At 39.1% G+C, this 68,137-nt stretch overlaps 2 protein-coding genes across 4 annotated transcripts; one reads left to right on the forward strand and one right to left on the reverse strand.

The window, feature by feature from the left end:
- The first annotated feature begins 24,942 nt into the window (after window positions 1-24,942).
- LOC135624351 (delta-1-pyrroline-5-carboxylate synthase 1-like) lies at window positions 24,943-48,152 on the forward strand. Of its 2 annotated transcripts, XM_065127848.1 has the most exons (21): window positions 24,943-25,091; window positions 26,726-26,797; window positions 26,916-27,019; window positions 27,116-27,218; window positions 27,320-27,481; window positions 30,468-30,745; window positions 33,131-33,281; window positions 33,387-33,551; window positions 33,759-33,836; window positions 33,924-34,013; window positions 35,286-35,372; window positions 35,505-35,591; window positions 35,681-35,777; window positions 35,910-36,013; window positions 36,718-36,793; window positions 41,701-41,851; window positions 41,974-42,042; window positions 43,335-43,401; window positions 43,485-43,555; window positions 46,730-46,804; window positions 47,853-48,152. In XM_065127848.1, coding segments are annotated over exons 1-21 (2,139 nt in total). In that variant the 5' UTR covers window positions 24,943-25,040; the 3' UTR covers window positions 47,854-48,152. The 2 variants fall into 2 exon arrangements, with proteins under 2 accessions (XP_064983920.1, XP_064983921.1); XM_065127849.1 differs by lacking the exon at window positions 33,387-33,551.
- A 777-nt stretch (window positions 48,153-48,929) lies between these two features.
- Window positions 48,930-50,922, reverse strand: LOC135582003 (transcription factor ILR3-like). Of its 2 annotated transcripts, XM_065127851.1 has the most exons (6): window positions 50,438-50,922; window positions 50,055-50,193; window positions 49,852-49,914; window positions 49,618-49,695; window positions 49,384-49,546; window positions 48,930-49,313 (listed from the first exon to the last, which is right to left on the reverse strand). In XM_065127851.1, the coding sequence occupies exons 2-6, from the start codon at window positions 50,174-50,176 to the stop codon at window positions 49,092-49,094; spliced, it is 648 nt and encodes a 215-aa protein (XP_064983923.1). In that variant the 5' UTR covers window positions 50,177-50,193; window positions 50,438-50,922; the 3' UTR covers window positions 48,930-49,091. The 2 variants fall into 2 exon arrangements, with proteins under 2 accessions (XP_064983923.1, XP_064983922.1); XM_065127850.1 differs by having other exon boundaries at window positions 50,055-50,921.
- Between the last annotated feature and the right edge of the window lie 17,215 nt (window positions 50,923-68,137).

Genomic DNA, 68,137 nt, shown 5'->3' on the forward strand with positions numbered 1-68,137 from the left:
TAGGATCCATGCTTGTAATCATATGTTTAGATCGAGTTAGTTTAAGTCTAATTGAGTTAGTTTTGGGATAAAATAATATTATCTCAATTTGGGGCCCATTGGGCCTGGGTTGAGGCTGTTTTGAGCCAAGTGGAAGGCCCATATAATGACCTTTAGTTGGCCCAAGCGATGGCACCGCCAGAATTGGCGATTGTATTGCTTGAGGCTCGACGTCCCAGGTTGTCTGGGTAGTGGTTCTGCTCAAGCACAATCTCCTAGACTATGTTAGATGATGATATCGCCAAATTGGGTGGTGATACCACCTAATATAGGACTGACAGGCGGTAGTACTACTCGTTGTCAATTTGGTAGACGGTAGTATCGCTAGTACCCTAAAATCGTGGGGATTTGAATTTTGGTTTCACTTTTTGAAGTCATTTGTGGTCTAGAAATACCCCACCTATTCATGCTTAGAATAAGCAAAAATTAGAGTAGAAAGGGAGAAAGAATCCTTGAGAAAAAATATTATGTAAATCTCTCTAATTAGTGAGTCTCTTCCTCCTAGAGTTAGAAGTTTTCTAAGGAATGATTGAGGTGTAAACTAGAGGTGTAAATGTTCTCTTCTAAGCTTGTGAAAAGGAGAAAGAGTTGTAAGAGTAGTTGATCTTCACTTGATGAAAGAAGACCAGTAGTAAAAGTCGACAGCCTCGATAAAGAGGAATCAGGAGTGGACGTAGGTCGGGACGATCGACCACTCTAAAATCTAGTTTGCATTTACTTTATGATTTTCATTTAAATTACAAATTGCTTTACTTACTTATTACATTCTTACGAATGTTTTCAAGTTAATCATCTTTCTGATATGGGCTTTACCAAATGAAAGTTTTAAATCGATATAATTTTTTATGAAAGCACTAATTCACTCCCCCCCCTCCCCCTAGTGTTGAAACGGTCCTAATACCTAGGTAATTATCTTATTTGTAGTTTTCAGTTTCGTAGGTTTTTGCACACTAATATTTGCACGACGATGAACACTTTTTTGGGAAATCTAGGATTTTTATTTTCTATTTTTTTGCTACGCATGTAATTGTTGGGAAATCATGGGGGGGCGACATCATATGCGCAGCGGAAGAACAAGAAAACAAAAATCCCCGATTCCCAAAAAGATGTTCATCGTCGTGCGAAGATTGGTGCGCAAAATCCGCAAAAACACAAAACTGTGACATAGAGATTGTGTTACCTAGGGAGATCGTATATCCCTGTTTTCTTGCAGATCCTTAGGAGAGGGTGAAGGAGGTCAAGCGTCCTCCTCTCTAGCGGTGATCCACACAGCAGGGTTGCGACGACGCTCCTCAAAAACTCCAGGCCTACTCTGAGGTGGAGAGGGAGAGGAGAATAGGAAGGGCAAGCAAAGACTCTAGCCTATGAGGCTGTGAATCCCTCCTATTTATAGAGATCCCGTGTCAAAACCCTAATGGGTCCTTTCCCTAGTGGGTATTGGATCTGCATCCAATAAGACAAGGGCTCCGTCGGATATCTCATATCCGAACCTCTACTCATCGCAATGCCTACCATATGTGTGTGACCCTCTAGGCCCAATATCGAGCTGGCCGTGAGTCATACCTGTCAGAACTCCTTCTAACTCAGTGAATTATTATCTCTGTAATAATTCACTCGACTCATCGACTACGGAAGTACTAGGCCACTACGCCGTAGTCCCCAGACGATACAGGGGAATCCAATCCATTGGACCTGTCTATCCTCAGTTACCATGTACCTATAGTCCCTCATCCATCTAATATCCCAGAGACCGTATATCGAGCATGGTGCTGTCAGACCCATACGGTTTCTACTCGAGTCTCGCTCTAATCGGATTCTCCCGGAGAACTCTTTCTCTCTCAACCCGAATGACCCTGGCCAGGGATTTGTCTGAGCAAGAACACATGGGATATTCCTCTCATGATACCGAGAGTGGATGATCCTCTATCGACACTCAATAGCCCTCGTAAGGTCGACTACCACTCCCAATGACCAGCTGTACTAGATCTGGGAACAACCAAACCTATAAGTCTGGTATCAAAGAGTGGAGCACTCATACAGGACATCCTTAGTGTCTCAAGTCTAAGAACCAGATACACCACTAGGACTACGGAATCGTTGTCTGACAATAAGGCATCATCAACCATCCAGCATTCCGTAAGCGGATCAATCAGTGAACTCATTCTCCAATGAGCACCTGTACTGTATCCCTAGTGTCCCTACACGAGCAGCTATGAGACCAGCTGCATCCATCATATGGACGGGTATACAGCACACCAGTCTATCCGGTTATCACGATGTCCCTCTCGAGTAACCTATGACCGAGATTATTTAGGATATGTGTTTAAAGGTGAATCGATCTCATTATCGTGATCTCATCACGATCCGATTCCCATTGCACAAATCCAAGGACATCACAATATATATGCATTTATGCAATAGTTATAAAGTGATATACGCCAAAATATAATAAGCAAAAAGATTCTGTATCAAGTCACACGTGCCATCACTCACGTGATTGGCTTGCTGGGCACTTATGACTAGCAGTAATGACGCCCCTAGATTTCCCTATAGTGGTATCAGAGTTAGGTTGTTCATGCGAAAGATTGGTTTTGAACTATGTGTGTTGTATTTTAGAAAAGCTTTTGACGTCAAAATTATTGATGCAAAAAGCCAGAGAGGGCAGCAGCTGTTGCTACCCTCGTAGGTTGGCCAAAGGCTGTTTGCAGCCTTGGTCGAGAGCTCCTAAGGGAGCTCTCAGCTTGGCCACTTGCGTTCAGGTGGCCGATGGCCTACAACTAGCCACTTGCGGCCGGTGGCCTACGAGCTATAGGTAGGTAACCGCATTGGCCACGCCCACGCATGCTCATCCACGGGCATGAGTTGCCTGCAGGCGCTCGCCTGCAGGGGTGGTGCCTGTAGGTGTTGTGCCCATGGGGGCAGCATCGCCCGTAGGTAGAAGCGCCCGCGAGCAATGGCATGAGAACATAGAGATGTTATTGGAGACCTGAGAACATGGTATGCTTTGTCGAGTCCCTTGAGGTCATATCATCGAATCAAACTCATCTTGTAACGATGATGATGACTTAACCAAACATCATGGTTGGTCAAGTCCCTTGAGGCCATGGTAGTTCGGAGGCCGAACAGGATGAGAATCACAATGAGTTGTGATCGACAAGAGTTGCCTACCTTTTTGAGCTTAGTGTGATTGGTCGAGTCTCTTGAGGTTACACTAAGATATCGACTGGATCCTGATTCCCACTAAAAGTCTATCGGAGACTTTCATTTCATGTGCTAAGGGTGTCACGTGATTCATTAGAAAAATAGTGGGAGCACGTCAAGATAGAAGTTCATATCTTGATTATTTATTTTTCTATAAAATCTGTATGTTATTTATTTCTACTATATTCTTATTTTCAGAAAAAAATATCGCTTTCAAATCTCTTACATGACATACTTGATGTCAACCACCTCACCGGTCTAAATTATATGGATTGGCTCCGCAACCTGAGAGTTATTCTCATGACGGAGAAAATCACGTACGTCCTTGATACAATGATACCTCTGCCCAAGGAAGGGGTAAGCGAAGATGAGATCACTCGCTACGTGAAGTACATAGATGACTCCACTCTTGCTCAATGTTACATATTTGGCTCCATGACTCTTGAGTTACAGAGACAAGATGAAAAGATGAATATTAGATCCATTCTCCTGTATCTTCGTAAATTGTTTAAGGAATAGGGAATGACTCAGCAATATGAGATAAGTCTTTTCTTTGCCAGGATGATTGAGGGGACATTGGTTTAGAACCATGTCCTAAAGATGATTGAGTAGATAGAGAAACTCACAGGTCTAAGAATGGTCCTAAAGGATGACCTGTGTGAGGATATTGTGCTTTAGTCCCTACCAGATTTCTTTTCTTAGTTCATAATGAATTTTAATATGAATAAGTTTGAAGTGACTCTCTCTAGGCTCCTCAATAATGAATTCAGTTCTCTATATTAGTGAGACTAGAAAGAAAAGGAAGACAGAAAAGTCCCTTAAGATGGGCAAGGGCAAAGACAAACTAGATAAAGCAAAGGTTGCTAAGAAAGACCCGAAAAAAATAAAGGCCAATACTTCCACTATGGCAAAGATGAGCACTAGAAGAGGAACTGCAGAGAGTACCTTGTAGAGAGAGCAAAACAGAAGCTTTGAGATGCTTCAAGTACATTTATAATCAATCTCCATTTGTCATAATCTTATGATAACACGTGAGTATTGGATACTGGCAGTACTTATCACATCTATAATTTATTGCAGGTTTTAGTAAGAATTAGGAGATTGGCGAGAGGCGAGATGGACCTCAAGATAGGCAATGGAGCAAAATTTGCTACAGTAGCTATTGGTGAGGTCACCTACATCTGTCTGGTGGAGCTATTATTGCATTGGATGCATGCTATTTTATTCCTTCTATTATCAAAAATATTATTTCTATTTTATTTTAACAGTTAATGGATACAAATTAGTTTTTTAGAATAATGGTTGTTCAATATTACTAGATGATAAGATCATCACGAAAGTAATATTACATAATGATTTAATTATGCTAGACACTACACATATTATGACTATAAGTGAGTCTAAGAGAAAATGAGATGAGGTGAACAGTACATATATGTGGCATTCTAGGCTATGTCATATCCATGAAGGAAGGATTCAAAAGTTGCTAAAGGATGGATATATAGATCCATTCGACTATGAGTCACATGTAACTTACAAGTGTTGTCTTTATGAAAAACTAACCAACTCTCTATTTAGTGAAACTAGAGAGAGAGCCACTAAGTTGTTGGAACTCATACATAGTGATGTATGTGGTCCCATGTCAACTCATGTCATAGGTAGTTACTTCTATTTCATTATTTTTACTAATGATTTTTCAAGATATGGACATTTGTATTTGATGAAGTACAAGTCCGAAACCTTCAAGAAATTTAGGGAGTATAAAAATGAAGTGGAGAAGAAACTGGAAAGAGTATTAAGACTATTCGATTAGATCGAGAAAGTGAGTACTTAAGTATATAGTTCACTCAATTCCTCAAGAACCATGGGATTCTGTCCCAATAGACACCTTCTTATATATCTTAGCTCAATGGTGTATCTGAGAGGAGGAATCACACAATGTTAGACACGATACAATCCATGATAAGTTTTGTCGACCTACCCATCTCATTCAAGGGATACGCCCTAGAGATTGCAGCTTACCTTTTGAATAGAATTTCAACTAAGTCAGTAGTGTCTAGTCCATATAAGATATGAAAAAGAAAGAAGCCCGCTCTTAAGGTTGTTAAGATTTGAGGCTACCCTGTCTACATAAAAGATTCAACCCTGACAAGTTGGAATCTAGGATGGAGCAGTACAAGTTCGTGGAATACCCCAAGTAAACTTGTGGGTATTATTTCTATCACCTAGATGACCAAAAGGTCTTTGTAGCCAAGAGAGCAGTATTCCTTGAGAAGAAACACATTATTGGTGGAGATAGTGGTAGCGTGATAAAGTTAAGGGCGGTTGGAGAACTTAGCTCAAGCACCACTCCACTGCTCAAGTTTGTTCAAGTACCTAGCACATAGGTTCCGACTTTACGTAGGTTTGACAAAGTATCTCATCCTCCTAAGAGATATGTGAGATATATTAGAGGAGAATATGTTGAGAATATTGATCATTAGATCTACGAAGAGGATATTACAAGTATAGATTCCAGGAAGTGACAAGAGACCATGAATTTTGAGATGGTTTTCATATACTTCAACAAGGTTTGGAACCTAGTTGATGCACTCAAGAGTATTATACCCATTAGTTGCAAGTGGATCTTTAAAAAAAAATCGGAATAGATAAAAAGGTAGAGACATATAAAAAAAGGCTAGTGGCTAAGGGGTATTATCAAAGACAAAGTGTTGATTATGACAAAACATTCTCACCCGTAGCTATGCTAAAATTAATCCAAATTATATTGGCTATTTATAGTAAAATATGATTATGAGATCTGACATATGGATGTGAAAATTATATTCCTCAATGGTAACCTCGAGGAGGAGGTATATGTGATACTGCTAGTCATAAGTGCCCTATAAGCCAATCACGTGAGTGATGACACATGTGACATGATACACATTATTTTTTCTTATTATTTTTTGATATTTTTATCACTTTATATTGCTTATTACATATATGTATATATATTGTGATGTCCATGAATCTATGTAATGAGAATTGGATTATGATGAGATCATGATAATAAGACTGATTTACCTTTAAACATAAACCCTAAATAATCATAGTCATAGGTTACTCGAAAAAGACATTGAGATAACCGGGCAGACTAATGTACTATATACCCATCCATATGATGGAGGCAGTTGGTCTCATAACTGCTTGTATAGGGACATTGATGATACAGTACAAGTGCTCATTGGAGAATGAGTTCACTAATTGATCCGCTCACGGAATACTAGATGGTTAATGATGCCTTATTATCAGACAGTGATTCCATAGTCCCGGTAGTGTATCTGGTCCTTAGACTTGAAACACCAAGGATGTCCTGTATGAGTACTCCACTCTTTGATACCAGACTTATAGGTTTAGAAGTTTCAAATTTATTATAATCGGTTATTGGGAGTGACAACCAACCTTACGGGGGCTATTGAGTGTCGATAGAGGATCATACGCACTTGGTATTATGAGAGGAATATCTTGTGTATTCTTGCTTAGACAAATCCTTAGCTAAGGTCATTCGGATTAAGAGAAAAAGAGTTCTCTGGGAGAATCCGATTAGAGCGAGACTCGAGGAGAAATTATATGGGCCTAATAGTATCATGCCTAGTATATGATCTCTGAGATATTAGATGAATAAGGAGCTATAGGTACATGGTAACTAAGGATAGATAGGTCCAAAGGATTGGATTCCCCTGTATCATTTGGGGACTGCGGCATAGTGGTCTGGTACGTCCGTAGTCAATGAGTCGAGTGAATTATTATAAAGATAGTATAATTCACTTAGCCAGAAGGAGTTCTGATAGGTATGACTCATGACCAACTCGATATTGGGCCTAGAGGGTCATATGCATATGGTAGGTATTGTGACCAGTAGATGTTTGGATATGAGATATCCCTTAGAGCCCTTATCTTATTGGATATCCAATAAGCCCCTGAATTATTGGATCTCATGAATGAGATCCAATAAGAGCTAATAAGATATTATTGGGTAGAGACTCACTAATCTAAGAGGCTTGGATAATTAGATGGAGATTTGGTACCTAATAAGGCATGATCCATTAGGGTTAACTAGGGGGCCTTTATAAATAGGAGGGAACTAAAGGTCGATAGGTTGGGGCTTCTTGGTAGCCACATCATATTCTCCTCTCCCCTTCTCCTCCTCAAATAGTAGGCCTGGAGATTTAAGGTGCGTCGTTACAGCTTTGCTATGTGGATCACCGCTAGAGAGGAGAACGCTTGACCTCTTTCATCCACTCATACAGATTTGTAAGGATTCAGGGATATACGATCTCCCTAGGTAACACAACTATCTTTCTAACAAGTAGTTTTTGATTTTACGGATTTCGTGTACCAATCTTCGCTCGATGATGAACACCTTTTGGGAAATTTAAGATTTTTGTTTTATGTTCTTCCGTTGTGCATATGATTTTGCCCCTAGATTTCCCTATAGATACAGCCTGAGAGATTTGTGTTATAAGATTTAATGAGATGATCATATCTTATAACTTTGTTAAGAACGAAGATGAGCCTTATGTGTATAAGAAGGTAAGTGGGAGCACTATCACATTCTTTGTGTTATATGGTGATGACATCGTGATCATTATGAATAATGTAGGAATGCTCTTCATAGTAAATACTTGATTATCTAGATATTTCTCCATGAAAGACTTAGGGGAAGCATCATATATCTCGGGGATTCAGATTTATAGAGATAGATTCAAGAGGATGCTTAGCTTATCACAATCCAAGTATATAGATACTATTATCAAAAGGTTTGGCATAGAAAATTCTAAGATATGTCTCATACTGATAAGATATGAGATATCGCTTTCTAGAAGTATGTCCCCAAAGACTCTTGAAGAAAGGGCAAAAATTAATAGGATACCCTATGCCTCAACGATAGGGTCTATCATGTATGTCATGCTATATACTAGGACTGATATAGCGTATGCTCTAAGTGTCACAAACAGGTATCAGGCGGATCTAGACTTGGAGCACTAGAAAGCAGTAAAGTGTATCCTTAAATACTTGAGAAGGACTAAGGATCTTTTAATGGTATATGGAGGAAGTAGCCTCAAGGTTGAGGGCTACACAAACTCGAGATTCTAGTCTGATGTCAATGATAGCAAGTCTAATTCAGGGTATGTGTTCACCCTGAATGGAGGAGCAGTATGTTGGAAGAGTTCCAAGCAAGGTACTATTGCTAACTCCACCACAGAAGCGGAGTACATTGCTACGGTAAAGGCAGCAAAGGAGAGAGTTTGGATAAAAAAAGTTTCTTATAGATTTGGTAGTCGTGCTGAGCAACGTGGAGTCGTTTCCCTTATATTGCGACAATAATGGGGTAATTGTTCAAGCAAAGAAACCCAGGTCTCATCAGAAGTCAAATCATGTTCTAAAGAGGTTTCACCTTATTAGAGAGATAGTTGCTCAAGGAGATGTAGTAGTGGAAAGAGTTTCATCCGAAAATAATATCACATATCTACTAACAAAGTCGTTGTCTCATATTGTCTTTTAGCATCATAGGAGTCTGATAGGGATTAGACAGTAGGTGATTGACTTTAGGTCAAGTGAGAGATTGCTAGTCATAGGTGTCCTATAAGTCAATCACGTGAGTGATTGCACGTGTTACATGATATGCATTCTTTTTGCTTATTATTATTCTAGAATTTTATCACTTTATATTACTTAATGCATAAGTATATTATGATGTCCATGGATTTATGAAATGAGAATTGGATTGTGACGAGATTACGATAATGTGACCGATTTACCTCTAAACTAGACCCTAAATAATCCTGGTAATAGAATACTCAAGAGAGATATCAAGATAATTGGATAAACTGATGTGTTGTATACCCATTCATATGTTGGAGGCGGTTAATCTTGTAGTTGCTCATGTGGGAAAACTAAGGTTATAGTGTAAGTGGTCATTGGAGAATAAGTTCACTGATTGATCCGATCATGGAATGCTAGATGATTAATGATACCTCATTATCAGACAACAATTTTGTCATCTCAATGGTGTACTTGGTCCTTAGACTTGAGACACCAAGGATGTCTTGTATGAGTACTCCACTCTTTCATACCAGACTTATAGGCTTAGAAATTTCAGATCTAGTACAGCCGATCATCGAGAGAAATAAACAACCTTACGAGAGCTATTGAGTGTTGATAAAGGATTATCTGCTCTCGATATTATGAGAGAAATATTTCATGTGTTCTTTCTTAGACAAATCCTTAGCCAAGGTCAATTGAGAGAGAAAGAGTTCTCCAAGAGAATCCGATTAAAGCAAGACTCGATGAGAAATCATATGGGTCTGACAACACCATACCTGGTATATAGTCTCTAGGATATTATGTGGATGAGGGATTATAGGTACATGATAATTGAGGATAGATAAGTCCAAAGTATTTGATTCCCTTATATCATTTGGGGACTATGATGTAGTAACCTAATACATCTGTAGTTGATAAATTGAGTGAATTATTATGAAGATAATAATTTACTAAGCTAGAAGGAATTTGATAAGACCCTAAAGTCTTATCGTAAAATGCTCTGATACCAAATGATAGAACCCTAAGGTTTTATTATAAAAGAAATGGAAGAAAAGGGGATGATCACTTCGAGGGGATCGACCTCCTTGATTGCTTCGACGGGATTATCCTCCTAGGGTTTGGTCCACAGACTAGAATAATATTTCTTTCATTGATTGGTTCATTGATTGATCGATTGAAAGAAAGGGTTACATCACTATTTATAGAGTTCCACCTAAAGTCCATTATGACTTGTACTCTTAATAATAAATAAATATTAAATAAACTTCTACCCGACTCTAATTGAACTAAACAGACTCAATAAATATTATTCAAAGCTCATAAAATAAAAAAATCCTAACAATTCCTCCCTCTTCAAATCAGCCTTATCCTCAAGGCCGAGTAGCATTAAACACGGGAGCTTCTCTTTCAGCACTTCAACTATAGGCTATCTGTAACGCATCACAACCCGTTGATCAAGTAAGTATGGTCTCCATTTTTTGATAGTGTAAGCAATATGTTTGTCTTTTAGTGTAGTAAGTATTGCAAGAAACTCCTGGCCCTATATAATCAATTTTATCTTTGAACATTTAATATCATAAGTTAAAATACATCCATCAACGATCTTTACTTTGAATTTGTCACAGCCTTCAATGTGATAGGCCAATTGGTCAACAGTCTTAGAGTCCATAAATTAGTTAATACTACCAGTATCAATCAAAACTATAATATACTTATGTTCTAGAGTTCCACCAACTTCCATAGTTTGCGGGTTAGAGTAGCCGGCTAATGTATGCATTGTATGTATGGTAGGTCAAACATCTTAATTAGAATTTATATCTTTATTATTAGAGTTCACATTCTTAGCTTTCGGTTCCTCTCCAATTGGTTCAATCATCAGAAGTTGCCCTTTTTTACATCGGTGCTCCATACTCCACTTTTCATCATAGTACAAATCCCTTACTGATCTTTCCTTGCTAATTTTTTTCTCATGTAAATGTGCGAATGAGATTGCCGCTATCATAGTGCGGGGTTGATGAGCCTTAACTTCACATCGAATCTCTAGAATAAGTCATTCAATAAATATACCCATAAGTTATCGTTCCGACCAATCTCTAGCTTGATTTGATAATCTTTCAAACCTACTATGATATTTTAACACTGTAAAAGTCTGATGAATTATGGCGAGCTGGCCATCAATATTCTCATATTTGGATGGGCTAAAGCGAACAAGAAGCCCTCTTTTAAACTGCTCCCACGAATGAACTCCGTGGCAAGTTTCATACCAATCGTACCATTGGATTGCATCTCCATGGAGCTGGATTGAGGCCACTTCTACCTTGGATTCTTCTGGGATTCTATGAAAATGGAAAAAAATTTCTGCCCTAGAGATCCAACTGGTCGGATCTCCATCTTCCCATCTCGAAAATTTCACCTTCTTATGTGAGTAGTTTATGTCACAATCTTGGGGCCCTTTTCCTATATTTCCATATTTGTGCAACATAGAACTTGAACCCCCATTTTGTTGAAATTTGTTAAAGCTCTCTAATAGGCTCTTTTTGAAATCATTAAGTGTTTCTTGCAGTCGATTATCATTTCCAATGCTTCCATTTGTACCTTTACTGAGTTATCGGTGGTCATTGCATAAGACTGTAAATCTGTAATCTCAACTCCTGTTTTTGATGTCAATCAAGGGCATCAACACTGTTGATGCGAAGTTGTCGAGGAAGTGGATGCTGAGGGTAGTGTTGCGGTCCCTGCGTTGGAGGAAGAGTTGCTACCCTGTTTCCGTTGCTGCATGTGGTGAGAGCATCGGGGCTGGAAGGCGATTACGTCGATGTGGCTGCAGCTGTTGTGACCGAAGGGTTGATCGCCGAGCAGCGGGGTTGAGGCTGCGGTGATGGCTGTTGAATCTTGGATTTTGATGATGAAGTCAATTGTCATTTGTTGTCTAACCTATATGTTGAGATAAGTGTGCAGGATTAACTACGATGAAAGTAATACGTGCAGCAGGAGTTGCGCTGGAGTCATGACAATGATCACGTTGGGAGTTCGAGAGCTCGACAGAAGTTCGGACTATCGTCGGAGGTTCTACGGGAACAAATCCGAGAAGTCCATAAGCTTGCCAAAGAAGCTCGTCGGAACTCGCCAAGTGTATCGTCGCAAGTCCAGGAGTTTGCCAGAAGTCCGCAGGAGAATCATCGAGGGTTCATCGGATGATCGACAAAAGTTCGCCGGAAGATGCAATTGACGCACCGGAGCAAGCTGCAGAAATTGTCTTAGGATTTATCGTAGTTAGCACAATGATTAAGTTGGTAATGGGAGGTGATCCCATTGGCTTAATCTTGGGGCAATTGGGCCCCTGAAAGACCCAATTTGGACCGAATAGATCTACCCATTCGGACCCTGATTACTATAGGAGGTGCAATCGCCCAAGCCAGGAGGTGCAACCGCCTGGGCTAAGTCTCCCAAGGAGACTGGGCGGTGCAACCGCCTGGGCTCAGTCTCCAAGTGAGATTGGGCGGTGCAACTTCTCCTGACAGGAGGTAGCACCGCTTGAGCTCGGTCTTCGAGCTCTGGCAGGCGGTGCAACCGTCCCAATCAGGAGGTGCAACCGCTTGAGCTCGGTCTTCGAGCTCTGGCAGAGAGGTGCAACCGCCTGATCCCGGAATTCCAGGAATTGACAGTTTTGAGCTCCAAATTTGAACTGGGTTGGGGCCTATAAATACCCCACCCATTCAGCACTGAAAGGTGCAACTAACACTCGAAATCTTGACATCTTTCTGTGATTCTTAGAGCTCAAAATTGTTGTAAAGGCCAAAAGTTCTCCTCCCCCTGTTCTTCAAGTTTTGAGTTGTAAAGAGAGGAGAGAAAATTTCTGTAAGGGTTGTCTCCTAAGCCCGTCAAAAGGAGTGAAACTGTAAAAGGGTGGTTGGCCTTCGCCTATTGAAGAAAGGCCTCTAGTTGACGTCGGTGACCTCGTCGGTGGAGGAAGCCAAAAGTGGAGTAGGTCAAGATTGATCGAACCACTCTAAATCTCGGTTTGCATTTACTTTGAGTATATTATCTTTACTGCAAACCTCCTCTGAAGCTTACTGCCTTCTGTGCTTTTACGATCGGGTTTCAAGCCTTTTACTTTCCGAATCAGTGTTTAGACGTAAATCTGCTTTTTCGTACGAACATCATATTGCAGATTGCGTTTACGTTTTGAGCTTTACCATAACTGCAAACTGCCTTCATACTCTTGCTTAAACTGCATCTTGCCTAATCAAGTGATTTACAAATCAGCACTTAGATGTAAATCAGTTTCTTCGTACGAACGTCGGATTTCAGCTTGCGCCTATATTCTGGTTTTCATCATAGCTGCAAACTCCCTGCATAGATTAACTTTAATATCATCTTGCTTAGAATCGGATTTTACACAGAAATCATTTTCATCGTTCGAACGCAGCTTTCGAATTTAATCGTAGAAAGTTTTCCACTGCACTAATTCACCCCCCCCCTCTCTTAGTACTCTCGATCCTAACAATGGCAAACTACGGTGATGGCAACCTATGGCTATGGCAGAAGATGCTAAGGAAGGGGGAGGCAACGTTGAAGCAGTCAGGGTTGAGAAGAGGAATCGGTGGTGTGTGCACTGCTAGGGTTGAGGTAGGGCAGCGTACTTACCGCGGTTGCTGCGTGCACTGCTAGAGGGCGACTGCTGCAGAACGAGGGGTTGGTCGTTGGCCGGGAGCAGTGGCGATAGTGGTTGCTGGTCGGGAACTACGATGATCGGTGGCTGCGGTAGAAAATGCAAAGTTGCTATGTTGTGGTCGCACCGAGGAGGGGAGGTCGAGCGGCTACAACTGCGACGGTTGTGACCCAAGGGAAGGTAGTGACGGTGGTGCGACTGGGGGCAGCACCACCAAGGGCTCGCCACCGCGGTAGCTGCGACAGTGCGAATGAGAGGCAATGATGCTTATTGCAGTCACTGCATGGAGGGATCACTATTGATGAGGGTGGGAGGTAGCGATGGTGGTGTGGCTAGGGGCAGCGCCACTACAGTGGCTATGACGACGCGAATGGAAGGCAGTGTTGCTCTGTCTGTGTCACAAGGTTGAAGGAGGCACTAGTGACGTTGAGGGATCACGTGCAGTTGAGGAAATGATGGTGGCTGCGACAGTCGTTGTTGCCTTGTTTTGATCGCCGCAAGAATGGATGATCGAGCGACTGTGGCTATGACCCAAGGGGGAACAGCGATGGTAGTGCGGTTGGGGCAGCATCGCTGACGGTAAAAGCGACGAGGTGGTGGTCCGCTGGCTATGAAGTAGCGGTCGTGGCCCTTCTCTCTTGTTCAGGGTGGAGCAGCAAGGAGGGAAGGCTGCTGGCCGAGGAGCAATGACGATGGTGGTCGCCGACCAAAATGCAGCAGCTGTGGTGGGGCTGGCGGAAAGCAGGGGAGGCAGTGGCCCCTTTCGACCAAATGGGCTTCAGAGGGGAGAAGATGTGGTTGTGACGATTACGGCACAATGAGGAGGGGAGGTTGCTGGTTAGGGAGTAGCGACGGTGGTGGTCCAGTGGCTGAGAAGCAGTGGTGACGGTGGAGAAGGAGGAGTCAACGGTGTCACGATTAGGAACAAGGGCAACCGGTGAGTTGCCCTGTTTCTATCACTGCGAATGCAGAGCAAGGGGGACCAGTGGCTGGGAGGCGAGCAACGGTCATCACACGGTGGCTGGCAGTAGTGGTGGCTCGACAACAAAGGAGGGGGGTGGCGTTGAAGTGACCGAGAAGTAGTGGCAGTGGTGGAGGCAACCCGCACCTACAGCAGTAGAGGGATCGGCAACTGCTCTGTTTATATCACACCACAGAAACAGCGACACCGACGGATAGCGCGGTCGAAGCTACAACCAAGGGGAGGCAACCTCCCCTCCTCATTATGTCGTAACCGCCACAACCACATCTTCTCCCCTCTAAAGCCCATCTGGTTGAAAGGGGCCCCTGCCTCCCCTGCTTTCGTCCAGCCCAATCGTAGCCGCTGCATTTCGGCCAGCGATCACCGTCGTTGTTGCTCGCCGGCCAGCAGTTGTCCCTCCTTGCTACTCCACCCTAAACGAGCGAGAAGGGCCATGGTCGCTACTTCATAGCCAGCAAACCACCCCCTCATCGCTTCTGCCATCAGCGGCGTTGCCCCAACCGAGCTACCATCGCTGCCACCCCTTGGGTCGTAGCTATAGTCACTTGACCATTCGTTCTCGTGATGATCAAAATAAGGCAACCACAACCGCCGTAGCCACCACTATTTCCTCAACCACATGTGATCCCTTAACGTCACTAGTGCCTCCTTCTGCAGTGCGACAGAGATAGAGCAATATTGCCTTCCATTTGCGTCGTCGTAGCCACCGTAGCGGTGCTGCCCCCAGCAACACCACCATCAATGCCTCCCAGCCCTGCGACAGAGATAGAGCAACGCTGCCTTCCATTCGCATTGTCGCAGCCACCGTAGCGGCGCTGCCCCCAGCAACACCACCATCGTTGCCTCCCAGTCCTTAGTAGCAGTGATCCCTCCACGTAGCAACCGCAACAAGCATCGTTGCCTCCCATCTGCACAGTCACAGCTACCGCGGTGGTGAGCCCTTGGCGTTCTTGCTACAGTGAGCTATAAAAAAAAAAAAATTGTGTGAGGAAGGGTGAAGTCGGCAGCCACGAATTGTCATGAACGATCGTCGTGCACCCGTAACAACTTCATTCAACGAACCGTTTGTTGCTCTAATCTATATGTACAGTTGCTTGGCAGTATGTTTTGGCTTAGTTTTTAGTCTTTTTGCTTGTAAAAATATAAGTTCGAATAAATTACAATACTATAGTGTGATCGCTTATCGAACTGAGCAAAACAGCCCTAAAACAGCTTCGTTTTCACGTGCCATGGGCTGATTTCTACAACTGCTACACACGAAACTCCAACCATCTCAGCTCCCTAGAACCACCCGGGTGGCATAAGGCTGGATGGGGCTTTGGTGAGCAGCTATTTGTGGACTTGCAGCTGTTTGTTCAACCTTCTAAAGTCCTTGTTTTCCCCCTCTCCCTCTTTTCTCTTATGCACGCAAGGTGCTCGCTGAATTGCTTGTGAAGCTTCTCCTTTTCGTGAGACATCGGGACTTGTCTGTCGCTCATTCTTCGAACTAATCAACTTTCTTTTTTACAGGTCCTTCGAGACTTGCGAGAGGTTGCAAGTGGGCTGATCTTTGTGGACGCAAATCGCAAGGGTGAAGCGCGACTTAGGCAACGCAAGCTAAGTTCGCATCTTTGCCGCAAGGGTGCCTCACACCTTAGGCAATTTCAGCTAAGGCCATGACATTATGGTATCAGAGTGGGCAAGCACTTCGAATGAGCAGCGAAGGAACTTCGTAACTTCACCATGCCAAAGCATCGTGGCGAATCAAGCAAGATGGGGAAAGCCGGACTCTTGCCCCAAGCAACCGCAGGTGGGCTGCAAGTGCATACTCGCTCTCATGCTGTTGGAGTCGCTCAAGAGGAGCATAGCAGCGAACATGATAAGCGAGAAGTTGGCTATTCTCCGTAAGCGGAGGAAGCGTAATCTGGAGCGCCAATGGGGAAAAAGAGTCACAAGGAGAGACTCACAACGATAGAAACCCGCTTGAATGTTCTCGAAACAAGTTTGGAGGAACTCTACCATGGCCAACGAAGGATTGTTGGGGTAAAGAACTCGCAAGAAGAAGCGGAGTCTAGGATCGACAAGGTTGAGGCCCTAGTCAACTGATTATCAGATGACACCAAAGACTCCGTGCAACACCTGCAAGAAGTTGTGGCGGAACTCACTTTGAGGGTGACCATGCTCACAAGGGTACTAAATGCGGGAGGAAGCAACACCCGCATTGCGCCACCACAAAACTTGAGGGCACCCGAGCTTCATGGTTATGGAGAGGCCAGCTATGCAAAAGAGCTCAAAAATTTCCTATTCGATATGGAACAATACTTTCGAGCTACGAGGCCTCATTTTGAAGAAACCAAAGTTTCTATAGCAACCATGTATCTGAACGGAGATGTAAAACTTTGGTGGTGAACCTATTGGGGGGAGATCCAACAAGGTCGGTGTCTAGTTGACACATGGGAGGACTTGAAGCGGGAGTTGAGAACTCAGTTCCTACCGGAAAACACCGAGTTCGTCGCAAGAAGGAAATTGACACAACTCCGCCAAAATGCTTCCATCCGAGACTACGTGAAATAATTTTTTGCGCTAATGCTGGACATCCAGGACATGTTTGAGAAGGATAAGCTATTCAGCTTTCTTAATGGTTTGAAGCCATAGGTGCAACAAGAACTACATCGAAGGAATGTCGCCGACTTAATCGAGGCAATTACTGCTGCAGAAAGGCTCACCGACTTCATTTCCTCTGAATACTCGGGAAGAAAGAAACAATCTTTAAGCAATCACCCTCTAAAATATTCTCGAGGGAAGGAGCTCGGGGGCGAACAGAATAAGAAGAGTTCCTACAAAGGGCTAAGCCTGAAAGGCAAGGCCCCGAAACCTAGCGGATGCTTCTTGTGCGGAGGGCCGCACATGGTGAGGGAGTGCCCACAAAAACAGGCACTCAATGCTTTAATAGCTTCCATCCATCCCCCCAAATCGGACAAGGGCAAGGCTATCGCTTTTAGTTTGAGTAGTTCTGAATCCAGTAGTGATGGTGAGGAGTCGCAAGGACGCCGGATGGGAGCAATGCATTTGTTGAATGTCATGCTGGGTCAAGTGGGGGAGAACACGAAGACAAAGATACAAAAAGCAAGAAGTGGTGAGCTGATGTATGTAGACATCAAGCTAAATAGCCAAACGACCCATGCAATGGTGGACATGGGTGCTACCCACAATTTTATTGCTGATCGAGAAGCAAAGCAACTTGGGCTGATCTTGGAGAAGAGCCCAAGTTGAATGAAGGCGATGAACTCGGAGGCCAAGCGAATCTCCAGGTTGGCAAAGGGAGTCCCCATCAAGATTGGAATATGGAGCGGGAGCACAAACATGATGGTAGTTCCATTGGACGACTTCCAAGTAATCCTTGGAATGGAGTTTATGAACGTGGCGAAGTTGGTGCCAATGCCATTCCTAAACGCCCTATGCATGACGGGGGATGACGACCCCCGTGTGATTCCCGTCTCTCGGAGGGGAACCAAAGACCCTCAATAGATATCGACATTACAACTGAAGAAGGGGGTACGAAAAGGTGAACTAACATTCGTGGCTACTATGAAGCTAGACCCACTCGACGAGAAGGCCATTCATGAACCTGCTATAGTGGCGAACATCCTGAAAGAGTTCACTGACGTTATGCCACCCGAGTTGCCAAAGACTCTTTCGCTACGTAGAGGCATGGACCATAATATCGAGCTAGAGCCAGGAGTGAAGCCTCCAGCGAGACCACCCTACCGCATGCCCCCGCCAAAGTTAGCAGAACTCAGAAAGCAATTAGGTGAACTGCTAAGCGATGGTCTCATCCGCAGTTCGAAAGCACCATTCGGAGCTCCAGTTCTCTTTCAAAAGAAATAAGATGGGAGCCTCCGACTATGCGTCGATTATCGAGCCCTCAACAAAGTGATGGTGAAGAACAAGTATCATATCCCGCTCATCGCAGACTTATTCGACCAATTGGACAAAGCCAAGTATTTCTCAAAACTCGACCTTCGGTCAGGGTATTGGCAGGTGTACATTGATGAAGGTGACGAAGCGAAGATGACCTTGCTAGTCATAAGTGCCCAGCAAGCTAATCACGTGAGTGATGGCACGTGCGACTTGATACAGAATCTTTTTGCTTATTATATTTTGGCGTATATCATTTTATAACTATTGCATATGTGCATATATATATTGTGATATCCTTGGATTTGTGCAATGGGAATCGGATCGTGATGAGATCACGATAATGAGATCGATTCACCTTTAAACACATATCCTAAATAATCCCGGTCATAGGTTACTCAAGAGGGACATCGTGATAACCGGACAGACTGGTGTGCTGTATACCCGTCCATATGATGGATGCAGCTAGTCTCATAGCTGCTCGTGTAAGGACACTAGGGATACAGTATATGTGCTCATTGGAGAATGAGTTCACTGATTGATCCGCTTACGAAATGCTGGATGGTTGATGATGCCTCATTGTCAGACAGTGATTCCGTAGTCCTAGTGGTGTATCTGGTCCTTAGACTTGAGACACTAAGGATGTCCTGTATAAGTGCTCCACTCTTTGATACCAGACTTATAGGTTTGGCTGTCCCAGATCTAGTACAGTTGGTCATTGAGAGTGGTAGTCGACCTTATGAGGGCTATTGAGTGTCGATAGAGGATCATCCACTCTCGACGTCATGAGAGGAATATCCCATGTGTTCTTGCTCAGACAAATCCCTGGCCAGGGTCATTCAGGTTGAGAGAGAAAGAGTTCTCCGGGAGAATCCGATTAGAGCGAGACTCGAGTAGAAACCGTATGGGTCTGACAACACCATGCTCGATATACGGTCTCTGGGATATTAGGTGGATGAGGGACTATAGGTACACGGTAACTGAGGACAAACAAGTTCAATGGATTGAATTCCCCAGTATCGTCTGGGGACTACGGCGTAGTGGCCTAGTACTTCCACAGTCGATGAGTCAAGTGAATTATTACAGAGATAATAATTCACTGAGTTAGAAGGAGTTCTGACAGGTATGACTCACGGCCAGCTCGATATTGGGCCTAGAGGGTCATACACATATGGTAGGCATTGCGATGAGTAGAGGTTCGGATATGAGATATCCGATGGAGCCCTTGTCTTATTGGATGCAGATCCAATACCCACTAGGGGAGGACCCATTAGGGTTTGATAGGGGACCTCTATAAATAGGAGGGATTCAGAGCCTCATAGGCTAGAGCCTTTGCTTGCCTTTCCTATTCTCCTCTCCCTCTCCACCTCAGAGCAGGCCTGGAGTTTTGAGGAGCGTCGTCGCAACCCTACTGTGTGGATCACCACTAGAGAGGATGACGTTTGACCTCCTTCACCCTCTCCTAAGGATCTGCAAGGAAACAGGGATATACGATCTCCCTATGTAACACAATCTACTCTATACGCAGTTTTAAGTTTCACAGATTTTGCGCACCAATCTTCGCACGACGACGAACATCTTTTTGGGAATCGAGGATTTTGTTTTCTTGTTCTTCCGCTGCGCATGTGATGTCGCCCCCAAGATTTCCCAACAGACCTGTGTGACCAGGTATGGAGCGTTTGAGTTCTTGGTGATGCCTTTTGGCGTAACCAATACTTCGACAATGTTCTGCACTCTCATAAACCAACTATTCAAAGAGTACTTGGATAAGTTCGTGGTCGTCTACTTGGACAATATCGTTGTCTATAGTCAAACGCTCGAGGAGCATGTCAAGCACCTTCGGACAATTTTCAAGGTTTTCAGGGAGAACACTTTATTCGTGAAAAGGGATAAATGTTACTTTGCTCAAATTGAGATCTTATTCTTGGGGCATCGAATCGATAATGGCTCCATTTAGATGGATAAATCGAAGGTGCAAGCAGTTGTAGAATGGCGAACTCCAAAGAAGGTGCCAGAGTTGAGATCCTTTCTTGGTTTTGTCAACTACTATCGACGCTTCATAGCGGGGTATTCGAAGTGTGCAACTCCACTGACGGAGTTGTTGAAGAAGGAGCAGTCTTAGAGGTGGTCTGATAAGTGTGAAATTACATTCCAAGATCTGAAGGCTACTGTTTTGGAAGAACCGATGCTCAAATTGTCGGACTATGGGGAGCCCTTTGAAGTCTATACAAATGCTTTAGACTTCGCTATTGGGGGAGTACTCATGCAGGAGGGTCATCCGGTTGCCTATGAGAGCCGCAAGCTCGACGAGACCAAACGATGGTATCCAGTGCTTGAGAAGGAGATGACAACAGTGATCCATTGTCTACGAGTTTGACGACACTACCTCCTTGGATCGCGATTTGTGCTGAGAACAGACAACATCGCTCTGAGCTATTTACAAACTCAGAAGAAACTCTCCCTAAAGTAGGCACAATGACTTCCTAGCTGAGTTTGATATGGCAATAGAGTATAAGCCCGGAAAGGCGAATGTCATGACCGATGCACTGAGTCGGAAAGTGGAGCATGTGAATGTCGTACAATTAGAGGGCAGAGGCCAAGCAAGTCAATTGCACTCCAACTTCCTTTCCAAGATCAGGGATGGATTGTGTAGTGATCCCCAGGTAGAAGCCTTGATACAACTCATTAAACAAGGTAAGGCACGATGGTTTTGGGTCTAGGAGGGACTCGTTTACACCAAAGGGAATAGGGTCTATGTTCCTCGAGTAGATAATATGAGACGTGAACTCTTAAGAGAGTGTCACGATTCCCTTTGGGCTGGACATTCAGGCATTCATAAAACCTTGGCTCTCATGGAGAGGGCCTTCTATTGACCGAAGATGGGGACTGATGTGGAGGAATATGTTTGAATGTGCCTCACTTACCAACAAGAGAAGGTGGGGCAACGAAAGCCGATGGGACTTTTGGAGCCATTACCCATACTAGAAAGGCTGTGGGTGTGCATTTCCCTGGACTTCATATCAAGCTTGCCCGCAGTAGGGAGACTTGGATCGATACCCATGGTGTTCGATCGATTTTCTAAGTATGCAACTTTCATTACTGCTCCCCTACACTATTCAGCAGAGGAGGCGCCCAAGCTGATGATGAAGGATGTGGTGAAGTATTGGGGAGTCCCGCATAATATCATCAGTGATCGAGACGCTCGGTTCCTGGGACGATTCTGGACCGAGCTATTCAAATTGTTGGGGTCGAAGTTATACTTCTCCACAAGTCTCCACCCCTAGACGGATGGCTAGACTGAAAGGATAAACTCGCTCCTAGAGTAATATCTTCAGCACTACGTGAGTGCCAACCAATGAGATTGGGTGAAGTTGTTGGACATTGTCTAATTCTCCGACAACTTGCAGCGGAGCTCTGCGTCCAACAAGAGCCCCGTCGAGATTATTACAGGGCAACAACCATCAACTCCTCACACCATGGTAATTGGGTATACTGGGAGTAGTCCATCAGCCTATCACTTTGCAAGGGAGTGGCACTAAAATGTAGATATTGCGTAGGCTTACTTGGAGAAGATGGCAAAAAGAACGAAGAAGTGGGCAGACTTGGGAAGGCGACTGCAAGAATTCAAGATTGATGATTTGATGTTGGTCAAGCTCCAACCAGCATCACTCCAATTCTTTAGGAACAAAGTACATAAAGGATTGGTGCGCAAGTATGAAGAGCCCTTCCCAATTATTAGTAGGGTGGGCAATATCTCCTATAAGTTACAACTACTAGCATGGTTCAAAATTCACAATATTCTTCACGCCAGCAACTTGAAAGCCTACCACTCGGATCCACAAAATGCTTCCCGAAGTGTTCCAACTCGGCTACCCCCCACCACAGCCTCCTACGAGAAGCGAGTTGAAACCATTATAGCGAACCGCAAGATAAAGCTACCCACTGGAGCTGAGCAGATAGAGTACTTGGTGAAGTGGTGAAAGCTTCTTCGAACTAAAACTAGTTGGGAGCCTGAAGACCCCCTACGACATGAAGAAGCAATCATCAACAACTATCAACAAGCATCAATGAGGGCATCGATAGTTTGAGTGGGGGAGAATGTCACGAACGGTCGTCACAAACCCGTAACAACTCCGTTTAACGAACCATTCGTCACTCTAATCTACATGTACAACTACTTGGCAGTATATTTTGGCTTGGTTTTAAGTCCTTTTGCTTGTAAAAATATAAGTTCGAATAAGTTACAGTGCTACAGTGCGATCGCTCACCGAATTGAGCAAAACAGCTCCGTTTTCACGTGCCACTAGTTGATTTCTATAGCCCGCTGCTGCACGCGAAACGTTAGCCATCTCAACACCTTGGAACCACCCGGGTGGCATATGGCTAGATGGGGCTTCGGTATAGTGTCGGGTGTTGAACACTCATAAGTTCACACGTTACCTTGACGGGAAATTATTGTCGTGCCCGACACTCGGTGAGTAGCTGTTTGTGGACTTGCAACTATCCATTCAACCTTCTAAATTCCTTGTTTTCCCCCTCTCCCTCTTTTCTCTTGTGCATGCAAGGTGCTCGCTGAATTGCTTGTAAAGCTTCCCCTTTTCGCGAGACGTCGGGACTTGTCCGTCGCTCATTCTTTGAACTAATCAACTTTCTCTTTTACAGGTCATTCGGGACCTGTGAGAGGTTGCAAGTGGGCTGATCTTTGTGGACGCAAATCGCAAGGGCGAAGCGCGACTTAGGCAACGCAAGCTAAGTTCGCATCTTTGCCGCAAGAGTGCCTCGCGACTTAGGCAACGCAAGCTAAGTTCACGTCTTTGCCGCAAGGGTACCTCACGCCTTAGGTAATTCCAGCTAAGGCCATGACAGAACGCTAATCCTTCTTAATTGAGAAGGAACCTCTGCATCTCGGCCAACGATCACCATTGCCCCTTCTCCACCACCGTTGTTGCTGCCTAGCCAACAGCCACCATCGTCACCACTACCCCCTTACTACATAGTTATCTTCATCTTTACAAGAAAAAAAAAAAAGAAAGAAAGAAAGAAGAAGAAGAAGAAGAAGAAGAAGAAGAAGAAGAAGAAGAAGAAGAAGCCGCAGCCTGCTTCCCCTGCTTCCAGCCAGCCCACCCGTCGCTGTTGCACTCCGACCAGCGACCACCATCGCCTCGCTTCCCGACCAAAGGCCATCATTGGCCGTCGCCTCCCACCCGAGCCACCACCATTGCCAGGAGATGACGCTGCCAGTGTCCCATCCCGTCTCAGCCCCTCTCCCCTTCTCCACCATTGCTGTAGGGCAACCCGTTCTCCACCGTCACCGCTGCTTCCCGACCGCTCGATTCGCCTCCCAACCGTAACCTAGCTCTGATACTAAATGATAAGATCCTAAAGTCTTATCGTAAAATGCTCTAATACCAAATGATAGAACCCTAAGGTTTTATCGTAAAATAAATGGAAGAAAAGGGGATGATCACTTCGAGGGGATCGGCCTCCTTGATCGCTTCGAGAGGAATGACCTCCTTGATCACTTCGAGGGGATCGACCTCCTAAGGTTTGGTCCACAGACTAGAATAATATTTCCTTCATTGATTGGTTTATTGATTGATTGATTGAAAGAAAGGGTTACACCACTATTTATAGAGTTTCACCTGGAGTCCACTAGGACTTGGACTCTTAATAATAAATAAATATTAAATAAACTTATATCCGATTCTAATTGAACTAAATAGACTCAATAAACATTATTCAAAGCTCATAAAATAAAAGGGTCATAATAAAATTATGATATGTATGACTCACGATTAGCTTGATATTGAGCCTAGAGAGTTATACACATATGATAGGTATTATGACGAGTCAGAACCCATATCTTATTGGATATCTATTAAGTCCCTGAATTATTGGATCTAAATCCAATAAAAGTTAATAAAATATTATTGGATATCCATTAAGCTCTTGAACTATTGTATCATATAGATGAGATCCAATAAAAGACTTGAGTAATTAGATAAAGATTCAATACCCAATAGAACAGAATCGATTAAATTCTAAGTAGATATTTAAAATTATTGAAAATCACGTTAAGTTTGACTTATAGAAGGAGATTTGATATTCGATCACTGTTTAGGGACTTAAAAGACAATAAGCAGAAAAGGAGAAGAGTAGAAGCAATAATACAATTGATAATCCTTGTAGTTAGTTCATTAAATGAAATATTAAACTTTTAATATTTGATAAGTGCATGCATTATATTATTCAATATTATTAATCATGAATTCAAAATATTATGTATTTAAAATACTTTTATTATTTTCATCAAATATTTTATGCATTATATTTCTCAACATTTTTTAAGAGACATTAATATAGATTCAACACGCCAGCAGTGAATTGACCAAAATTATCTAAAAATGATATGTGTGTGTTAAATTTTAATTTAAAAGCTAAATATTTTTTGTAAAAGTTCAATATAAATATCATTAATATTGGAGGGGATATATGATTTTTCAAAGACCCAAAATTTGAACAGAATGATAAGATAAAAGCGTTGCGACAGACACAACAACAACAGCAACAAAAACAACAACTAGCAAAGCAGGCCGTCACGTATCTCTCGTCTCCTACTCGAGTGCTCGCCGTCCGGTCTACTCGCCGCGCGCAGCCGCCATGGATCCATCTCGATCTTTCATCAAAGACGTGAAGCGGATCATCATAAAGGTGCTTTCCTTTCGCTCTCCCGCATCAACCTCCATCTTCTTTGCGTCCTTCCATGCGCGCAAGGTCGTGGAGCTCTTCAGTTCACGGGTTTAGTAAAACCCTAATCCGGTCTAAGAATTGGTTCTTGATGCGTGATCTGATCCCTTTTTCCATCGATAAAACAGCAGATGGACAATAATACAATATATTCAGAGCATTTCGGTCTTTCAATTGCTAGATCCCTTCTTCGTCCGTTGTTGTGTGCACCGTTCCGGAGCTGTTCCGTTCTTGGGTTTACTAAAACCATTAACTGGTCAGGAAACCGATTGTTAATGTGTGATTTCGTCCGTTTTCTCTTGATAAAGAAACAAATGGAAAATCGATTTTACTCCTAAAGCTCGGTCTCGGAAGACCTCTTCTTCGTCCTTCTTTGCACGCTCAGTCTGGAGCTTTTCCATTCTTGGGTTTACTGATACAAGCCTGGTCTAAAGGCGGTTATTGCTGTGTGATTTGATCCTTCTTTTCTCAGTAAAACAGCAAACGAAGAATCGTTTTTGCCCTTAAGTGCTGTGTACAAGGGGATTGAATCTATTTTCTAAATGTTGGTCTTTGATTTGGTAGATTCTCTCCATCCTTTCATCTGTGCTCCATTCTGGAGCTCATCCACTCTTGGGTATAGTGAAAGGACCACTTTTTTCTCCTAAAATGCTGTGTATGTAGGGAGAGAACCTAGCAATGTATCCCTGTCTCTGGTTTGGTAGGAGTTCTTGTGTTCTTGAAATCTTAAACATTGCTAGACGCTCAATTTCCTTTTGTTTCTGAAAGGTGACTTTTTCTTAGATCCTTGTGCTATCAAGAGAATCGAGATTCATGTGTATGTATGTTTGTCTGTCTATCTTAGTGTTCTTTTGTAGGAAATGTTCCAATGTGTATCTAGCAAAATGTCTGTCTGTTCTTTAGGTTCTTATTTAGTAATAATAATCTACGTTAGAAGGGAGCAAGAATACATCCACTAAGCTGCGACAAAGCAGCACCTCTAAACAGAGCAAAATAGAACAGCTTAAGACGTACAACTTAAATAAGAAACTAAAAGAACTATACCAACAACAATATTAATGAGCAAGCAACTCAAAGCTCAATCCTTATCGTTGGCATAATATGACATTATTTGGATCATTTGCAACACACAGTAACTAATTAGTCCAGCTCTGATATATACCCACCCATTAGTTGATCGCAAAGTAGTAGTATCTTGAACAATCTGACAGCTCTTCTATGATTTGTCTTCTTCAATATGTGATATTTTATGAAGGCTGAACAAGTTAATTTGTGTAAATAACTAAATATATCATTTGAATGCCAAGGCTGGAATACTTGGTTTCAAAAATTAATAAAGAATCTGCAACTTTTCAATTTAAAAATAGGCGGTCTCTTGTTTCTTCCACATTGTTGCACAGCATGCATGGACTCCTGGTTCGATGGCTAGCTTCAACCTAAATGAATTGTGTTTTCCTACTCTTTGCTGTTTGTGATTACCAACAAGTGTTGTATCATATAGGCTTTCAGGTCACTAGTGTCTCGTAACTGTTGGAGTCTTCTTGGATTTTGGTCATAGATGATAGCATACTTCCAATTTTTGTCTATGATTATTTTAGGTGGGGACTGCAGTTGTCACAAGGGCAGATGGGAGATTAGCTCTTGGAAGACTGGGGGCCCTTTGCGAGCAGGTAAATAATTAGCGAAGTTCCTTTTTCTGTTTCCACTTTCCAGGTAGTATTAGATGTTCTTTACTGATGAAATTTTGAATCCTATGACTTCTTACAAATTGAAATGAGATATATGCAGGTTAAAGAACTTAATTATAGTGGTTTTGAAGTAATCCTGGTTACTTCAGGTGCGGTTGGTGTTGGCCGGCAAAGGCTTAGATTTAGGAAACTGGTCAACAGCAGGTGCAAACATAATCTGGCTTTCACTAAAGCAATATTATTAGGGAAATTATGCATTGACATAACAAGTATCCTGATTATTGATTAGCTCTTTTGCAGCTTTGCTGATCTCCAGAAACCCCAAGTGGAGCTAGATGGGAAGGCTTGTGCCGCTGTTGGTCAAAGTGGGCTAATGGCTTTGTATGATGCCTTATTTAGTCAGGCATGATTTTTTGCTTCACTTTCTGCACATATCTATAGTTGTTACGTTGGATGGTAAAATGTATACTAGTTCACTACAATGGAATATAACTTTGAATGCAGTTGGATGTGACATCATCTCAGCTTCTTGTCACCGATAGCGACTTTAAGGATCCAAATTTCCGGATGCAACTCTGTCAGACTGTGAAATCATTGTTGGCTTTGAAAGTTATTCCTGTATTCAATGAAAATGATGCAATAAGTACTAGGAGAGCTCCATATGAGGTATGAATTATGACCATTACAGATAACCATGTCAATTTGTGGTTGATATCTTGTTTGGTAAATGCCACTGTGTGAAGTTATCAATCGTAAGCATGTTCTGCTGCCTCTTGCTATTCCTTAGTTCAAGTTTTGAATGACAATCGTTGATACCTTATCATCTTTTGATTTCTGTTTTAGTTATAACAACCATTTCCAAGCTTGTGTTAGTTTTCATATTTATAAAATACTAATTAGCTTGTGCATTTCTTTGGAAGCTAGATCATTATGTACATGCTTCCTAGTTAAGTACCATTGTCATTTTATTGATGCAATATCCCTAAGTATTAAATCCATGTGTAAGTTTTGTTATCTTGGGGATTGGAAGTAATAGTTTAGTTTTCAAGATATGAAGACTTGAAGTGCCTATTTGGAATTTTTTAATTGCTGCTCTTGAGTGACTGCAGATACATTGACATCATAACTTCCTTATCACCTAGTTTTGGGTTGTAGTCTTGTAGAATCATGTTGCGAGTTATAATTTTACAAGACAAAAAAACTTTAACTTGGATTAGTTGCAACAAGGTGGTTCAACTAGCTTGGCATCTGATAAAAAATTACTGAATGACTAATTTATTTTTCTTCCTATTTTGGTTAATGATTGAACTAATCCTTCTGCTCCTTTTTCTTTTAAGATAGTGCCATCAAAGTTACCACCAGTAAGGAAATATCTTGATTGAATTGAAACTTGATGATAGAATAGAAGTTGCTCTAATTTTGATATTGTGTATGAAATTTTTTGAAAAAATGTAATTATGTTGACATTTGCATCTTCTTCCTTAGGTTTGATTTTTAAATAAGTGTGGATTGAACCAGTATTTTATGTACCACCTGAAACAGTATGAAACAGGCAGTATGTACTGTTCCGCCAACTGAACGGTACGTGAACCAGCCCATTCTAGAGGGAACACAGAAAAAGGTTTAGTCGTTTAGGTACGTACCACCCGAAACAATATGTACTGCACCGTGGCATTCAGACCAGCTTGTTTTGAATGATACACAGGAAAAGGGTCAGGTATCAGTCGATACCGGTGATCTATCTGTTGATACAGTTGAAAACTCATGTTGTATCGATCGATATGGGTCGGTACTGATTGGAATTTGACTGATATCGACCTAAATTGGGTCAAGTTTGACCTCAATGGTTAAATTTACCATTGGGACCTCTTTTGGGCTTTAAATCCCCTCCTTCCACCTTCTTTCACTGACTATCAGTCACTCTCTCATTCCAACTCTCTTTCTCCTTTCTCATACTCCTTGTGATTTTCCTAATCGGTGATTAGATTTGGATAAAAGCTGAATTTGAACTTGGGATCTAGTTAAATTTCTCTCCAATTTGAAGGTATTTAATTTATTTCTATGTTTTATTTATCATTTCATGTAAATAGAGGCATATTAAAGCATAATTACAAAGATTAAACATGATAAAGATCATTCTCTTGCGTTAGTACCAATTAGGTCTATTGTCTTGCATTTAGGTCCAAATTGGGGTGTTTAAGAATAATCACACCCTTATACATTTATTTATGCCTCATATATGCTCTATTCTTAACTAAATATATCAAATTAGGATAAAAATATAAAAAGGATTTTTTTTGGTGAATTTTCAACCATGTTTCAGCCTTTTTCTGAAAATCAGTATCATATGGTATGCCAATACTAATCGGTACAGATTGATTCACCCATGGACCGATACCACCGTTTGGCATGATATGACATCCTTGGATTGAAGTACTTTTGATGAGTGAAGGTAGGAAAATTAGAATATAAGATTAAGCAGAGGGAATTTGAGATTTTTATGAAGTTAATGAGGCTATTTTGTGTGGGCTATAATTGACTGTAGTTTAGTGTATGCCTAATCATTTTCCTACATTGAAGGAGCTTTGATTGAAACTATTTTGTTATAAAAATATGTATATGTTCAAGAATTTAAATCTCAGCTTGATATCAATAATGGTGACCTATCGAACCGGATATCTGATGGTGTATTGACTGATATAGTTGAATAAAAGAGTAAAAGAACAAAATGAATGATAATGTACCAGTATCAAGCTATCTGTTTTCAATACGGATACTTGGTTGGATTGATAAACACCAGTTCATGCAGACTGGTATAGTTGAGATTTGAAACCTTGATTGAGGAAGTTTTATATTATGTCTTTACTGGAAAGGCAGAAAGCTGGCAGCTTCTAGATTTGGAACTTCAATATTTGGTTTATAAGATTTGACCATACAACTGCTGTAAGTTTCTTTAGAGAAGCTGAGGCAGATTTCTGGAAGTTTAGCACACAAATGTAACAACAAAATTTTTGCTAATTGCTGTTAGGATGTGGAAGAAAGAAGATTTGAGTTATTTTTTATGAGCATGAAAATGCCTGTGTATGTTAACACATGTGGTCTTCAAGGATATGTTTTAGTAATATGTGAAACACATGGCAGCCAGGTTTTGAATATTCTTTTAGTAACTTCTAAAGCTTCTTGGAATTCAGAATATTTTCTTGTACATGATGCAGAGCATTTTAGTTTTTCGGTCTTTGCATTATTTTTAAATCAAGATTTTGATATGGAATTTGACATGCAATTCCTGCCAAAATAATTAAGTGGTTTATATATGTAGAAAAATCTCTTCTTGTCTTTAGGTATTGATTGTTAGATTGTTGACAATTGTGATGTTTGCACATTAATATATTTGCCAATTCATCTACAGTCCTTGTGGCTATGCACATTAATATAGTTGTCAGTTCATCTACAGTCCTCTTGAGGCTAGAACTTTTTTATTGAAACCAAAGATACTAGTATTGTGTTCTGCTATATCAAAATCTCTATGCAGCTTGTCATAGTATGTAAGCCTATTATTGGTTGATCGAGGCTGTTTTTGGTTATTCTTAGTCTCTTTGCCCCATGACATTCATTATTTGGCTCTCAGTCTATTAATTAACATAATTTGCAGGATTCTTCTGGTATCTTTTGGGATAATGACAGTTTAGCGGCTTTATTAGCTTTGGAACTGAAAGCTGATCTTCTTGTTCTGCTAAGTGATGTTGAAGGTCTATACAGTGGTCCCCCTGGTGAACCACATTCAAAGTTAATACATACCTATGTGAAAGAAAGGCATCATGGTGAGATAACTTTTGGAGACAAGTCCAGAGTAGGAAGAGGAGGTATGACTGCTAAAGTGAAGGCTGCAGTGTATGCTGCTTATGCAGGCACCCCTGTTGTGATTACAAGGTATTCCTTGTGCCCTGCTATCTACAACAGTATATACTTAATGATTTTTTATTGTTGATGAGTCCTGGAAAATTGAGACTAGCGAAGTCACCAGGCGCTCGGGCACTCGCTTAGGTGCCCTGGTGAGGCGAGGCCCGAGCACATACCTAATGGACTGGGCGAGCGTCTTCACTCAGGCGTGGCCCAGGCGCTGGGCGACCAGACGGACGCCTGGTTTAACTCAAGCTAGTTCGAGCCATTGTATCTCGTTCAATTGAACCAGTTAGACCTTGAGTTGATGGTCACGGAGTTCAATTGAGGCCTATCCACACGCGAGCCCTAATGCAGAAACCCTTTCTCACTTCGTTTCTACATGGTGGTGGAGTTCGTCCCATTGGCGAACGATGGCAGCCGCGGCAGCGACAGCGTCTTCCTTCATCAGCAACAGTAGTGGTGGCATTTTCCTCCGGCGGCAGTGGCCACGGCGTCTTCCCCTCCCTCTTGGTATATCTTTCTCTTTCTCCTGTTCCCTACTACCTTTGCCCCATTCACCATAGCGCTCCACAGCCTCTTCCCTTCCTTCCCCATTCATCGGTGCCTTCTTTCCCTTTCACTGTTGCCTTCTTCCCCGTTCACCCCAGCCCTCCTACAGCCTCTTCCTCTTCCCCTCCCACTTCCCCATTCACTGCTGCCTTCTTCCCCATTCACCGCAGCCATCGTACAGCCTCTTCCCTCTTCCCCGTTCACTGCTGCCACTTCAGTGCTGTTTGTCAATTTAATCTTAGAATAGCTGACTGCTTTGCTGTTAGTCTTTGTTTTGGGTTTATGTTTGTGAGAACAGCAGCTGCTGCCTGCTATAGTGAATCAGTAGTAAAATGTTGATTATTATTGCTATTGCTGTAGTGATTAGTGCTACTTTTAGTGTTTTGGATTGTTGTTGCAACTTTAGATGGTGACAAGATTGAAGATGATGAACTGGATTTTAATGATCTTTGAAGTTAATCTTGTTTTATTTTGTAATTTGTTATTGAATATGGATAATGTAGTTTGGTGCTTTAAATGAATGAAAGTCTGATGTGTTATTTTTGTTTTAGTTTATTTTTATTAATCATGATATATAATTTTTAAATTATAATATCTGAGAGTGTCTAGCTTCGCTCGGGTGAGCACCTAGCGCCTTGGGAATTTTGGGACTGTGGCGCCTTTTGGCACCTAGCACTTTTGACTACACTGATTGAGACTGCATTTCTTGGCTTTTTGTTAGATTCTGCAACTATTGGTGCTGCCTAACTACATGCCAATCCTCTTAGGTTGTGAAAAGAAAGACATTTCCTTTTGTTGCATGTTTGTTTCCTATTTGTTGTAATATTTATAAAGCATATTTGGACGTTGGCTAGACTATAGCTTAAAAAGATGATCAAAGTTTCATTGGATTTTACAAAGCAATTGTTGCATGATAATTGTTTGTGAACTCCTATTTATGTGTTCACATCTATTGTAAATTAATTCTAATTATGATGTCAATTTTTCATGTTAATGTTTAGTATCATCAACAGCGTGATGAAGTGAGAATGCAGATCCTAAATATGCAAATACTATTGATAATAATGTGAAGTTCATCAGATGCTTATGCAATGTCAGTTGTCAAAACTTCCATTGATTATGGTATTTCATTTGAAACTTGGTGCTGTTATGGTATGATGATATTAAAATAAGAGCAATTTTATGATCTTCATGTGGCCACTCTGATTTTTGTTAAGAACTGTACTTATTAAGATACAGAAGTGGAACCCAATGGTTGTGGATGAAGAGACTTTTGGCACTCTGTTATGGTATGATGATACTTTGGCATGTTCATGAAAACTTATGCACTTTTTAGTTTCTAGGTGGAGCTATCTTCATTGCTACCTCTTCAGCTCCAGTGAGTTTGCTTTTCAATGCAGATGCTTGATTTCATGTCAGATACAGGCCTGCCAAGGGGGTCCTTGCCAACGTGGAAGAGTCACTTGGTCCCTCAATTTCTTAAGCCTCTAATGCCCTAAAAGCTAAGGATTCAAACTGGTTTTAGCTTTAAAGTAAAACTTGAGACTTTAGACCAGTTGAGTTGGTTCAAAACTCGACCTGTTTTGACCTAAAAAAATTGCGAGAAAAGGAAAGTTCTGGTCATATGATGGTACATATAAGGCACCCTGTTATACAGCAAAGATGAAAATGTTGCTTGTTGTTATTTAGGGAGTGCAATGGGATTTGTTGTATGGTTGATCATGTTTCAGTTTTAGAAATTGAATATTTATTTTATATATACATTATGTGCAGAACTATGATTAGTTGATTCTTTCTTCTACTTTATATCCAACTACCTGCCAAGTAGATTAAATTTTAACACTCTTTTTATGTTCATTGAAGTGGTTTCACTACTGATAGCATCATTAAAGTAGTTCAAGGTGAGAGAGTTGGTACCCTTTTCCATCAGGACGCAAGTAAGTGGGCATTGCCGAAAGAAGTTAGTGCACGTTGCATGGCAGTGTCAGCAAGAGAATGTTCAAGGCGACTTCAGGTACTATACATGATAGTGAGAACCTAGAAAAATTTATGAATTTTTGATTCATTATTGTTTCATTTTAATAAAACTCCGCTTCATCCTATTTGGGCTCCTCACCAGAGTTTATCGTCAGAGGAACGCAAGAAGATCTTGTTGGACATTGCTAATGCTTTAGAAGCAAATGAGAAATTAATTAGAATTGAAAATGAGGCTGATGTCTCTGCTGCACAACAGGCTGGATATGAAAAATCATTAATTTCTAGATTGACTCTGAAGCCAGGCAAGGCAAGGGATTATGAATTTATGTTTTTTCCCTTGTGGCAGCATTGTAGTTATGAATTGTCGCTCACATTTATTTCTAGCTTGAGTAACTTTATGAGTTGGTTCAAAAGTTTTCTTCCTGATGCAGCAGATTCTCTCTTTTATTATTTACTACTATCTTCCTTGTGATCATTTATGTTATTTGCAATTGACTTATTCACTGTTTGACAGATATCTTGTCTTGCAAACTCCATTCGTGTACTTGCAGATATGGAAGATCCGATATGCCGAGTCTTGAAAAGAACAGAGGTCAGGAATCTTGGCCAAAGAATACTAAATATTTCTTTTGATTTTTCCTTCGTTGTTCTAAGAATCTGATTTATGATATTTATTCAGCTTGCTGATGGGCTCATCTTAGAAAAGACATCCTGCCCCTTGGGAGTTCTTCTCATTGTTTTTGAGTCGAGGCCTGATGCCTTAGTTCAAGTAAAACATTATTCTTAGTTATTTTTTTTCTTGCATACCACATTATCAAGGCTACTGGCACTGGCACCATATTGTCTTCCTACTTCACAAAATTATGCTTTGTCGTTTAGCTAGTGTCAGTTGGCAGCTTTTAGTTACAACATGGCACGTTCTGAGCATTGACCATCATGAATAAGCATGTAACTCCTGAGGCTATTGTGATGTGATGTTTTTTATCCCTCGTGGTATATGCTTCATTGCATTCATCAAAGTTTTACTAAACAGTGAATCAATTCTGAACATCCCAGTTTAAGAGATAGCAGGAAATAGCAAAAATTTAAAGAGAATTCTTGGGAAAATTTTGATTATTAGCTTTTTAATAATTTAAAGAATGTAACAAGCAAGTGCTAAGGAGCAAAAGTTTTTGTTTGTAAGTCAAGTTTGGAGGAAAGAGCTTGTATGTGCTTCTTCAATTGTTTTGGGAACAATTATCTTAAGACATGCATTTATGTGAAAGTAATTGTATTTGCTGCATTTATAGTATTATTTGAATGAGCACATGAATGTATTGTTTTTGCCAACTTAGGTCACAGTGTTACACTTTCATTGTGAAAAGTTTAATTAGCTTCGGTAATATTTGAATGCCGCTTTGAAATGTCTATTCTGATCCTATCTTCCTGCTCTTGTTTAGTCTTTTTTGTTGTTCAGTTGTCATTCCTCAGTCATTTATTTATATATTTTCATTGCTGTATAATTATCATATTTATCCAATCCATGAAACACTAAGGGAATAACTTACAAATGAAATTCCACTTTTCCAAGAAAAAAGTTTTGAGAATGTAGAAAACTACAAGAACATGCTCTGACTAAAAATGGAAAACAATTTCTTGGAAAACTTATTTCCAATTTCCCAATTTTGTATAGACTACAGAAAATTACAAAAGTAGTGTTCCAAAATATCTATAACTCTCCTGTACTAAAGTAAGCTTTAATTATTATAAATTTTGCCACCACCATCATTATCAATACAAGCACTAGTGCCACGCTACTAAGCCACCAATGTCACCTCCATCATCATTACTTTTATCGACTTAACGGGCATTGCCACCATCACTACAACATTGCACTACTGTAATCCCCACTGCCACCATTGTTGTCACTGGCATCATCATGGATTTTACTTGTAATTAGTACTATGTTGTGTTTCTAAACCTTATAAAGAAAATATATGGCCTCTTCTTTTATGATGGTGAATACTCTTATCCTTTTATCACTTTCTTTTTTCTCTTGTAGATTGCATCTTTAGCTGTTCGAAGTGGGAATGGCCTTCTTCTGAAAGGTGGCAAAGAAGCCATGAGATCTAATGCAATTTTGCATAAGGTTTGTTCCTTCATGCAAATTCTGCCTCTAGAAATATGGATTCTTTTAGGTTTCATATACATATTTCTGATCCTAAATATTTTTTTCTTTAGTACAAAACCACATTTTAAAACTCTTGTGTTGCTTTGTTAGGTCATTACAGGAGCAATTCCAGATGTTGTAGGTGAAAAGCTTATTGGGCTTGTCACATCCAGAGATGAGATTCCGGATCTGCTAAAGGTGAGCTTGTATTAGAGGAAGAACCCTATGTCCTTTCTAAAATATATTGTTTGTAAGATCCAAAATTTCACTCATAACAACTTTTCCAGCTTGATGATGTTATTGATCTTGTTATCCCAAGAGGTAGCAATAAACTTGTTACTCAAATTAAGGAATCCACCAAGATTCCTGTACTAGGTCATGCAGGTATTGTAAACAATTCATACTGTATTTGCTCATTGATTTTTGCTCTTTGAATCTGAGTCCTACTTAAGATGCATTAGTTTTCTATATCTGTTCTATTAGAGACTAAATTAGGTCTTAATGTTTGCCCTTCAGATGGCATTTGTCATGTATATATTGACAAATCTGCTGACATCAAAATGGCAAAGCGCATCGTGTTGGATGCCAAGACTGATTATCCAGCAGCTTGTAATGCTATGGTATTTCTTATCTCATTGAATTTTATCATATTCTGTGTTTATCATTAGTAAGACATTCGAGAGTGGATTTATTTCAGCTTTTTTTCTCCTCAAGCTTTTCGATATTTTTTTTGAAAACTTCCATTTATACTCCTTGTCGTGGTCATTGTAAGCATGCTTTATCTACCTTTCTGCAATTCCTGTCCATTCTTAGTTTATTCTCTTTTTTGCCACACTGTATAAGGAGCAGTTTTGCCTCATTGGTCTTTGCTTTTTGGGCTATTGTTTCAATAATTCTGAACTATATAAGCATCTATACGTTGGTAATTTTTGACCCTTCCAGACTCGTTGGCGAGAGCCTAGTGCATTAGTCTGCTTTATTTCACTTCTATGCTACTAGAACATTATTTATCATCTCCAATGTGTGAATTGGCAATTGAAAAGCAGTCAAGAGCTTGTTATTCCATCCAAGATGTCACTCTATTAATTGCTATTATTTCTTTTCGTTTGAATCAAGAGAAATGTTGAGAAGTCGCTATTGACTCTGGTTCTAATGCTACTTGTCATTATCCTCTAGACTCTTCTCAATTTCAATTTCCACTAAATTCAAATTTAAGATCCTTTGTTTGGTCGATTACAATTTGTCCGTAACTAACATACTTCATTGTCTCTAATGTGTGTATTTAATACATAATTAATTTGAAATTGGCATCTATTATTTGCAGGAAACACTTCTTGTACACAAGGATCTCTTGAAGACTGAGGGGCTTAATGATTTGTTAACGGAGCTGAAAAATGAAGGTCTGATCATTACCCTTAAATTACATATTTTTCATAAGCTAAGTTGCAAGTATTGTGTAGACTGGTGTCTGGTAGATGGATTATATTATGCAAAGTTTAAGGATCAAGTTCACTAACGTATTGTTGCAAAGTGGAAGTTCATGACTATCATTTCTTTTTGCATAGAATTTCTTGTTGCCTCATGCATTTTACATTTCTAGCATCTTGTTAATGAAAAAGAGTGATGAAAATGTGTGCATTTATAGAAATCCAATAGCTTTGTTACAGAGGTAACATTTGTAAATTATTTTGCACTATTACAAGCACATGAAAGTTAGTTGAGAAGTGAAAAGGACAGTTGATCCAAAAGCACGAGCAAGAAATCGGCATTGGTCTCCTTTTGACAGTTCTTTTTTCATGGTCTATTGGTCTTTATCTAATGACCATTTCTTTTGAAGCCTACCATCTTCTTTTTATATTCTATAAATTTAAGTTGTTATGTGCTTATGTGATGCAGGAACCTTTTGTTTTACTTTAATCGTTGTAATTCATATAAATATATAATATTGTTAATGGGAATGGTATTGATTTTAAAAATCAAGAACCAAAATTACATAAAAAGGCAAACATTTAAGGAGCAAATTTTTAACCTATTTAAAATTTTTCTCCTGATCTAATATCATGTTATTTATCTATTTAATTAAAGCAAATATTTAATTATATCGATTTTAAGTCTATCTAAGTTTACATGAACTAAATGATCTAATTAAATGAAATCATTAGTAAAACCTCTCTTATCTGTACAGAGGTTAACAAAAAAAGCCAAAATTATATCATCCATTACCTCATTTGAAAACAATTTTTGTAGTAAGAATAAAAAATTAAATTTACTATTTTGGGATTCTATCTTTATTAGGACTAGATGGTAGAGTTATGTAGAGATCAGATGCATTAGTTAATGTCGAAGGAAATATTGAGGTAGGATTTTGGTTTTGTGTCTCGGAATGTGGATAGGATTATTGGAGCAAGCTTCTCACAATAGATCTGGAGGTTGCCGTTCAACAAATTTCCCTTCCAACTTTGTCATATTAGATAAACTGGTGTTTTAATATTTTTCCATTAGACTTCAATTGAATTGTGTCATCTTATTTTAGTTCTTATTTATTTTCTAATTTACTCTGCATTGTTGTGTACTTGTGTATGGTGAGGGGTGGGGAGGTGGAGGGACATAGAACTTGTATTTTGTTAGTTAGATTTTTTTTTGGTTCAAATATAATAAGTTATTACATGATTATTATTCTATATGCCTATGCCAACTGCTAAGATTATCATAAAAGACAAGAGGTTAAAGAAAAATGGAAAAACATGAATAAGGTATCATGTATAAGGGTCCTCTTCTAAATGGAAGATGGGTGTGATCGATTGGCCTTGACTTGAGGACTAAAATTTTGTTAAAAGCTAAAATATGGAATTGATCTCCTTTTTTTCTCTATAAAATATTTAATTTTTTCCTATACTATTCCCAATTTTATTTTGTTTTTCCCCAAAAAAATGAATTCAAGAAGGATATTCTATCCTTTACCCAAATAAATGCATTAATCCTCTTTGATATCCCTTTTATGCACTCCTCTTGCATCATTGTGAATCATGATTCTCTAGTTTCACTTGTTGGAAAATATGACGTGATCGAATGTGCCAAGTTTTCTCTCGTTATGGATTCAAGCATCCAGGTACAGTTTCATTATGCCAGTCTACCTGCCTATTGCTCTCAGTTTGTTGTTGCTGGTATGCTGCTATTAGGCAAAACAAATTTACATGACATGCCTAGCTTGCTTCTTTTCTTCAGTTGCTTTTGCTTCTTTGTCCTAGAAGCTCTTGGCAGTCATAAAATGGTATCTAAACATGATTTGAGGATGTGTAGGATTTTAGGTGCTTAGGATTGTGAGAATTATTAAAAGGTGTCCACTGGTGATTCTGATGGAGATAAGTTAATTTGGCTCAGCAAAAGCATGGTATATGAATTATGGGGACCAAACTTTCTGAGAGAGGAATAACATAGCCCAAACGTAAGCTAGTGGTCTAAAATGGATGTGATTGGGAGTAACAGATCATGGCCAAGTGCGTCACATTTTTCTTAGCCTTGAAACTCTTACTATGATTGAGAGCAACTTAGAACAGGGAAGCATATGTATGAGCCACAAAACTTAGCCCTATGCCCATCTAACATTTCCTTAGTGTGGGATGTACATCATTCTTCATAGATTTTGGGTAATAAAGGTTGGACTTCCCTAGTCATAAAATCCCGTACTCAATTATCTTAAATGCATGATGTGGGGAGTCTCATGATTTGTCAAGAGTTTAGTAGTTTGCAAAAAAAAATTTGCATAAGACGATTTGGCCAGTCGAAGAAAGGCCATCAAGTGCAGCATGGATGATTGTATGCTTAGATTGTATGCACTAGATTGGTGACTAACCAAGGCCGACTTTCATTTCATCAGTGATGGCCAATCATATTTTGCGGCTTCTATTCCCAGTTAAATTTCCTCAGCTATCAGCTGATAGCTGCATAGGTTTAGCAATAGAATCTATAATCTGGGAGATTGTGCAGCAGGTAGGAGTAGCAACATTGGGGATCTGTTTAATCTTATTTGGGCGGGAATAGTGAAGTTTCCTGGATGTCTTGGGTTTGAATGTGCATATTAAGGCATCGAAGTTTGAATGTTTAATCACCGTATCATACTGTTCTTTGTGAAGTAATGCCTTTATAAAAACACTGGAAAATGAAGGTTATAATGATGGTGATTGTAATATTCTAATTGCTCAACATTGACAATACTGAATTGAGTTGATCGTGATATTTCATAATTTCAGTTTAAGCATTTTAAATGATGTGGCGAGGCTCATTCAGTACAGGTTAATGGGCTAGTAGGCAAGGTTCGCCGAACCGTACCGTACCGGCGTTTCGACGCTGGCTCGGTACGGTACGGTACGGCGTACCGAGCGGTATACCGAGGTGTACCGCTCGGTACACCTGATTTCACCGATTTATCCCTCCGAAAATACCTGAAAATTAAAAAAAAAGTTAGGATAGAGTTTTCAAGTTACAAATAAATATAGTAATAGTATAAGTTTAGCAAAATCAATGTAAATTTGGTAAAAATAGCATCACATATCTTTTTCGGGCTTTGAGGTAGTCTTGTTCGAGGTTCGTATTTCAGCTCGTTATAGATTGAAATATCTATAGAAAAATCAGTTGAATTGTTAGACTATTTTGTTACAATATAAACTCTAAAATTCAAATAAATTAAATAATCATATATCTAGATATACCTGATTGTTAATTCTACCACCAAAACGAACGACGGGCCTCCACGGGTGGTGGATCGGGGTCCTCGATCCGATACATATCAATATGATACGTTTGTTGGACCCAATCATGAAATTGATCCCATGACATAGCGTATTGATACACCGTATGCCATTGATGCATCAATGTGGTACTGATCGTAGATCGATCGTCATAAATCATATTTGTCCGAGGCAGCTCTTGAGGCATATATTGGTGTTGTTCTGTATCATGCTGTTGCTCAAAGAAGGATGACCAACTATCACCATACTGTTGTTGCCCATATGATTCTTCATAATACGATGGCTGTGAATACGATGAGTCTCTTTCTGTGTCTATATCATGTATGCTCTATCGTATTTGTTCATATTCATCCACTGCCTTCCCCTTCCCCTTCTCCTTTCCCTTCCGCGCATAAACTTAACCAGTACCTTGTCGAGTTCCATGATCTGAATCTTGAGTGGCATGTGTAAAATATTGCTCCTCAGTCCATTCACCACCCTCAAGTTGTGCAGATGAGACCAACGACTGCCCGGTATCACCGCCGTCATCTGTTGAGGCACTGCTGTCCGTGTTGTTGTCATGTCTCTGGACCGAACGAGAAAGAGAATGTGATTGTGAAAGTGTCTCGTCGCCCGACTCGATTCTTTCCAATGATGCAACTGATGCTATTGCCTTCCCCTTTGCCTTTGCACGTTGGGCGGACGAGTGTGACTGTTGGGTATCGGTAGTTCCTCGAGCAGTTTGACTCATACCTCTTGATTAGAAAGTTCTTCTCTTAATCTTCCCAAATTTACCTTGATTGAATTCACAAATCGTTGTTTTATAGAGTTTATGAGAGAAAAGAAATGTTTGAGAGAGAGTTTAAGAGTGTATAATGAAATAGGGGAGAGAAGATTAGTTTAAATAGGAGGAGAAATGGCTCCAACGGTCAAATTGACCGTTGGAGCACTGTAGCACTGCTACAGTGTGGTAACGGTCGATTTCGACCGTTACCGAGTGGTACCGGTCGATTTCGACCGTTTCCGAGTGGTATCGGGCGGTAACGGTCGAAATCGACCGTTACCGAATGGTACCGGGCGGTAACGGTCGAAATTTCGACCGTTACCGCCCGATACAGGCTTTTTTTGGTGTACCGCCCGGTAGAGGGCGGTCCGCGTACCGGTCGCCTCTCGGACCGGTACGTACCGCCCGTACCGGGCGGTACGCATCGGTATGGCGAACCTTGCTAGTAGGTTACTTGGATCATTAATTAATTGATTGGTGAACCTGCTGGTATATTAAATTATAAGGAACATTATAGAAAAAGCTTGTGAGCATACTTTGATCAATTGCTTATTCAGATATTTTGTGGATTACATCTTCCTACTCAGTTGGATTTGTTATTTCACTAGTTCATTTCTTTTGTATGATCAGTGGGGAGTTTAATTCTTGATGGAATTTTCATGGATTTAAAGGGAAAAAGACTATAAAGTAAACCTTTGCCGAATTAAGAATCTCCTTTTTGTCCTATCCAAAGTCTTGCTATAAATGCATGCATTATTAAAAATGCCAATTAGATTTCTGGTATGTCCAATTGCAGGGGTTGCTTTATATGGTGGATCTATAGTAAGTCTCGAGTACGGTATTTCTGAAGCACCATCATTTCATCACGAGTACAATTCAATGGCTTGTACAATTGAAGTAGTTGATGATATACATGGTGCAATTGACCATATACATCAATATGGAAGGTTTAAATTGACTTATGGTCACCTCCAATTTCATCTTTGTTTGCTGAGATCTCTATCATTAGCAAGAAAGAATGGTGAAAATCAACTGTACTAAAAATTATTTTTGTGCTTTGTTTTCTCAGTGCACATACTGACTGCATAGTCGCCGAGGATCTTGCAGCTGCAGAGATCTTTCTCCATCAAGTTGACAGGTATCTTTCTGCTGTTTTCAGTAGTGTAATTAGGAATAATTTTACAAAGTCATGTAATTAGGAGTAATTTTTAATCACTGCAAATTTTGATCTCTTTCTTGGTTCTTTTTGTTTGTCACTGCCCAAGAGTCACATGTAAAAAGTAAACTTCACAATTTGGAACCTGTCATTAAGTTTTCAGAAGAGGAATGCTATGTCAAACTCGGATTAAGAAGGTGAAAGATAAAATCTTGTGTTAATTCAAACATCACTGCAATGTTTCTAGAACTGACTAATATCTTTCTTTTTTAGGATGAGTAGGTGATAAAGTAGTAGCAGTAAAAATACCTTCACAGTTTTTTCTCTGAACTTACAATTTTGATTTTGAATTGTGAGTCAACATGCCAGTTTGTCTTCCTTGACAACCTCTTTCTTTCACTTGCCGTGGGGAAATCAGGGAGAGGTTTTCTGCTGATTTTGCTAAATGCTTTTAGGATATGGAACATAATACATACGGTGCTTTCCACAGATTTAGGCAGTCAGTCTGTGGTTGAAATGGTTACTGTAGCATCAGATCTCCTGGCTGATGTAGCTTTTATGCAATTTGCATTTGAATTTCATAGGAGCTTTTACAACATGGTAATCTAAACTTTGATAATTCCTTGTCAAATAACTGGAAGACAGTAAGTTTCGATCTTTTTTTGCAAAGTCCTGAGATATAACAAAGTCATAGTAATGATCATTAACCTTTCGGAGAGGAAAGAAAAAAATTGTCTGATATTGCTAGTTTATTTGGATTCTAACCATTCCATGCAATACTGGTCAACTATTCACTGTGTCACCATGACTCATTCTGCTGCCAACCCAGGAATGGGCCCGACAAACAGTCATCATCTCATGTGAGCCACAAAACCCATAGAGTACAATCAGGGATAAGCATGCATATAGCATGAATGAATCCTGCATATAGCAGGGGATTAGTGTCCCTATGAGGGATTAAAAAGTTGACCCTTTGAACTGACGTGAAGAGTGCTTTCCACTGGATACAAATCTGGTTGATTTCTGGGCAAAACAGTTTGTCTGATTAACTTGTTTCCAAGGGGCAGACATTCTGTCTGCATGTCTGCTAATATAGCTAGGTTAAGTTAATAATTTTTCATCGAGTGAGTTGAACTCTCTCAATGTTCATGTTTTAAGTTGGTTGTGAACACCACTATATATAACGAACAGTAAGGTCTATTTATCTCTTAGGCAGCTCCAATATTTGTGCATTTTGAATATAGCACACTGCTTGATCTTTTTTCCTTGTACAGTGCTGCAGTGTTTCACAATGCTAGCACACGCTTCTGTGATGGAGCCCGTTTTGGACTTGGTGCAGAGGTAACTTGTCCAAAAATAACTTGCACTGCATACATTTCAATTACCTTATTTGATCGTCATACTATTTTTTATGGCTTGACAAGGTGGGTATAAGTACAAGTAGGATTCATGCTCGAGGCCCAGTTGGTGTCGAAGGATTATTAACCACTCGATGGTAAGTTGATTGTTAAATTACTCCTGTTCCTTTTAACAAAATTGAATGCTCTCATATGAACAACTTTACATGGCCTTATACTTAAGTGATCAAGACATACTTCTGATAAACTATGATATTTTGTGAAGAGTATTCGACGATTGACATACTATAAGGCAAGGAATGCAATTTCATCCAGTTCGGTATGGTACAACTGGTGTTTTAACTGTTTGACCGTCAACTGGCACACGGACCTCCAAATTTCAGGTGGTTCATGTGTGATACAAGGCTTACCAGATGACCATATGAACCAGATGGTAAGGGCTGTAACTGCACTTATTGCCCAGTTCAGGCCCGATAATGGGTCTGGACCAGACGGTAAACCCAGCCTGATTTTGTATTTACATTATATATATATATATATATATATAATTAAAAAACCTAAACTGGCGCCACTGTTCATGTTCATGTCTGCCGCAGCCTGCATCCTTCTCTGCTTGCAACCATCATCTCCTACCTCTCCTCCTCATAATCCCCCATCACCCCCTTCCCTCCTCTTCTTCACCGCATTCTTCCCTTCTTGGTTGCCTCATCTCCCCCTCCTTGACTGATGATGCCTCCTCACCACTCCTTGATGCCTCCTTCCCACATCTCCTCCATGCTGTATCTCCTCTGCTCCTTCTCCACTGTCACCTCTCCTTACGCCTCCTCTCCTCCATGCCTCTCCTCTCCTATGTCCGCCTCTTCTTTCCCCTTACCTCCCTGCCTTTTTATCACATTACATTCCGGCGCATCATATGTTGGTACATCAGAACAGATTGCACCTGTGTCAGTCCAGTAATCAAAATTGCAAACCTTGCTATAAGAAGCTATGGATTAAGTAACTGAAATTGCAAACCTGTGTCAGTCCATATGTTCTTTTTGTTTTTGGCTCACATGGACTAAGTTTTTTATTTATACACAGGTAATGCAATAATACTCGCATTATATTCAAATTGCAAAATGAGCTGAATGGATAACACTGAACTAGAAGAACACAAATGGGTGCATTAGCGCAATAATCTAGGTATTGCATGGAAGAAAATATGTATATGATCCAACATATTATAGGGAGCACTGAAATTGATGAAATCAGACCTACTTTACTAGGTACATAAAAAGAAAACAATAGAAAAGTATTACTGAATTTCATTAAAAAAATGTAATATTCAAGCATAATGCTCCAATACATAAGTCCATCAGGTCAATCAAAACCTTCTGGGCTTCCGTCCCTATTTTTTGGTTTCATGTTGCAAACCTCCCAAAGAAAGCACTTAGTACTACAACTTATTATCCAAAATGTAAAGCTTGGTCAAGAAATTCACCATCTTAGTAAAGCATGTAATAGTAAGTGCCTTTTCGGGGGCTAATTACATATTATCCATGTACTTGGACCCTCGTAGCATCGTGGAAGTACATTAGGATCTTCATAGTTATAAAAGTAAGACAATTCACCCATTTCCCCTGACATTGTTTGCTATACTGACCGAAAATACATGTGACATCACATACTGGATTGATGCCAACCTAATGGGAAAAATTGTCATTTCAATTTTTTTTCTATTTCCTATTGTCTTGCCCAAATTAAAGTTCATTAGTCGACTCTAGCTTGATCAGAAACTTGGAGTAGTCGAAAGGTCTCGGTGGACCCTACAGGATCCACTACAATGAGTTCTCCCTAGCGGACTAGGACATCGTTCTCTTCCAGGAAGTTTTGCTGGAGGGCTTGAACTGTTGCGAGGTTCTTGTGAACTACGACAGCGGTGGTGGGTTGGGCGGAGGGCATTCCTCTGTGATAGATCTCAAGGAGGGCTACAATCTCGTTGCGGGACCGGATGATGATTGTGTTTTCCTTGGTTAACATTAGGGTTTGGAGGGCCACACAAGCCTTCTCCTTTGCAATGCTTGCCTCAGACTCTAGGATGCGGGAGAGGTGGTTGAGTGGGCCCTCTGCCAACAGGTGGCAATAGCTTTGCACGGTTGAGATCCTCACGATCGCTGTCACGGCCTTCTCCCTCGCCTCATGGCAGGAGGCAACACCAACAACAGAGTTGATGAGACGGACCAGCATCGGTACCAACCCATTGGCGACAGCGAATATGGTGTTCTTGTTGTCCTCGTGGAGCAAGTCGAGTAGAGAATCCAAGGAAGCAATCATCGAAGTGGAGCTCTCGATCTGGAGGCAGATCACGAGGCTTATGGTCTCCACCCGAAAAGACTCATGGTGGGAGCTCCTACCCGTTGCCTTTGACGGCAAGTCAAGGAGGGTGCCAGAGCCGAGCAGGAGTTCGGCGCCAGTGGCTAGCTGGTGGAGGGCCGCGGAGGTGGCCACGATATCGCTCTGGGTGCAGAGCCTGGTGATGGGAGGATCAGAGGAATGACAGTGGATGGCGAGGGCTAGGGCGAGGGAGCGAAGGAGTTAGAGTCGACTTTAGTGGCCATTGAGGAGAACTTGTTGTAATGGATCTATAAGGGCTATTGGGGCCATCTAGTTGCTCCAGATTTTCAATCAAATTAGAGTCGATTAACAAAAGAAAAGTTGAAATGACCATTTTGCCCATCGATTTGGTGCCAATCCGGCACGTGATGTTATGTGTTGTGTCTTCCATCAATACAACCGATGGCGTTTGGAAAAATGGGGTGAATTGTTCCACTTTCAGAGCTATGGGGATTCTAATGTAAATTTTTAAATTATTGAGATTGCAACGCTAAGATAGTCCAAGTACAGGGAGTAATATGTAAATAACCCCCTTTTTGGCACTTCTTTTAGTGATTGGGAAGCATGAAGTATCACAATCCTCCTAGCCAGAAGAAGAATCTTTTTGAACTGTTGTTGGTTCATTTAATAACCATCTACAACTATAATCAAAGACATTAAATTAAACTGATCTTTGAAGAACCCAAACGGATCTTGGGCTACAAAAATGCACCTATTGATCACAAGCATTGTTTATGTCTCATTGATGTGCAAGAGAGAAATTTTCATTATTTGTAATGTTGCTTCTATACCTTCTTATTGTTTAGTAGAGCACTGCACATTCAATGGTTTGGCTTTGCTTTCATGACTTCTCGCATCTAATACATATTTCACTCTTGCTGTTTATCATATGAATTCTGTGTTTCTTTCTTGTGAATTATTTTTTTGGTTACATCTAGGATTTTGAGAGGTAATGGACAAGTTGTGGATGGTGATAAAGGGGTAGTGTACACCCACCGGAATCTTCCATTGTAGTAAGTTATGGAATTTAATGTCAATTTTCAAATCTTATGTAAAGTTCAGTATGTTTACTTATTAGATTTAACTATTTCTGGTTAAGATTTAACTATGTTTAGTATCTTTTTTGGGACTTGATGGCATTATTGCTGTTGTATTTTATAAAATTTGTCTACACCACATCTAAACTTGGGAGGTGAAGGTGAAGAGGAAGATGCTATAAGATGCTAGGAGAGGTCAAGGGCAAGGATAAGAGAATATGAGTTTAATGGCCATAGGGTTTTTATTTTTCTGGTTGAACATTGAGCAGTCTGGCTGATATAACCTTTCTTAACTACCCTTCTTTTAATGCTGATGTAACTATTTATATGGTTCCCATTGTGGTGAATCTCTCTTTTTCTGTATTTCATCCATTACATGACAATGGTGAATACATCCTATTCTTCTCTTACCTTTTTAAGACCCCTATAGAGTTTGTGCACTAGATCCAACCATCAAACATTTCTGAAAATGACTGTAGGAAATATCGAGTTTTCTTTTCATCATGGAATTCTCTACCAGTTTGGTATCTCATTGGGGTTAGGTCAATGTAGGAACTGCAGAGTCATATTGAGCCCAAAATGAATTTTACCTGCTGCAGGTTTAAATATTGGGTTGTAGGATTTATACCCTTTGTGCTTCAGACCTGACTTATGGACGGACCATATCTGACCTGGCACCCTTTCTTGTTTCAGCAATGTCGGGCTCAAATTTGAGATTTAGACCTCGGGCCTGCTTCACATCTGGAGTATTGACAAACCTACATACAAATGAACTTCTTTAATGTCCTGTAAAGTGTTGGGCTCAAATTTGAGATTTAGACCTCGAACCTGCTTCACATCTGGACTATTGACAAACCTACATACAAATGAACTTCTTTAATGTCCTGTAAAGTGTAGGAATAAAGTGCACTAAAAGGATTTTCATAATAGTTCATTTAAATTTCATAAAAGGATTATATAGTGCTCCTATCTACATTGTCTATTAGTTGTTTTACGTTATTTCCTCATTCAATTTTCTTTACAGGCAAATGAGAACTTGAGCTTTGAAGGGATGGGGATTTGGTTCACTTGATGCGAGAGTTGGTTCCAGCATTCCCAAAGTATTTGCGTGTCTGTACTGTAGGAACTCTTCGAAGTTGTAGCAGCAGTTTATGGTTGTTGTTTATGGCTAAGGTTCCTTTCTGAATAAGGTCACGTCCCCACTCCATGTGGTTGATGTATCAAATGCTTGTTGCCTCTGCTATCATGAGATTTTTTATTTGATACTGTGTCAATCTTTTCTAGAACTTTAAAATGATATTCGGTGAGCTCTTGGCAGTTTTAATATCTTGTGTCATATATCATTTTATCTGTCATCTACTATCCTTGTCTCAGCTGCTGTTATCAAGTAACACTTGCATACTGTTCCATTCCGTGAAGTGCAAGTGTTTTGGGATTTAGAATCTAGAGCAGCTCTTTTCTGGGTTGTACTAGACTTTGGGATCTACTCTTTCTACTTCATAATCATTTGATCGGGATACTACCTTGAAATATTGTTCTTTTGGAAATTGCTTGAGTAGAGTAGAAAGGATGTAACTATTTTGCTCCCTTATTTACCTCCCTCATTGCTCTTCAAAAAGATTTTCCAGGTACTGATTATGTGAATATGCGGATTTCAGATTTTCTATAAATCTTGGTTGAGCCATATTGTCTCTCTTGATACATCAATTGTCATTCATTTCTTGCCCAGCAAGTTGATATGAATTGTTTGATCTGATTTCTAATCGATAGTTGTACACTTGGAAATGTGGATGCCTCTAGAAGTATTTATTTTTTTGTATACTTGGATTTTATTTTGGGCATGGTTTTTCGTCGTAAACCATTCTGTCTTCATCACATAACTTAATTGCTTTTGGATTCTGATCGCATGAGTATGACTCATTATTCTGACCTTGTCAGTGCTATGTTCTTTTGTTCTTTAGCTGAAACATCGATTTGGTAGTCTTCAGTAATCAATTTCTACGTGTCCATTCAGCAGCTACTTGATTTCATGCATACAGTTGTGAGATCCTGCAGCCGCATAACATTAGAGATAACACACAAAACAAGTTTCATGCACAGATGTAGAAGCTGGTGTTTTATTTTTATGCTAGTACTCTATTTCGGCAATCGTTCGACATCTTTAATCCCCACTACAACATCAAGTGATCCCAGACTTTGAATGGGATTACATGCTCGATTCCTTCCGAGTTCCGAGCAATCAACTCGTAGAACTCTTAGAGCACTACGCCACAGGAGGGCGTAGCACATGATCCTGAGAAGTGTCCAAAGCTGCCGGAGGTACCCATTGCCACATGCAAATTGGCATATACGCAAAGCTTTTGTCGTTCGTTGCAGGCACCGCAGCAGATTGACCTGTGAAGCTGATGCCTCTAAGCATTTGCTCCATCTGCTCCTTCTCACACCTCAGCCTCGTCTTCTCATCCCTCAGTTCCGATTTCTCCGCCTGCAATCCAATCCCAACCTTTCTGATAACAGCAACAAGACAACAGAGTAAGATGGGAGGAAAGCTTTACCTTTAGATTCTTTATCGCATCTTGCAGTGCCTCGTTCGACTCCTTCAGCTTCTTTGCTTCAACACGCAATTGGATTAGCAGATGAGTGGCGTCTCTTAGAACGGCAAGCTTGTCTGCCTTGGGAGGCTTCCCGGGATCCAACACACAGCACAATTCTCTGAACCTGACCAACGTTCATAGCAACATCATCCATCAGCAGTCAGGTAAACACAGGTAGTACACCGATCGTTATACCTGTCGTTGAGTCTGTCTCTCCGCAATTTCTCACGGCAAGCCTTGGTTCGTGGTGCAGCAGATGATTCCACTCGTGCTCTGCGAAACGGGAAAGAACACTTGTATGTTCTTGATGTCTTTTCCAATGGAAATATAATTGGTTGTACAAATAGGGAAAAGAAACATGCACAGTAAGGAGCGTTCTTAATCCACCTTGATCATGGACAGGACATGTTGAATGAACTCAATACCTACCGTTTCTCCAGGGGAGCATCCTCCTCGTCCTGCAGAACCTCGACCTCAAGCCCAAGGATCGCGCTGTACATATATGATCACAAGTAAGTAACATCATGGATCTTTAGCAGTTGTCAGAAGCATTGCAACAAACATAAAGCGTTCAAGGATTGAGCGGTGAATGGGTCGTCATGTTATCCCTTGCAGAACAACATTCGCATAACCTCGAGGCAGCGGGATCGTGAAGGAACTGAGGAGACCAGATGTAGTCGGCGGCCGGGAAGTCGTCCAGGAGCCCGTAATCCATAAGCCATCCTCCTCCGTTGTCTTCGTTGGAGCTCATCATCTTCCCAAAACAACTCCCTGCACGAACAAAGAACTAGAGATGACCACATCACCAGAGAGAACCACGCGATGCCTTAACGAGACATCCGCAAGGGCATCGAATGATGTGATGCCGATGCCGATGGGGTCGGATAGCGCCGAGCGCACAATGGCGGATAGAGACGTCTGCCACTGCCCACAACAGAGTCGCCATTGGCGAAAGGAAGTGACCCCAAAAGCACCACCTTTTTCTTTGGTTCCACGTTGACCGCAGTCCACTCACCAATCGTGATTGATTACTACTAGAAATCCGAATGACGCACTCGATGAGCAGCCTTTATGGGAGTGCGATACAGTGACTTCGGCTCGATCGGCGTCGGATATGGTGGATGGGATCTTAGAATCCAGTGATGGAGAAGCTACGACAGCAGCATCATTCTGCTGCAATGGACAAGTGGCTGCCGGAGACAACGAAGAGACACGCGTTACGGTACGAGAATCTTGCGGAAGGGAGGCGGATGGATTTGGCTGCCGGACACAGCGAAGAGACGCGCCTTGGGGCACGAGAATCTTGCGGGAGGAAGGCATGCGCGAAGACCCAAGTAGATTAAGATCTGCAAAAGCCGGCTGTCAACTTCGTCCCCTCTCTCTCTCTCTCTCTCTCTCAATCTCAATCTCAATCTCAATCTCAATCTCTCCCAAAGAAGAACAACATCGTGCTTTCAAGAGACGCAAAGGATTGCTGGTGCTTCCAAGGAAGAGGTGAACCTCGCGTGCAGAAGAATGGGGTGGGGGACAAGGATTGATTCGTGTCGACATCACAAGGCAATCTATGAACCTTTTGCACTAATCTCATGACGAATAAACGACTCGTATCACCTCAATAACAGGTAATGCAAGGTTGATAGGTCAAGAAAACCCAAAGATATTAATAATTATTTTTTATATAAAAAATATAATATAATAGATAATTAATTATGATATTATATCAAAAATATTAGTTAACTTAGTTGGTAAATATTTTGACAATATAATTCAAGATTTTGGACACGAATCTCGATTTTATTATTTATTTTATTTAAAAAATTAAAATTAGAATTTTGGAAAATTATAATTAATAAAATTACTATTTATCTCATATATAAAAATAATATGGGTAAACTTTATGGTGTTATGAACTATGTTATAATTTCACGATCAAGACGAAGATGAATTGAGTTATTTTTTACTCTAGAATTAAGTGTAATATAGTTTATTTATGAGTGGAATATTTATTATAAAGGTTACACATCAAAATTTAACCTTACAGGGAAAATATGACCGAGTGCTAATATCATATGGTTTGTACAACTCACTTTAAACTTTGACGATCGAAAAAAATATGATATAAATTGTCACGTCGAGTATGAATCATTGACCTAAAATATTTAAATTCAAATTAATAGTTATGATTATTATAAGTTAATTTAACTTATCGTTGATATTTGATATAGGCTTAAACTATAATATCATAATCTCTCCTTATTAAAGACTTGAGATAATATAACCAAAATCAGAAGTTAGAATAGTGTATGTAAGGTTTAATCTACTGGTGATTTCATATCCTACGATGTCATCAATTAGTAGACTTACTCTCTCATTTTACCTAATACTTTATATTTTGATACGAATTATCGTGCCCTCATCTGATGGGATAACAAACATCCCATCAAAAATGAGGTACAAGTCAGATTGACTTATAAAATTTTGATAGATGTATTATAATTAACTTACTCTTAAGTATTTTAGGCTAGTATTTTAGGTTTAATAAAATTAATAAGTTATTATCTTGGACTCAAATCATCTGCTAAATGAGAACATAAAAAGAGGGCTCATGTAATATAGAGTTTGAAGACACGTTATAACATAAAATTATCATGGGACTAAATCTTATATGCTTATAAGTGGGGGAGATTATTATCGAAAATGAGTTATGTTAGAATCAACAACGGCACTAAGAGAGATAAGAGAGGATGAATTAGTGCCGTGAATAAAAATGATAAATTTAAATAATTTTAAAAAAGTGATGAAACTCTTAGTTTGATGTAAATCGTTTTGAAAAGACGTTTGACTCGAATAAGTTTGTAAGTGAGTAGAGAGAAGGAGATTAGATGGTTTGCAATAAAGTAAACTAGAATGTAACAAAAGTAAAGTACATGTCAATTTTATAGTGGTTCGGTCATCCGATCTATATCCATTGTCGACACCTCCTTCAATGAGGTCATTAGTTTCCACTATTGATCTTTCTTGAAAGGCAAAGATCAATCACCCGTTTACATAACTTTCACAAGTGGCTTACTCTTCTTTTACAAACTTTCACACTTAAAATTGATGGAGGTAAACTCTCAACTTTTGCAAGCTATTTCACTATAGTTTCAATTCAATTCTTATCATCAATTCAATTCTTATCATTTCTCCATGCTTTACTAGCTGAGAAGTAAAAGGTATTTATAGCCCTTAATTGGCTTTAGAATTGGAGTCAAAAAGTGTCACATCTCTAGTTTTCATGGTACTAGTGGTACCATCACCATTATTGGGCGATACCATCACTAACAGACTAACATTATGTGGTACCACTGCCTAGTCTAGCGGTACTACCGCCTAACAAAGCCTCGGAGACTGGGCTCTAACGGTACCATTACTTGACAACCTTTTGTTGAATCTCATATTTTGATGATGAAATCAATTGATGGATTAATTGATCTAATCCATATTATTGAGTTAGGTGTATAGGATTAACTACGATAGCCTAAAAACATAAAGCAAGGAAACCAGAGTCAAGTTCGATGGGTGTTTGAGAGTCCGAAGATTCGTCGGAGATACTGTCGGAGCCAACCGAGAAGAAATCGGGGACGTGTCGGAGTTTTCGAAAGTCCGCCAAAGAGATTGTCGGAGGTTCGTGGAGATCACCGAGAAGGCTCGGCTACTCACTGAACTCGCCACAAGATCGGGAGCCTGTTGGGAGTCCGTCGGAAGAAATCCGAAGGTGCATCGGAAGTCCGCCAGAAGATCGCTGGAACAAGACTCGACGCTTGCCATTTAAAAATTACTTAGGACTATGTTTTCAGTTACATAGTTTGCATGTAATTAGGGTTAGGATTAAGGAATAATCCTATATCCTGGTTAGGAGCCAATTGGGCCCGAATGTGACTCGGTTTGGGCCGAACTTGAAGCCCAACCAGTGACCGTAAGGTTGGGCGATGCCACCGCCCAAAGCCCGAGAGGTCGGGCGGTGACACTAGTGGACTGGGCGGTCGCACCGCCGGCACACTATCAATGTCAGACACTGACAAGCGGTGGCACCGCCACTGACAGGCGGTAGCACCACCAGCCTCGAAAACCCAAGAGAATTCAAAATTTGGAGCCCAAATTTGAATCCTCTTGGGGCGTATAAATACCCCTCAATTCTCAGCTGAGATTACAACTTTTGTGAAAGCAATAGATTGAGATAAAAGTCTTAGAAAAGTCTTTAGCAAGTCTTGTTTGCAATTGCTTGAGTGTTCACCTCCTTCTTCTCTTCGAAAAATTTGTAAGAGTGTGAACTACTTGTAAAAGGTTGTAAGAGGGGTATTTGTCCTTCCCCTTCAAAGAGATTTGCTAGTGGAAGTAGGGAGCCTCATTGAAGAAGGCTTCGCAAGTGGATGTAGGTCATTTGACCGAACCACTTTAAATTGGCGTGCTCATTGAATGTGTGAGTACTTACCTTTCTGCAATCGTTATCTACACAGCAGTAAGTTTTCGATTTTTACTTTACTCAAGCTACTATCAAAATGAAATCTTCTCGTATTTACGAATTCGGTTTCGAACTTATAAGTTTTAATCCGCTGCACTAATTCAACCCCCCCCCCCTCTTAGTGCCGTTCCGATCCTAACACATTTATGGCTAACAGTACTATCGCTCAGATCTCCTAGGAGGTTGAGCTTCAAGCGATTCCACCGGCCACCTTAGGCGGTGCCACTGCTTGGCAAGGCTCCACGTGGCCGAGTAGGCCTTCCATCTAGCCCAACTTAGCCCTATTTTAGACCAATTGGCTCCTAACTAAGTTAGTGGGATTACCTCCCAATCTTAACCCTAATGATGTGCTAACATCAATTTTTAAGGCATATACTAAACAAAACAAGTCTGGTAAGTCTATGTTTCTTCCGGCGATCTTTCGGCGGACTTCCGACGATCTCTCGACAATCTTCCAACGAACTCTCAGCAAACTCTTAGACTTTATGATGATCTTTTTGGCGAATTCCGATGAGCTTCTTTGGTAAGTTCCTTGACTTCTCGACCAATTTTGATGGCACTTCCGACGAACCTCCAGACTTCTGACGAACTCTCGAACTCCCAACGAATTCTCGATCTTGACTCTGTCACTTCGTTTTACTTTATACTTTGATCGCTATCATAGTTAATCATGCACACTTTTCTCAACATATAGATTGGATCAAATAATTTATCAATTGATTTCATTATCAAAATCCGAGATTCAACAATCTCCCCCTTTTAGATGATGATAATCAATTGATGATAGAGTTAACCTTAACACCCCCTATCTATATGCCATACTTGAGAAAAGACACTCTTGAATTCAAGGTCTTTGAATTCAATCATCAAATCAATAAGTTATATGTATTTAAACTTATTGGCAAGCACATCATGATTCTAATCATGATTTACTATCTCAAAATACGATACCACATATTTATCACAATAAAAATGATGTTAAGGTATGAAATCCATTTTAAGTCCAATATCGAATGATCATTTTCAAATCCAAATCGATAAGTTATATGTATTTAAACTTATTGATATGCACATCATGATACTAATCATGATTTATCATATCAAAATACGATACCACGTATTTATCACAATAAAAATAATGTCAAGGTATGACATCCATTTTCAAGTCCAATATCGAATGATCATTTTCAAGTATGATATAAATTTCAAATATGAAATTTAGCAAGATTCAAATTTCAAGTTTGATAAAATATGACAATTCATCAATCCAAGGTATGATACCAATTGAAAGTAGGAAATTAAGCATGATAAGTTTGATACCTCATCGGATTGATAGACATTTATCATTTTAATACAAAATCAAGCATGATTTTAAGAATGAAACATTTTCAAGTATTCATGCCACATTACGATGCATTTCAAGCATTCATGATACATTTCAAGTATCTATGATACATACGATGCATATGCGATACATTTTGATATTTTTCAAGTATTTACGATGTATTTGACGACATCAATCATATTTCAAGCATTCGCAATGTTGAATCTCGGATTTTGATGATTAAACTAATTGATAGTGTTTATGATTTGATATGCATTTTGAGCAACGCAAGAAGCTTCGATCAAAGAGAGATAATTAAAGTAGGAAGAATCATGTTGGGCCAGAGCAAATATGTTAGAAGATTGGACGTCGGGCTGGAGGATCGGTCGACGTATCGGCAGAAGGCTTCGGGTCGTGAATTCAAGCATTAGGCCAAGAAGAGCGGATATTACACCAAGGATATCGGAGTTACAGAGGTCAATTGGCCGATTGGGTAATAGGTCGTAAGAGAGGACGATGTGCTAAAGAATCTGACGAAGCATCGTTGAACCAATGATATGCCGGACAACATGATTCAAGCTTTCTAATAATTGTCTAGATCGAAGTTGGTTTTTATGTGTACAGGATTAACTACGATAGCAAGGCATAAAGCAAAATAAAGTCCCAGAGTCAAGAACGTGATTTTGTTGAGAGTTCAAGAGTTCGTCGGAAGTCCGGACGTTCATCGGAAGTTCTACCGAAATTGACCGAGAAGTCCTGGAGCTTGCCAAAGAAGCTCATCAGAACTCGTCAAGAAGATCGTCGTGAAGTCCAGGAGCTTATTGGGAATCCACCGGAACATTGCCGAGAGATCATCGGAAGATCACCGGAAGCTCGCTGGAAGAAACCTAGACTTACGAACTTGTTTAGCTTAGAAAATGTCTTAAATTTTGTAGCTATCACATAATTTGAGTTAGGATTGGGAGGTAATTCCACTAACTTAATTAGGAGCCAATTGGCCCTTAACAGGGCTGAATTGGGCCGGATTGAACAGCCCATTCAATACCTGAAAGCCCAACCGACGGTGGCACCACCTAGGGAGACAGTGTCCCGGGTTGTTTGGGTGGTGGTACCGCCTAGACTAGGCAGTGGTACTACCGACAATGAATGCTGCTAGCGGTGGTACCGCCCAATATCAGACTAACGGCGGTAGTATCGCCTAGTAACGGTGGTGGTACTGTCAGTACCCCGAAATCTAGGGATGTGACACTTTTTTGCTCCAATTTTGAAGCCATTGGGGCTTATAAATATCCCTCTTATCTCTGGTTAAAATACACAACTAAGAAGAAACAAAAGGAAAGAAAACTCTATTTTAATTGTGTGTGAACTCCTCTCAAAGTTCTAAGTGTTAGAATAGTTTGAGAGAGGAGTAAGTGGGGGTGTAAGGGTTATCTCCTAAACCCAGTAAAAGGAGAAAGAGAGATGGTTGGTCTTCGCCTATTAAAGGAAGACCGATAATAGATGCTGGTGGCCTCGACGAAAGAGGAATCGATAGAGTGGATGTAGGTCATGACGACCAAACCACTATAAAAATCTGGTTTGCGTTTCTTTTGAGCAATTTACTTTAACTGCAAACCACTTTACTTGCTTACTACTTTCAATACGTTTACGAATACGCTTTCAAGTTAAGCATATTTTCGGGATCTGTTTTCAACGTACAGAAGAATTTTCAGAACCGATGTGATTTTATTGCTGCATTAACTCACCCTCTTAGTGTCGACTCATTCTAAACAGTTGGTATCAGAGCCATGTTTTTCTCATTTGGTTTAACACCCAAAGAGAAATGGCTCTTTTCGGCTTTCAAGAGGGTCACTCTCTCATTCGTCCTCCCATGTTCAATGAGACGAACTACACCTATTGAAAAACTTGAATGAGAGTTTTCATGCTTTCTTTGGATTTAAATTTATGGAGTATTGTTGAAAATGACTTTCAAAAATATTCTAAACTAATGAACGAATGGAATGATTTGGAGAAAAAGATTTTTTCTTTAAATGCTAGAGCTATGAACGCTCTAATTTGTATCTTAGACAAAAACGAATTCAATCAAATTTCTATATGCGAAACGGCTTTTGATATTTGGCACATTCTTAAAACCACACACGAAAGCACTAGTAGAGTAAAAGTTTCAAAGATTAATCTTTTAATGTATAACTTCAAATTGTTTCATATGAAACCAAGCGAAACCATTGGAGACATGTACACCCATTTTACGGATATTGTCAATGGTTTAAAAGTACTTGGTAAAAGTTTTTCGAATTTTGAACTTGTAAACAAAATTTTACTTTCTCTTCATAAAAATTGGGATTCAAAAGTAACTGTCAAAGACAAAAGACTTAAACAAGCTTCCAATCGAAGAACTAATTGAGTCTTTAATGACCTATGAAATGACCAATATGGCACAAAATGAACTTGAGGACAACCTTCCAAAGAACAAGAAGGATTTCGAACTTAGAACAATTGAAGACCACTCAAGCATAAGCTCAAGTGATGGTGAACTTGAACTTCTCACTATGAAATTTAAAAAGTTCATGAAACAAAAATTAAAAAATAAAAAGAACGTAACTACTTGCTATGAACGCAAGAATAGGGAACAACTTTGGGATGAATCGAGCTCATCCGAAGACGAGGCGAAAATCAATAAAGGTGAGGTTGCAAACTACGCCTTAACGGCTTTTGACGATGAGATAATAAAAATCTCCTTAGTTTATTTCAAAATTACATGATTCTTTTCATGAGTTATTTTTAATTTAGTTTAATTATTTTTCTTAAAAATTATATGTTTAATAATATAATAATTATTAAAAAAATTAGGATCATGCTAGTAATTATAAAAATGATAATAAAAATTATATATTTTATTATAAATAAACAAATGATTTTGATTAAAAATGCCTTATGAAATCATGTTTGACGTTTTAACAATGCAAAAAAATGTTAGATATAAATCTAATGCTTATACACTTAACAAGATTAATCATAATGTTTCTCAATTTTGATTGAAGAAGCTCAATGATTAATGAACACATGTTTGATTTGAGGTAATTATTCGATATCATGCTTAATGAGTTTATCTTTTGAAATTATGCATGATGATTTTTGTGATTTATTGATTATCAATTTTTACCATAATGAAAGTGACTTTTTCGATTTTAAAAAAGATGCATGTCTTGATTTGGCATAAATGACAAACGCATGCTTATATGAAATAATGTAAGTATCATGCTTGATGATTTTATATTTAAATAAGCATGATGATTTGAAGAAATGATGATTTGATCTTGATGATTTCAATGATGAGATTTACTCTTTCGATCTTAAACCATGATTTATAGTTTTCATACCAAAAACTTGAGCATGCTTTTATGAAATCAATCACTTAAATTAAAACATCTAAAGCGAAGAAAATATTTTTTAAAAAAATTAATTTTCTCTATCTTATTGATTTTGATGAATCTATTTGTATCATTTTTATGAATCTCTTAAAAGTGACTTTGTTAATAAATGATGATTTTTCTCTTGATTATAACTTGTGATATTTTTTTATGAATCATTATCTTGATTTCTCAATATTTGATACATGAGATTTCTCTATGAATCAAGATCTTATTTTAAACTCCTATGTTTCTTCTTACCATTTTTCTAAAAATGAGAGATTAATGAATCTATCTATGTCCTTTTTATGAATCTTTTGAAAATGATTTTGATTTGATGATTTGAATTTGAATGAGTTTTGTCTTGATTTCTCGATATTTATAACTTGAGATCTTTCTATGAATTGAGATCTTTTCTTCTCCTTTTCTTGTCATTTACTAAAGAGGAAAAAATAAATGATGAATGTTTGGTACCAACAATCATAAAGTGATAAATGCTTAAAGATGTTGATTTAATGTTTGGTATCATTTATGCTTTAGTATCATGCATGGGAGTAATGATGAAGGTTTTGAAAACAAATGTTTGTATCATGTTTGATGATTTTACATTTTGAAATAATGCATGATGAGTTGAAGTGATGTTGGTTTAAAAATATTTATTCAAAGGCATGAATTAAAAATCTTTTTGTCAAATAAATCATGATTTTTCTTGTGAATTATTGGAATTATAACTTGAGCTTTCTTTTTGAATCAAGATTGTTTCCTATCATGCTTTCTATTTATAAAAAGAAGAGATTTATTGAAATAAATCATGTCTTGTGGCATTCATGATTTGATATTAATATCTTTCATGTCATAATTTTCATATGACACCTTTGTATTTTTGTAATGACTTGAATATTTACACCATTATGTTCTTCCCTTCTTGTTTATAATGACAAAAGGGGGAAAGAAAATAGCTAGCATCCCAAGAGAACCAATTTTGCTAGCTTGAATGATAAACTTAGATATGTTAGATCTCCCAAATGCATAAATTCTTCTTATACATTTTTTGGATCATGATCTTGATTTCTCGAAATTTAAACTTGATCCTTCATTTTTTGATGATTGAAATAATGCTTGGAGTATTGATGCAATTATGAATAATGATTTGGTATTATACATGCAATACTTCAACTTATGATAGTGATGCATGCGATGATGAAATATTCATGATGAAAAATTGTTTTGACATTCATGACTTGATTTTTCATCTATGTTATTTATCCTTGTCATGATTTGAAGATTGTAGTAAAGGGAAATGAATTACATTATTATATTATTATTCCTCTCTTTTTGCTAATGATTAAGGGGAAGAAAGAATTGATAGCGTGCACATCATGAATAGAGGCAAACTTGCTAGCTTGCTCATCTCAAAAGAGAAGCAAGAAGTGCTATCTGGCAAATCTCAAGAGAAGCAATGTTTGCTAAGTTACACATTTCAAGAAGATGCAAAAATAGTCTATTTTGCACATATTAAAAAATGTAAAATTTTGCTAACTTTCATACGTGTAAAATTGCTAGCTTGCATACTCTAAAATGATATAAATTTGCTAGCTTGCATAATGTAGAACTTGCTATCTTGAACATCACTAAGACTTGCTAGCTTGCGATCTCAAGAGAAGCAATAGTGCTATCTTGCCTATCTCAAGAAACAAAACATGCTAAACCTGCACATATAGCAAAATTTACAAATTTGCAAAACTCAAATTTTTGCTAGCTTGCATGATGATAAAACTGAATATTATATTTATAATGCAATGATTTAATCTTGTATGTCTAAACACTTGAAAGTTTCACTTCTCCTTTTTGTGATAATGTATTGCTTGGATTTTTGAATCCAAGAGTTCTATCAATATGGCATATTGATAGGGAGAGTTTGGTTAAACTTCGGGAGTTTGTTTAAACTCTATCATCTGGTTGTCATCATAAAAAATGGAGAGATTATTGAACCTCAGATTTTGATGATGAAACCAATTGATTGTGTTTATGATTTGATATGCATTTTGAGCAACCCAGGAAGCTTCGATCAAGGAGAGACAATTGAAGTAAGAAGAATCATGTTGGGCCAGAGCAAACATGTCAAAAGATTGGACGTCGGGCAAGAGGATCGGTCGATGTATCGGTAGAAGGTTTCGGGCTATGAATTTGGGCATCGAGCCAAGAAGAGCGAATATTGCACTAAGAATATCGGAGTTACGGAGGTCAACTGGCTGATTGGGCAATAGGCCGCAAAAGACGATGCGTTGAATAATCAGACTAAGCGTCGATGAACCAATGACATGCTAGACAACATGATTCAAGTTTTGTAATAATTGTTTAGATCGAAGTTGGTTTTTATGTGTGCAAGATTAACTATGATAGCAAAGCATAAAGCAAAATGAAGTCTCGGAGTCAAGAGCGTGATTCCGTTGGGAGTTTGAGAGTTCGTCGAATGTTTGGGCGTTCATCGGAAGTTCTACCGGAATTGACCGAGAAGTCCTGGAGCTTGCTAAAAAAGCTCGTCGGAACTCGCCAAGAAGATCAACGTGAAGTCCAGGAGCTTGTCGGGAATTCGTCGGAATATTGTCGAGAGATCATCGGAAGCTCGTCTAAAGATCGCTGGAAGCTCGCCGGAAAAAACCTAGACTTACGGACTTGTTTAGCTTAGTATCTTAAATTTCATAGTTAGTACATAATTAGAGATAGGATTGGGAGGTAATCTCACTAACTTAATTAGGAGTCAATTGGCCCCTTAGCAGGGCTGAATTGAGTCGGATTGAATAGCCCATTCAGCACCTGAAAGCTCAACCGACTGTGGCACCGCTTGGGGGACAGTGTCTCAGGTTGTTTGGGTGGTGGTACCGCTAGTAGTGATTGCTACCAGCAGTGATACCACCCAGTGTTAGACCAATGGCGGTTGTACCGCCTAGTGTCAGACCAATAGCGGTAGTACCACCCAGTGTTAGACCAACAACGGTAGTACCGCCTAGTAACGGTGGTGGTACCGCCAGTACCCCAAAATCCAGGGATGTGACACTTTTTACTCAAATTTTGAAGCCATTGGGGCCTATAAATATCCCTCTCAACCCTGGTTAAAATACACAACTGAGAGAAAAAAAAAGGAAAGCAAAACTCTATTTTAATTGTGTGTAAACTCCTCTCAAAGTTCTAAGTATTATAATAGTTTGATAGAGGAGCAAGTGGGGGTGTAAGGGTTATCTCCTAAACCCAGTACAAGGTGAAAGAGCTGTAAAATGTGGTTGGTCTTTGCCTATTGAAGGAAGATCGATAGTGGATGTCGGTGGCCTCGACGGAAGATGAATCGGTGGAGTGGATGTAGGTCATGACGACCGAACCACTATAAAAATCTGGTTTGCGTTTCTTTTGAGCAATTTACTTTAACTACAAACCACTTTACTTGCTTATTGCTTTCAATATGTTTACGAACATGCTTTTAAGTTAAGCATATTTTCGGGATCGATTTTTAACGTACGGAAGAATTTTCAGAACCCACGTGATTTTCCTACTGCACTAATTCAGCCCCCCCCCTCCATGGCCCTCCTTAGTGCTGTGACTCGTTCCTAACAGTTGGTATCAGAGCCATGTTTTTCTCATTTGGTTTAACACCCAAAGAGAAATAGCTTTTTTCGGCTTTCAAGAGGGCCACTCTCTTATTCGTCCTCCCATGTTCAATGGGACGGACTACACATATTGGAAAACTTGAATGAGAGTTTTCTTGGTTTCTTTGGATTTAAATTTATGTAGTATTGTTAAAAATGGATTTAAAAAATCTTCTAAACCAAGGAACGAATAGAATGATTCGGAGAAGAAGATTTTTTCTTTAAATGCTAGAGCTTTTAATGCTTTATTTTGTGCCTTGGACAAAAATGAATTCAATCGAATTTCTATGTGTGAAATGGCTTTCGATATTTGGCACATTCTTGAAACCACACACGAAGGCACTAGTAGAGTAAAAGTTTCAAAGATTAATCTTTTAATGTATAACTTCGAATTGTTTCATATGAAACTAAGCGAAACCATTGGAGACGCATACACCTGTTTTATAGATGTTGTCAATGATTTAAAAGTACTTGATAAACTTTTTTCGGATTTTGAACTTGTAAACAAAATTTTATGTTCTCTTCATAAGAATTGGGATTCAAAATTAACTGTCATACAAGAGGCAAAAGACTTAAACAAGCTTCCACTCAAAGAACTAATTGGGTCTTTAATGACCTACAAAATTACCAATGTGGCACAAAATGAACTTGAGGACAATCTTCCAAAGAATAGGGAGGATTTCAGACTTAGAACAATTGAAGACCACTCGAGCATAAGCTCAAGTGATGGTAAACTTAAACTCCTCACTATGAAATTTAAAAAGTTCATAAAATAAAAATTAAAAAAAATAAAAAGAACGTAACTAGTTGCTATGAACGCAAGAAGAGAGAACCACTTTGGGACGAATCGAGCTCATCTGAAGACAAGGAGAAAATCAACAAAGACGATGTGACAAACTACGCTTTAACGACTTTTGACGACGAGGTAATCAAAATCTCTTTAGTTTATTTCGAAATTACATTATGCTTTTCATGAGTTATTTTTAATTTAATTATTTTTCTTGAAAATTATATGTTTAATAATGTAATGAAAATATTTTTTTTTTAAATTTGGATCATGCTAGTAATTTTGAAAATGATAATGAAAATAACATGTTTTATGATAAACAAACAAAATGATTTTGATTAAAAATACCTTATGAAATCATGCTTGATGTTTTAACGATGTAATAAAATATTAGATATAAATCTAATGCTTGTACGCTTAACAAGATTAATTATATTGTTTCTCAAATTTGATTAAAGATGCTCAATGATTAATGAAATCATGTTTGATTTGAAGTAATGATTTGATATCTTACTTAATGAGTTTATCTTTCGAAATTATGTATGATGATTCTTGCGATTTATGGATTATCGATTTTTATTATAATGAAAGTGGTTTTTTCGGTTTTAAAAATGATATGTGTCTTGATTTGGCATAAATGACAAAGGCATGCTTATATGAAATAATGTAAGTTTCATGCTTGACGATTTTATATTTAATTAAGCATGATGATTTCAATGATAAGATTTACTCTTTCGATCTTAAACCATGATGTATGGTTTTCATACGAAAAACTTGAGCATGTTTATATGAAATCAGTCACTTAAATTGAAACATCTAAAATGAGGAAAACCTTTTTTTTAAATTTTTTTTCTCTATCTTATTGATTTTGATGAATCTATTTGTATCATTTTTATGAATCTTTTAAAAGTTACTTTGTTCTCTATCTTATTGATTTTGATGAATCTATTTGTATCATTTTTATGAATCTCTTAAAAGTTACTTTGTTGATAAATGATGATTTTTCTCTTGATTATAACTTGTGATATTTTTTTATGAATCATCATCTTGATTTCTTGATATTTGATACATGAGATTTCTCTATTAATCAAGATCTTGTTTTGAACTCCTATGTTTCTTCTTACCATTTTTCTAAAAATGAGAGATTAAAGAATCTATCTATGTCCTTTTTATGAATCTCTTGAAAATGATTTTGATTTGACGATTTGAATTTGAATGAGGTTTATCTTGATTTTTTGAGATTTATAACTTGAGATCTTTCTACGAATTGAGATCTTTTCTTCTCCTTGTTTCTTCTTGTCATTTACTAAAAAGGAGAAAATAAATGATGAATGTTTAGTACCAACAATCATTAAGTGATAAATGCTTAAAGATGTTGATTTAATATTTGGTATCATGAATGCTTTAGTATCAGAAGTAATGATGAAGGTTTTGAAAACAATTGTTTGTATCATGATGATTTTACATTTTGAAATAATGCATGATGAGTTGAAGTGATGTTAGTTTAAAAATATTTATTCAAATGCATGAATCAACAATCTTTTTTGTCAAATGAATCATGATTTTTCTTGTGAATTCTTGGAATTATAACTTGAGCTTTCTTTTTTAATCAAGATTGTTTCCTATCATGCTTTCTATTTATAAAAAGAAGAGATTTGTTGAAATAAATCATGTCTTGTGGCATTCATGATTTGCTATTTATATCTTTCATGTCATGATTTTCATATGACACCTTTGTATTTTTGCGATGACTTGAATATTTACACCATTATGTTCTTCCCTTCTTCTTTCTTGTTTATAATGACAAAAGGGGGAAAGAAAATCTCGCATCCCAAGAGAACCAATTTTGCTAGCTTGAATGATAAACTTAGATATGTTAGAGCTCTCAAATGCATAAATTTTTCTTATATATTTTTCGGATAATGATTTTGATTTCTCAAATTTTAGACTTGATCCTTCATTTTTTTATGATTGAAATAATGCTTGGAATATTGATGCAATTATGAATGATGATTTGGTATTATAAATGTAATACTTTAACTTATGATAATAATGCATGCAATGATGAAATATTCATGATGAAAAATTGTTTTGACATTCATGATTTGATTTTTCATCTATGTTATTTATCCTTGTCATGATTTGAAGATTATAGTAAAGGGAAATGAATTACATTATTGTATTATTATTCCCCTCTTTTTGCTAATGATTAAGGGAGAGAAAGAATTGCTAGCATGCACATCATGAATAGAGGCAAACTTGCTAGCTTGCTCATTTCAAAAGAGAAGCAAGAAGTGCTATCTTGCAAATCTCAAGAGAAGCAATGTTTGCTAAGTTATACATTTCAAGAAAATGTAAAAAATAGTTTATCTTGCACATCTCAAAAGATGTAAAATTTTACTAACTTTCATATATGTAAAATTGCTAGCTTGCATACTCTAAAATGATATAAATTTACTAGCTTGCATAATGTAAAACTTGCTATCTTGAATATCATGAAGACTTGCTAGCTTACAATCTCAAAAGAAGCAATAGTGCTATCTTGCCTATCTCAAGAAACAAAACATGCTAAATTTGCACATATAGCAAAATTTACAAACATATAAAACTCAAATTTTTGCTAGCTTGCATGATGATAAATCTGAATATTATATTTATAATACAATGATTTGATCTTGTATGTCTAAACACTTAAAGTTGTACTTCTCCTTTTTGTTGTTGACAAAGGGGGAGAATTATGATGTTATGCATAAGTTTATGATAATGTATTGCTTGGATTTTGAAATCCAAGAGTTCTATCAATATGGCATATTGATAGGGGGAGTTTAGTTAAACTTCAAGAGTTTGTTTAAACTCCGTCATCAATTGGTTGTCATCGTAAAAATTGGGGAGATTGTTGAATCTCGGATTTTGATGATAAAACCAATTAATAGTGTTTATGATTTGATATGCATTTTGAGCAACACAGGAAACTTCAATCAAGGAGAGACAATTGAAGTAGGAAGAATCATGTTGGGCTAGAGCAAACATGTAAAAAGATTGGACGTTGGGCCAAAGGATCGATCGACGTATCGGCAAAAGGCTTCAGGCCGTGAATTCGGGCATCGGGCCAAGAAGAGTGGATATTGTGCCAAGGATATCATAGTTGTGGAGGTCAACTGGCCGATTGGGCAATAGGCTGCAAGAGAGGACGATGCGTTGAATAATCGGACGAAGAGTCGATGAACCAATGACATGTCGGACAACATGATTCAAGCTTTGTAATAATTGTCTAGATCAAAATTAGTTTTTATGTGTGCAGGATTAACTACAATAGCAAGGCATAAAGCAAAATGAAGTCTCAGAGTCAATAGCGTGATTTCGTTGGGAGTTCTAGAGTTCGTCGGATGTTCGGGCGTCGTCGGAAGTTCTACCGGAATTGAACGAGAAGTCTTGGAGCTTGCTAAAGAAGCTCATCGGAACTCGCTAAGAAGATCGTCGTGAAGTCCGGGAGCTTCTTGGGAGTCCGCCGGAACATTGTCGAGAGATCATTAAAGGTTCGTCGGAAGATCATCGGATACTCGCCAGAAGAAACATAGACTTACGGACTTGTTTAGCTTAGTAAATATCTTAAATTTCATAGTTAGCACATAACTAGAGATAGGATTATTAGGTAATCTCACTAACTTAAGGAGCCAACTAGGCCCTTAACAGGGCTGAATTGGGCCGGATTAAACAACTCATTCAGCACTTGAAAGCTCAATCGATGGTGGCACCATTTGGGAGATAGTGTCCCAGGTTGTCTAGGTAGTGGTACCGCGTAGACTGGGCGATGGTACCACCGGCAATGAATGCTGCCAGTGGTGGTACCACCCCTGTCAAGCGGTGGTGTCGCCAAGTGTCAAACCAATGATGGTAGTACCGCTAGTATCCCGAAATCCAGGATTGTGATACTTTTTAGCTCCAATTTTGAAGCCATTAGGGCTTATAAATACCCCTCTCATCCCTCATTAAAATACACAACTGAGAGCAAAAAAAAGGAAAGAAAACTCTATTTTAATTATGTGTGAACTCCTCTTAAAGTTCTAAGTGTTAGAATAGTTTGAGAGAGGAGTAAGTGAGGGTGTAAGGATTATCTCCTAAACCCGGTAAAAGGAGAAAGAGCTATAAAAGGTGGTTGGTCTTCGCCTATTGAAGGAAGACTGATAGTGGATGCCGGTAGCCTCGACGGAAGAGGAATAGGTGGAATGGATGTAGGTCACGATGATCGAACCACTATAAAAATTTGGTTTATGTTTCTTTTGAGCAATTTACTTTAACTATAAACCACTTTACTTGCTTACTGCTTTTAATACATTTACGAACACGCTTTCAAGTTAAGCATATTTTCAGGATCGATTTTCAACATATGGAAGAATTTTCAGAACCGACGTGATTTTATCGCTGCACTAATTCACCCCCCCCCCCCTCTTAGTGCCGACTCGTTCTTAACACGCAATACATTTAAGTATTTATGATATGATATATTTTACACATTACTTCAACATCCATAATACCAAGTTATCATCAATTTGCTATATTTCTCCCCCTTTGTCGTCAACAAAAAGGAAAACCATTCAACAATTCAAGTGTTTAAAAAAAAATTATTCAAGTAAGTTCTACACCAATTTATCCAAGCCAAAATAGAAGTTAAGCAAAAACTTTGCATGATAACTACTTTTGGTTTTTTAAATGGATAAGCTAGCATTTTTTATTTAGATGTACAAAAGCTTTTTGGATCTTCTTGAGATGTACAAGTTTCTTTCTTCCTTTATCATAAAAATAAGAAGAAGAGGAAAAAGAGTAAGGGAGGAATTCATTCTCCGTAAGAAATTAAGAACCAAATTCATGAAAGTTAAGTTTCATTAAATCGAGCTTCTACTATAGCAAAGAGAGAGGTTTCATCGTAAAGGATCAAAAATCCATGAATAAAAATTCATAAATCAAATGTCTTTTCTTGTAAATAGAAGGAAGAAAGATTCATAGGAATTGATAAAAGATCAAGTCATTAATCCAAAATTCATAAGTGAA

This window comes from Musa acuminata, chromosome BXJ2-10 (assembly GCF_036884655.1).
Source record: "Musa acuminata AAA Group cultivar baxijiao chromosome BXJ2-10, Cavendish_Baxijiao_AAA, whole genome shotgun sequence".
NCBI classification, from domain to species: Eukaryota; Viridiplantae; Streptophyta; class Magnoliopsida; order Zingiberales; family Musaceae; genus Musa; species Musa acuminata.

Bases quoted from the DNA above. Each gene is read 5' to 3' on its own strand.
- LOC135582003 (XM_065127851.1), bottom strand. From the start codon at position 50,176: ATGATGAGCTCCAACGAAGACAACGGAGGAGGATGGCTTATGGATTAC. The intron at 49,915-50,054 runs GTTATGCGAATG...ATATATGTACAG, and splicing joins CACGATCCCGCTGCCTCGAG to CGCGATCCTTGGGCTTGAGG. The intron at 49,696-49,851 runs GTAGGTATTGAG...CCCGTTTCGCAG, and splicing joins GATGCTCCCCTGGAGAAACG to AGCACGAGTGGAATCATCTG.
- LOC135624351 (XM_065127848.1), top strand. From the start codon at position 25,041: ATGGATCCATCTCGATCTTTCATCAAAGACGTGAAGCGGATCATCATA. The intron at 27,020-27,115 runs GTGCAAACATAA...GCTCTTTTGCAG, and splicing joins AGGAAACTGGTCAACAGCAG to CTTTGCTGATCTCCAGAAAC. The intron at 30,746-33,130 runs GTATTCCTTGTG...TGTTCATTGAAG, and splicing joins ACCCCTGTTGTGATTACAAG to TGGTTTCACTACTGATAGCA.